We start from the raw sequence: 60,309 nt of genomic DNA, 5'->3' as shown, positions 1-60,309 counted from the left end.
GGCTAAAATATCTGTGATGGGAATGATGAAATTTTACACTTGAAACAAAATTTGTTTTTTATGATATAGAACCATGGTAATGGAAGAATAATTCAATTTAGAAGAGAAAAAAAATATATCAAATTTGTATCTGGTGTACAATATTTGTTTATTTTTATTGTCGAACGTATTCCAACACGCATTTCATCACCGATGATAAAGTATCTATGTACAGTGTTTGTAATTTGCAGATTTAGGATATTTAATCTTCTTAAAAATAAAGAATAACAAAGGACTGAACTATATACATTTGTAATTATTAGAATATTCAAAAATCAACTCATACTGAGTTTTGATAGATTGATTGTATGTTGTTTTAGGTCCCATTCAAGAATGTTTCACTCATACAGAGACGACATCATTTATCAGTGAAGGGCTTCGTATTTTGACTTTTACTCGCTACTCAGGGCCATTGAGCAGTGAGGGATCTTTATAAATGTAGTGCCAACGCCTGCCGTGACATGGGACCTCGTTTTTTAAGGTTTCATCCGAAGCACCCGCAACTTTCACTTCAGAGTGCCAAGCATGGCGAAGGAACAGTTGCTACTTATTTTTTGAAGACATAGGTCAGTCGCGGCCGAGATTCGAAATCACGACCTCCCGATCACGGTGCAAGCTCTCTATCTACTGAGATACCGTGAAGGTTTTATGTGTTTTGAAAACACTTTCAACTTGAATTAATTGTAACGGAAACCATTACAGACATTCCCCTAATGGCTTACCTACTCCAGCTTGATGTCGATTCCCTTTTGCATTTGTTAAAAGTTATTTAATAAAGTACAATTTTGGATCACAAGGCAAATAAAGCACTATGTTTAATTTTAGCCAATCTCTCACATTTTATCTCATAATAGTGTGAAAAAATATATACATGTCCCAGTGGGTTAATTTTCTATCTATTGCTTTGATTAAAAAGAGAGTAACTGTCATTAAACTTTATATAAGCCAGCTAGAATTACGCAAAACTAAATGCATATTCCTGATTTCAATTTTTAGTTAATCATAATGTAGATACGTGTTTAAAAAATCTATATTCAAAATCCAGTCCTCTTTTGTTCAAATTAAGAAAGTTTTAATGAAGTTGAAACGCACATGCATGAAATTGTGTTTAAATTGTTTGTAAAGGTCTATTATGGGTCTATATAAAAAAAAACCTACTTGAATATCATTTGTCTTCTTGTTTTTGTTTAAATTTAGATACAATTTATCCCCATGAATTGTTGCTGTTTGTTGAGAAAATATATAAAATCTTACCTTTCCAAAGATTTTTTTTTTTACTGCAAGCAACTATGTTGACAATTTGAGGATCAGACGTCTTTCGAGACAAATTTATTTTTTTCGGACTTAAATATAAGTAAAGATACACCACGTGATGTGCGCCACGTGATGTATTTGTGCATTGTAAGCAATTATTCCTAGCTCTCACGTACTGTTTCTCAGAAACTCTAAACCACTTAACCAAAAAGGCTTATAGACCACAATGCTCACCTACGTATCTATGGTCCTTTTGCTCACAAGTCTCTTATTCGTAAAAATTCATGTAAAGAAATTTAATCAGATATCAATGACCCCCATCCTACCCCCCCCCCACCGGGGGAGGGGGGCGTTATCTGAGCAAACATCATTTTAAATTACCTTATCATGTTCATGTTCCATACACTCAAATAAAAACTATGCATAGATTTTATACTCTTGAAAGACTTTTAATAAAAAACTTGAGGACAACGAATGTTGACTAACCTCAAATAATACAAATTCGTGAATAGGGAAAACAAGTATCGGGACATACCATTGGTGAGATCAGATGCCTAGGAAAAGTAAACATTCCCTGTTTCCTTTGTTTTCCTTTGTAAAACATTGATTGTGTTGTTGTCCCGCCCTGTCCCCGTAAGTTATGATTTGAACAAATCTAAACTACATGTACCTGCGTATGCTTTCATCTCAATATAATCAATCATGGCTTTGTTTTCCTTGGAAAAAAAATAATTTTACTCCTATATACATGTTTTTCTTAGTTCAACTTTGACCCTTATTTCTGCCCACTTTACACCAGGCAGTCTTGATTTGAACAAACCTCAATATACACTTTTGACGATAATACCACATACTAGTAAAATGACTGATCATGGCTATAGCATTCTTGAAAGAAGATTTTAAAGTATATTTCTTAGCTATTCCTTTTGTAAAGATTTAACCCGCTACCCTACCCGTCCTACCCTGGGGTCTTAATATGAACAAATTTTAATCTACAGAATGCCATGAAGTTCTTTTATAAATATTATTTTTTCTTGCCTGATGGATCATGAAAAATCAATTTTCGTAGAAAACGCCACCAAATTTTGAAAAATTCTTAAATCATTTCCCTTTGAAAAGGAAAATGGAACTGGCTCTGAGCAAACCTTAATTCCATTCTCCTAAACATGGTTTGTGGCAAGTGTGGCTGAAATTGAAGAGGTTGTCTGGAGTTGAAACTGTGAATGTAAATAGTGTACAAACAGCACACAACAGAAAAACAGTCGGACGAACGCAGGACACTTTTGATCCTAATAGTTTATATAAGCTCGGGGATCAAGTGAGCTAAAAAGACATGTAAACATGCAGTTCGCGTTTTTGCGGTGAGAGTTTACAAGTGATGCAGAACACATGGAATAATGTGGTTTTTCTTCTTACTCGGATCATAAATACGTAGGTGAAGTTTATAATTAAAAATCTTCAGTTTATGTCGTAAATTAAAAATGTATTGAAATTGAGAACCATCAAATACGTTTATTTTAATTTCTCATTGCTGTAAAATTTAAATGTAAAGGGATTTACAATAAAATGTCGAAAAATAACACAAATACAAGCAACACAAGTCAACATGATGTTGAAGATTTTAAAGAAATAGTTTTGTTCTGTTTTTTGTTTGTTGGTCGGAAATGCCATTACTTGCCCATGTTGCCGGTGGAGAGCTATAAATACATTGCTCTCAAAATCAATGAGCAGTAATCTTTTTTGTACTAACACCTACTCGACTCTGAACCTATACGTTGCATCCAAAAGACTTCACATCTCTAAACACATCAATATATTGTATAAGTAATATTGTTATTTTTCTGCTATATGTTGTTTTTGAAACGCAGGTAACAAAATCCGATGATAATGCTCCTCAGGAAAATCCGATGATAATGCATCTGAGGAAAAAAAACTAATGTAATTGAATCCTTTTTAGTACCTGACGCCGTGACATCAGGCACCAACACATTGTATATTAATTATATTTATTCTAAGAACATTTCTGATAAAGCTATATTCAAACACCTAAACTGTATAATGTTTGCCCTTGAAGAATTCAGTAAGATTTTATCATAATGTTAAAAATGTGTTTGTGTGCGAAATTCATGTTAAAATTAATATAAGTAGAAAACGAATCAAAGACCCAGAGAATTCCATGCATAAATTCTTTAATCTCCACTAGTATTTACGAAAACAATAGCATGATTGAAAAACAAAAAAAAAAAAAATGTAAAAGTCGAAAGTAGCGCATGAAGAAACGATGCCAAAAACATTATTTTTATTACCGCTAAATCTACCTTTTAATTATAATTGTAGATTTTATTCTTTACACTCTATAACTGGTAGATTTATTCTCTCAAACAACAAAATTTCATTAAAGCAAGTACAAACATAATATCAAATGAACAAAAGCAGGAAGCCCAATTTCATTTTGCGGATGTCTGACGTAAATCAATTACGTAATATTTAAGAGGGCTATTATATGTTATATCCCTACTAAAGTGTGCATGGTCTGTACCTGAAATTTTTCTCTCAGGCAAATTATTCAATCTTTTTTAAAATTCTGACGTGTATTCTACTCCATTCCACATTTATTATAATCAGACTAAAACTGTATTCGGAGTAGCATTTTGAAAGTATTTCATAGAAATTTCTATTTCTAGTAACCAAGGTAACAACTTTCATTGAAATCAAATACCGGTATACGGAATTATGTATCTTAGTGTAGTCTACCTTTGTGCCAATTTATATTAAAAAAACCCAGACTAAAACTGTATGATGAGTAGCATTTTTTGAATATATTTCACAGAATTTTCTAATTTTAGTAACCACGGCAATACCGTTCATTGAAATCAAGAACCGATAATCGTACAGAACCCTTTTGACTGCTTTTTTTTTTGCGGAAATAGAAAATAAAAACTTTAATTTCCAGTGCAAATACATGTTCATGATATATTACGTCTAAAATTTGATTCAGTTTTATTTTCTACACACTAGAATATGATAACCCACAAAACAAAGGCGCGAGCTCAAGCTGACATACAACTAGCATTCTCAAGCCTTTCTTATGTTATATGATGCAACTAAAATTGTTCTACATTTGTGGACCGAAGTTACCAATCAAATTGAACTAAGAGGTAAATTTCTAAATAAAATATAAAAAAATTTCCAAATCACTATGCATGCTGAATATTGTCTGTTCCATTGTGAATTATGACTCATTTTTAGTCAGGCTTATTGCTCAAAGAGCAATTGCCGGCTTATGTGATCCTGTTCAAGGCAGGATGTTGACCCCATAGTCGCCATTTTAAAGTTACGTGCAAAAATATAGTTCTTACTCTCAACCGCTTTTGAGATAATACAAACGCTAAATAAAGCAACAAAAATAAAACGAAGTTTTATCTATATAAAATAAACATTAGTAGTTAATGACTTTGAAAACCTCATAAGTCAAAGAACATAGTTCATTAGCGTAAGGATTTTTGATAATCAGTATTACCGTAGTTCTCTACACATACGAGGTAAAGCAGGAGAGGGAAACAGACTGGCCTGTTTGTTTACATTTAGCTGCGGTACCAGATTAATAATGATTATGATAAAATCGGACCGTGGCATAAGGAATAAAAAAAACTCACTGTCAGTGTCTTATCATTTATATTGATAGTTTAAAAAAAAAATTTCATCAGAATATAAACGTGATTCATGTAAGAAATCCATTCTACTCTGTAAATGAGCCCGGCTCTCTGTACTTCTGAGTACTTTGATTTAATCGGATTTTAGTGATACTTTCTCAATAAACAGCATATAATTATTTCAAAAATCAATTCACATACTACGTGTAAATACTGTTAAGATCCATTCTGATGTCATTTTGGCGGTAACTTTATCGCTAGAACTTGATAAAGTACAAAAGGGTCCGATGCAGGTTGATTTTACCTTATAAACAAAATATCAAATTTGAAAAATGTGTCTGCATCAAAAAAAGGAAGCCCAATTTTATCTCCGGATGTCTTACGCAAATCAATTACATAATGTTCAAGAGGGTCTTAACATTTTTTTTTTCAAACTAAAGTATACTAGCCGGAATTTTTCCTCTCAGGAAAATTATTTTAATAAATTAAAATTTGAACTTTACAGTTCACAATCAGAAAGTATGATTTTCCTTACACGACTCGTCATAAAAATGTAGATTGCAAAGATAAAAATGTTTTATTGAAAAAAAAAACTTGTGAATTTAAAGTTATAATAGACATTTACTGAATTCTGTCAATGTTTTGTCGGATCGTGAAATGGTTTTATACAGATTGCATTTTTTTTTCAAACATACTGCAAATATTAGTGATACATGTACATTGAATAAATATGTTAGAAATGATATTTCTATTCCTTTTTCATTTGCACAATGTGTGAAAATCAGCAACGTCAATCAACCAAACTTGTAAGAGATTTATTAGGACCCAACACTCCAAATAACACTTATAATAGATATGTTTATTGCATAGAGTAAATGAATTTTATTTGAATTATGCCAGTAGTTGTAGAGTGTTTCGGCTATTAAAGGTACTTGGACACAGATTTGAAGTCAATATTTTTTCTTTGATATTACGACATATATATTTTAAAAGCATTTCACACAAAAATTAATTAAAAATCTTATTTCATTTGATTGATTGATTGATTGATTGATTGATTGTGTATTGCTTAACGTCCCTCTCGAGAATTTTTCACTCATATGGAGACGCCACCATTTGCCAGGGGAGAGCTGCTAATTTTGTCCTATACTCGGCACTCAGGGCCATTGAGCAGGGAGGGATCTTTTTCGTGCCAGCACCTACTGCGACACGGGACCTCGGTTTATACGGTCTCATCCGAAGGACCGGTCTCCACGTATTTCATTTGAAAGTTATCAAAACTTTAAATTTTTTGACACATCCTTGCACTTTCACAAAGTTTAACCTTATTCTTAATCCTTAGCAAAAGTGACAATCTTGTGGTGTATTAATGAGAAAAATTAAAACTTCTATCCAGAAAAATAGTTTAATTCCGAGTACAAATGTTAGAAAGCAAAACTCCCACACAAGTATCGTCATTCCTAACTAAGGGTTGCTTACAGAGGTTAGCAAATCGAACACACTCGTGTTATGTAGACAGTTTTTGTAAACAGGGCACGAGTTCTGTTATTGTTTATATTTAGAATTCACTGGGTGCGTTCAATCCTCACAGTCTGCTTACTACAACTGCACGGACTGACAATATATTGTGTGTTTGTTTTGCTTTCAAACATGTCTACTTTGAATTTTCTGGATTATAGTTTTAATATTTTTCATTCATACACAACGAGATTGTCACTTTTCCTAAGGATTAAGAATAAAAATAATTTGTGAAAGTGCAAGGATGTGTCAATCAAACCCGCCAAAATATTTGAAATTATAATATCTTGTATATGAAATAAGATTTTGAATTAATTTTTGTGTGAAATGCTATTAAAATATGTAAGTGGTAATGTTATAGAGAAAATAATAACTTCAAATCTGTGTCAAAGTATTTTTAAGAAACCTCACCAGGGATCACAGATATAAACCATCTTTTCATTATCTCGTTACCTATGTTCTTGTGTTTGCTGTAATTAAGCTATATGATTTATTGAGAATTGAATAATGTTGTGCATTTTGGATTTCTTAGAATGATATTCCAATATTTTAGAATCCGTTTTTTTAGTCCTTTAATGCAAATGTTAAATTTAGTTACCAGCACTGTATGGTAACATAGCGGTTGTTCTTTAGTGTTTTTGAGGATGAGTTTTGATCGGTTTGTGTTTATCGTTTTTTGATAATAGGATCAATTTGTGAACTAGAGTAACCTCGCTTAGATAAGTACAACTTGAAGTCATTAAATGTTGCACATAATATTGTAGGGTCAGTAGTATTTCTTGCATGCCTAATGCATTCTCCTTTGATGAATCCTAAGCTAAGCGCTCTGTCTGTATGGGTACTGAAAGTAATTTGTTGATTTAATAACCGACTTGATATCCAGTTTGTTAAAAATTTGAAATTTGAGTCCTTTGTAAACTGTAGTATCAAGGAACTTCACAGTAGATAGATTTCAAATGTGAATCTTAGATGCTTTTGATAGTGATTGCCAATATTGAAGAATTCTTCAATCTCTTGTTGCATTCCATTTAATATCATAAAACTAGCATCACGGCATCTGCCGTGGAAGATAATTTTGCTTGAATGGTGGAATTGTGCCATTATATGCTCTGTGATATGATACATTCTATTGTCACATTTCTCTGGGCTTTGGATTGCACCCATGCTTGCTCCAATATAATTTGTTCGTAATATTTCCCGTCAAATTCAAAGTAATATTTTACGTATTTAAGTTAAGGTTATATCCGTTGGGTCCCAATAAATTTCTTACAAGTTTGGTTGATTGATGTTGATAATTTTTACGCTTTGACTAAGGACAATGCCCTGCCGGCATCATCCCTTGCATCGCCCTAACTTTGACGATCGACTTGTGTGGTTTATTTGGTCATCAAACAATCCGGCCACACTCTTAGCTTCTATTGTCTTCTAAGACATTTTATTACCAGCACTTCCTTTTCCAAATCAGCACATATTTGTAAAGGATTGAACTGCAACTTCAAAGATCGTCTATTACGCTTCTCTTATTATCATGCAAATACTTCGGCTTGCTCAAGTATACACATATTAAAGTATCTTTCATTTCATTACTATGTACCAACGTTTAACCAAGCAAGAAAACTTCCAAGGAATATCGGACTGTAAATACAAGGACATATTGAAGGACCAGGTCAACTTAAACCAGGAAGAATTCATTCAGAATTTGGACAGTCATGTGAAATTTCAAATTTCAAAGAAATAAACTCAATACATTTTTTCAAACTTCGATCGTATGTGGGAGAAAGCTTGCAACTTTGTCAACATAATGAGAAATGATGTGTTTTTATGTCTAAAACATTACTCCATACAATATGTGAACCATCTCAAACAGTCTCTTATTTCTGTGAGGTGCCCGTAGGAAATCCTAAAACTGGGCATTGTTTCTTTCTAACTGCTGAACAAAATTGGCATATGTATCAACTTTTCGAAAGTAATACGTGTAATTGTACTGACACGCAAAAGAAACGCAAAATAGAATTTTGTATCTTAAAAAAAGGATATCTTCAATTTGGTAAACATCGGTAATTTCACGGTTGACAATTTTCATACCATAACCGGAAGTCAAGTTTGAATCGGCTTAAAAGAAATCAAAAATTGCAATTTTAACAAAACATTTAACAATATTATGGAGTGTTAAAGGTTTTTACTGTTCATTATAAGTAATGCAGCAATATTTCAAAAATAAACTCTCCTATCGTTTCCTGTAATGATGAAATAACTTATTGAAAATGGCTTAAGTACGCATTTAAATTGCTTTAGCTGTAAAATTTCAAGGTAAAGGTGATAGAGAGTTGCTGATGCAAAATTTACTTCTTTACGCCTCAACGGGGTCTTACGTATCATTTGCATTAAGGAAAGTCCTTGTACCGGAAGTTCAAGGGCGGCTTCACTGCTCTAAGTTAGAGAAAATTCGACCTAATCTCTGAAAAGCGGACATTTAAAAATGGCAAAGAATAATTCCTTCGCTCAGATCTCGATATTGATTAACCTATTGTATCGTAGAAATTATGGTAGATCGCGGGTTTACTGTCTGCCTGAAAACATAGGCTAAAAATTTGTCAGCTAGCTCCTCTGGTTTTGAATTTTTCTTTCTGAAATTTTTATGAGATTCGTCTGCGTAGTTAAATTGTAATCGTAATTCAAATGCGCTAATGTTGATGAGAACATGTGACGCTTTTTCAATGAAATGTATAGTGAAATGCCCCTTTTCTTCTTGTATACGCATTTCAAAACCATGGTCATAACATAAAAAACGAAGCAGACGACTTTTATATTACTCGATACAATGAATATGAAGTAAATTTAAAATCGTTCTGTTAAAAAAAATTAATATGTGTTCTCGCTTAATATCTTGCAAAAAAACTTTAAAGATTTAAATTTTCGATCAAGAGTATGATATTTTCTTCACGACGTAATATAACGTTGGTGCGACGTCATTTTTTTTCCCGTATGCCTGCATGACTAAAAAAAATTGGATTAATCAACAGTTCACTCAAAATAAAGCATGCAATCCGTGAATTCAATTTGTTCGGTTTAATCATTGCCATTGTTTACCAACAGCGTGGCACAATTTCAATGTCATGTCTCAAGGGCAGAAGTACGGAAAAATTATAACAAATGTAAATAGATGAAAGGAGGAAAATCTTACCGGAAAAAAGAGCATTTTCAAACATATATATTTGTGTATCATTTTCATTTATTGATAAAATGTACCAGATTTTGAAGCGGAAATAGTGCAACTGAATTAAAATAGCTTTACGGCCTACATTGTATACATTTATACTTCATAGAATGAATTCATTTTGTCTATCACTGAATTAATAGACTTCAGTTTTCCCTCAAAATTGTCGTAAAGGCCATTTCTTGTAATTATTTTGCCGTTATTTAGAATACTATAGAAAGCATACAGTTTACTATAGAAAACAGGTAGCAGTATTATATTTATAGTACATTTACAACTAATATGCTCGTGTCCCCTAAATGAAAACGCCTGGTAATTTTCTTAATTTGCTTGTCAAGATATTTTTGGTTGTTGATAGGACACTAACTGAAAAAATATGGTTGTGCCCTCTAACTGATTTTACTTCCTACGGGCCAGCAACTTTTGCCATGACCCCCCCCCCCACACACACACACACTCACAAAACTTCAATTGCAGTCGTAAGCCGAATCGCTATTCATTGTCAATAATAAAAGGGTTTGAGTTAATGGATGACAATTTATAGGACGCAGATATTTTATTTGTGATATTTTATTTGTCGATGTTACCTTAATCAATAACATCTCTCCTGTTGATTAATACCCCCCCCCCTTCTTCAAAGAACATCAGTAAGAGAAATTTCATGTGTAAATGAAAGTTCATATTAATCATAGTTACTTTATACTGTCCATTTCTTTTTCGTTTTAAAAATCTTATACCTGTACTAATGTCATACAATATTGTTGCACATAAGAATATTACCAATCGTAATATGATCGTAAAAGGCGTACATCATCACGAAGAAAATGGATACCTTGTATATTGAGTTAGAGATGATTATTGCAGTGGCGTAGCATCGTTTTTGAAAGTGGGGGGGGGGGGCAGCCAGAGAAAAAAAATTACTTACCTGAAAAAAAGTTGACAAGCAAAAAAAAAAAAAAAAAAAAAAAGAAGGGAAAAGTACGGAAGCCCGTTGGTGCCACGTACGAAAAATATTTTATCTGGCGGCCGCCACATAATTTATATGGCGGCCGCCACTTATATATCTGGCGGTCGCCACTTATTATTTGGCGGCCGACACTTATATATCTGGCGGCCGCCACTTAATATCTGGCGGCCGCCACATAAATTATTTTGTGAAATGTGAGTGTTATTGTGTCTTTATTGGGTTAAGATATGATGGTATTGACACAGCCGCTGCTTATTGATGAAAAAGTTAACGATAAAAAAGAATTCTTAAATATTGGAACACCATTCTTGGAAGTCCAGAATGCAAAACTTTATTTAATTCTCAAATCAAATATTAATCTGCTCTATATAAAAACATATCTACTAGTTTGGAGTGTCGGGTCGTAATAATCTCTTACAAATTTGGTTGATTTTCACACTGTATACACCTCTGAAATCACACGTTAAAACATGCGCGCGCATCAGGTAGCCAAATGTTATCTGGCGGACGCCAGATAAAGTATGTGGCGGCCGCCAATTATTATGTAGCGGCCGCCAAATATTATTAAGCGGTCGCCAGATAAATATGCAGCGGCCACCAGATAAATTATGTGGCGGCCGCCAAATATTATGTAGCGGCCGCCAGATAAATATGCAGCGGCCGCCAGTTAAATATTTGGCGGCCACCAGATATTATGTAGCGGCTGCCAGATAAATATATGGCGGCCGCCATATAATTTTTTTGGCGGCCGCCATATATTAAGTGGCGGCCGCAAGATATATAAGTGGCGGCCACCAAATAATAAGTGGCGGCCGCCAGATAAAATATTTTTCGTACATGGCACCAACGGGCTTCCGTAGAAAAGTATGAAGTTTGCCAAGGTCGAAAATCCTATTTCGTGGGGGGGGGGGGGGGGTGGAGTGGGGGGGGGGGGGTAGGCTTACTTTTTTTCAGTGTCAGTAGGTTTACTTTTTTTCAGTGTCAATTACTTTCAGTACCAATTCTAATACTTCATTTTCGGTACATCACTAAAACTAAAAATATATATATGAGTCTTGTCTCTTCTTATTTTAGACATATGAAAAAGGTTAAATGCCTTGTGACAGAATGACAGAAAGACTGAAAGACATATGAGATTAAATGTATAACGCGGATGATGGGGTCAAAAATGCGATCGATTTTCATATGAAATATAGGAGAAAATGTTCGTTCGATGTACGTATATATATAAACATATGTTTCTGTATTTTCGATCAATACTTTTAACACTAGTAAAGATACTGGTTATTTAAAGATATCGATAGGTACATGTATTACGCAAGCTTTTATATCAAAGGTTACTTGAGATATTTTAAATGCCTGTCAGGGAAGGGTTGTGAAATACCCGCATATTTATTGAGTCGTAATCATGCATGGTTTCGGTTTTGTAATGTAGGATGTAAAGACATTTTGTAAGTATTGAAATTGATATCGCCATTTGCTGTTTAAAGTAAATCTAAGTATATTTGTTGAGTCATACATGTAATCTTGGTTTCGGTTTCGTAATCTAGGAAGTGAAAACATTTTGTGAGTATTGAAATGAAATTTCGAATTTCTAATTATATCACAAGTTACTGTAAAGTAAAACTCAAGTCCTGTATTATTAGTAAAAGTTATCAATACTTAGTACATGTAATTAGCTGAGGATCTGTATATAGCTTATCAATTTGTATAAAAATGAATGACAAAAGAATGAGAGAGAGAGAGAGAGAGATCTGCAACGACACATCAATAGGGCTACTGCATAAAATTACTCACTATTGTGGAGGGAACCTAACTGCACGTGCAATTTCTTGGCACTCATTTAATTTTAATTAAGTTTCCTTCATTATCTTAATTATAAGGAACAACCTAGAGGAGTGGGGAATGCGTGTAGGGAGACTTTATACATGTACTGTAGGTACCATCTTCGCTAGCCAAGGGTTTCTGATACGCTTCTCTCCTCATAAACCCTTGGCATACGGTGAAGTCAAAAGACGGGATTATTTTCCGTCACGTGATCTCGAATCTATCGATACGCACAGATTGCGTCATCGCCAGAAATAAAGACACGTGTTAAAAAAAATTAAATCAAAGTTTTTTCAAGAAGAATTAAGAAGCAGTAATTGAGTTATGTTTATGCATTATCTATAGAACAAATCTGAAGCTTCAATATAGATTCTTAATCATATATTTAGAAGATATTGGATGACACCATGGCTATTCATAGAATTGAATGTTATCTTACGGATCGTTGTTTACTTGCGTTTTTCATTTGTAAAATTAAAGAGTGAAGATGTATCCCGAACGCAGATATCGTCATTTACAAAAAACAGTTGCTGATTGGTCGACCTGGGTGTACTGAAATCCAATCAGAACTCTTGATAAAAATCCCAATTTCTATGAACACCGTAGGCCAAGGGTTTATGAGGAGAGAAGCGTATCAGAAACCCTTGGCTAGCGAAGATGTGTAGGTACAGACAATTTCGTTAAGCCTCAATTTCATCCACATCTCAACCTTATAGAGACAAGATAGACTGCAGAGTCAGGCAACCTTTCAAGTCGCAGAATCTAGCGGATCAAGAGGATGACCTAGTCAATACATTGAATAAAATTCAGCTTCCATTCTCTATACTTATTTTTATCCCATGTTTACCCCTTTATCCCGTGGATATAGCTCATGGGATATCGTTTTCATATCCCAAACTTAAGTGCAGTTATGACGTCACTATGGTTTACGCGTTAGCGTGATAAAGTAAAATATAGCGGAGTCTCATATAAAAAAAAAGTGTAAAACATCGGTTGTGAAGTATTAAACATGGGATAAAAAGAATCTCCCATGATTTGTAGTTGGATATGAGGCTCAGGAATAAAAATAAAACAACTCGTTGGATAAAAATCATATCCAACTACAAACCATAGGAAATCCTATATATATTGTCAAAATAATTTAATATAAAAACAGTAAAAAGCAAAAACTTACCTGGCAACTTAGGAGTTTTGAGAAGTATATATGAAATATGCAAGTAATGAAAACAATACATACAGGGACTTTCTTTTTGAATAACATAATAACTTAATGTAAACAGTATTTTCATAATTCATTATTAAAGTTAACATTCCTTCCCATTAATATTTTTTTTTTTTTAATTCAGTCAGTCTTTTACGTAATCTGAATGATGAAAACATTACTAGTATAAACATGTACTTCATGTTTTTATAGATACGTTCTAAACGACATTAAGAAAACTTATTGGGTTTCCCAGCATATTAGATTTCAATATCGCAAAGGCATACCGTAGTTGAAATTAAAAATGTAAGTTATCATTTGTTCTGCATACTTAGTTTGTACTTTCTCAAATGTGCTGCTGATTTAAATATAATTCGCTTTTTATCAGTAAAAAAATTGTGAAAATAGACTCAGGTCGAAATATGTTTGACTATCACCAAGTTCATTGTGTACTCATAAAGCCAAACTCTCGATTTAAGAAGGAACAGGGCCTTTTGCTGAAAAAATCCTGTCAATAATATTTTTTTCATATTTATATTTCACTTTTTTGATATGTTCTAACATTTTAAAATGGTCCCTCATGAGATTCATTGACTTATTAAAACATATCACATCGCAATTATCGCCCTGCATAGTGTTTGTATGAAGTTTTGATATGTCATTTTTACAAGTCAATTACAGAATGCAAATGCGAATTTTTACGCACAAATAATAAATGTGTTAGATAGCAACATATACTTAAATATTTCATAATATTCATAGTGTTTATATTAACTGAAAGCATTTGTGTAAATTTTGCATTGTATTCGAGCGGGATAATTTTCACATTTTTTAAGCAGCTTGAACGAAAAAAACCTACTTATGATAAGAGAATCTGTGAATAGATATTGCTTAATTAACGATTCAATGTCAGTCTTTCATCATTATTATTAACTGCATAAATATCGCAGGGTGAATCTTACCTTAATATCGTACAGGGCATCGTAGAATTAGACATTAGCATGATTAAACTGCTTCGCATTTATAATTTTCGAGTGCGGGAAATCAATTGCGACCTCACAGAAAAAAAAACACGCAAAATTATTCAAATAGAGGGAATCTATGCAAACAAACACGAAAAAATAATTTCAAAAATCTGGCTGGCGTGACGTGGATGTTATGGAAATAAACTTAGCATGAAAGGTGTAACTAATGTGTACTTGATCTCGCTGCACTGAGAATTCAAATATTACGTATATGACGTCATTGACGTCATGCAACAGGGTTAAGAGAAACCGGTGTCGGATTTTGCAATTTCACAGTATCTAAATGTTGTCAAGATCTTTAAAAAAATTTAATATTATTTTTGATTAAATGTTAAACAAAACAATCTTAGAATACATCAGAATAGAAGAATTATTGATTTTAACAACGTTTTAAATATACATCAGGATCGACTATGAAGTAATCTGTCTTTTGAGTCTTGTGACTTGTACAATCGTTCAATTCATATGGGGAATATAGTAAATACTGAGGTACCCCCTAAACAATGAGAAACTGTAGCTAAAGACCACCCTTAACAAGAGAAACAACTTCCGAAAAATTCTATTTGGATATGACTGCACTTCATTACATTTAGATAATTTTGGTTAACGGTGGTTTTATATTGAAAATGCTGAAAATATGTACATGTATTTTAATAATTTTTTTTCTAAAATTATTTCAAGATTCAACAATCTGTCTTAATTTTATTTATTGAACTAACATGACTTCGTGGCCTTGTGGTATGATTGCTGGATGGAAGACATAATGATCGTGAGTTCGAGTCTCACATACAGTGCGTGTTTCTTATCTACAATTTGTTTTTTTTTTCTCTGAGCATTTTCCCTATGTTTTCTTTTATTGTTTTTTTATAATACATGCATAAATAATGTAAGAGAAATATAATACAACATTAAACCTTGAAAGTATCCCGGGAAAAAACAGTCTTAAACTATTTTAATGACCCCAACTCATAGCTGCTAGCTTGTTGTATTTTTAGAATTTTCTAATTGTTTAGAATAATGATATTTAACAAGTAAAATTTTTGTCATGCTAACCAAAGTAAGCATGCTGAGTGCATAATTATGATAAACAATGGTACCTCTTTCAAAATTGTGAATTTCATGGCCTCTGGATTAAAACATGAATCCAATTCAATTGTTGGAAAGTTGTTGTATGATACTCAGGTGTCCTATAAGACCCATGGTCTTCTTGTCAATTACAAAATATTTGGTGCGCTCACAATTCTTCCATTGGTACAAATATCGATTTGCCATTGGCTTGTCTTTCGCACCAATGTTAAACAATGGTACAATTGGTTGCCTTTAAACTGTGAACAGCATATTGGTAAACCAATGACAAAACAACCAAAGGCTGTACCAATGGTTGTCAAAAGTGAATAATGGTAACACTTAGTTACTAATGGTCACCAATGGTAATCAATAATTACCAACGGCAAATGTTAAGTTTTTCACCATTTTTCAGAAATAACAAATTCAAAATGAAGTTGGTTTATTGCACTCCTTCAACAAAATAAAATTACTTCTATGGACATAACTTTATATGAAAACTTGTCTTCAGGCAATATTCTTTTGCCAAAACAAGTGATCATTTGTTTAAAATTTGGAATACTATGTAGAGATAACAATATTTTCCCTTAAATTGTAGTAGAATTCATCTGATGTGTTATATTACTAGTGAGGAAACTTCACTCATGCTACCAGGAACGGTCCAGGTAGCCATCTTTGGGGTGACTCTAATAAACGAAAAAATCTGGGTACCAATCTGCCATACATGTGGTTGGCCTGCAGAATTGGTAACCAATAAAAGTTACCAATGGTAAACATTGGTACCAATGTTTTGTCATTGGTTAATTACACCACCAATATCAACCAATGGGAGAATTGTGAACGCACCCATTATCGATATTTCCATTGCGCACCTTAACTGTACTGCATAAACAACGTGCTATTTATTTAAATACTTATATTTATGTTAAATTGTCCTTTTTATAACACATTTCCATCATCATTACACATAACTAACACAAGTAAATATTCAGGATTTGCAATTGGGCGACATTTTTCAAACATCACACATGTTTGCCAGTCATGTTTATTTTAAATTAAAATAATTTCATGTTCAAAATATTTCAACAAAATTTAACAAATCCACAGCAAGACAACCGTTCCTCAAAGAGTTCACAATATTTTTTGGTAATAAAAATTCTTTTATTGAATGTTTTTCCACGTGTTGACTGGGTAGTCCTCTAGTTCCGCTAGATTCTGGTTCCATTGATATTTCATGTTAAACTTCAGGATGATTTTGTTGTGTTTGTTAGAAATCTAGCGATTTCTAATGATAAAAACGAATTCAGGTATGCTTTGTGGGTTTTTTGGGTGATAATTATAAAGGTTCTGAGTAAAATAAAGTCATACAGAGAAAAGAAACAGAACTTTTGTTATTACGACCAGGATTGGGCCATTTTAATTCACTTTGACCAGTCGGCAGGGGATTTTCACTCTTCCATGGCACCTGATCCCACCTTTGATGTTTCGGGGGTTCGTGTTTGCATATTGTTTAATGAACTTTGAGATTGAATACTGTTCGTTATCACCATATCCTTCCTGGTACTATAGTGCGACAAACAGTAATATATATATATATATATCTCAAAGATTTATTTGCGGTTGAGATTAACATTGCAAGATTATGAGTTTATGCCCTTGATGAAAAAAAAAACATTGAAATTAAGTTCATTTAATCAAAGGATACACATTTCTTTGCTGATCCACAATTAATATAAACCCATATACTTTATAACAATATAAATATACTAAGGGTGAAAAAAGATATTTTTAAAAAATGCATTTCAAATTCTCCATGATGAGCTTTAATTTAGTAATTTCAATTTTAAAATTAAAGCAATGGGATCAAAAAACTTATTTCCTTTATACATCTTTGTAAATGTATAACCATAATCATGATTCTACGTAACCTTTTTTGGGATTTATATGTTAGAAAGGAGATCAGTTTTAGCCACCATCACATAGTGCAAACCCGGTATTTAAAAATCAAAATTAACTATCTGAATCTCAAACACATAAGATGTATATTCATAAGGATAAAAAAAACCCAAGACGTCTGAAATTGAACGTTTAACAACATTTTTGTACTAAAAGATAATAATTTCCTGTACTGCAAAGAAAAATAAAAAGGATGGGGAAAACTTATCTATTCAGTGTATTTTGTATCTCACTTAAAAGGTTAAAGAAAAAAAAATGTCTTGTCAGATTGATTCACCTGGGTAGTAACCAAGATAGTTCACTGAGTCAACATGGCAAAATTTTCTTATCATACTTTGGTAACCTAAGTCTCCATTATACACTAAAAAAGCACAAGATTCAATTGTCCATTTTATACATTCCTTACCGTTAGCCAAGCGCTTGCAGACTTATCTTCCCAGTGACGTCACTGGTAATGTTAAATATAGATGGAGGCTGGAGAATTCCGGAATGTATATGTCATAGTTTTATACGGACGCTATCCACTGAATATTTGATATTTATTTGAGAGAATCATGTACATATTTTGAGTTTTTTTGTCACATTATAGGTAAATATGCAGTTGTTCACAACCTACCGTAATCGACAGTAAATGAAACTCTACTAACAATTTCAATCCCCACTCCTACAATCTTCCTTGATATTTATATATTTTCTGTTATATCCCCAAATTCCATTATTCATGTTAAACATTTATATTGTTACTTAAAATTAAAAAAAACATACAAACCTGATTCCAACCAATCAAATAAAGCCTACTTCGTACTCTGCTCCATCCTTTAACCATTAAATGATGTAAATACCGCTGATTTGGTACTCTTCTTCCTGGAGAACTTTTTAAGTAAACTTTGCTTTACTTTTTAGAGTAAAGTTCTTGAGTGACCAAAAAGTCAAATTTAGGGTGGATGAAAATATATCACTTTTATATACTTTAACAGGTCCCTGATTTTAATAACAAGTGCAAACACTAAAATCTATTTGCGCCAACGCATTTCCACTCGTTTGCGCTAAAATACATATGCGCCAAATACTATGGTTTTTCAGTATCCTTTTCCCTGAAAGAATATGGTGACAATCACAACCTAAGTTCTCCGTTCTAGGAACGCCGTTAATCCTATATGGATATAGTTGTGGAGTTTTTCTTTTAATCATATTTAATATGCTAAAGGCCTTCATAAAATCATATTTCAGGGATTTAATAATGAAAATTATTGTTAATATATTCAATGATTTTTCTAGCTGTTACTTTGCAGTCTTTCAAACAAATTGTCTAACAGAGGACATATTTCTTCCGAAGCTTGCTTTCGCTGAGCTACAAAACAAACGTCATTTTAATCGTCTCTCTCCCTCCACAGAAACAGTCATCTAATTTATGATTGAACGTCTTGAGGGGGTACTATTTTCATAAACCTTGTACAAATTATCATGATATATTTCAGAGGAATTTCAATGTTATTCCTTAAACTTAACATTCGTTGCTCGAGTAAGATCAATTAATCTATTTGTCGTCACGAGCGACCAACATATATACGTCATTTACACATTGTGACGTTGTAATGAAGGAGAAAATCATTACTTTTCATACGTAATTTATAAAACATTTGCATGTCTATAAGTGTGCCAAATTTCATTTTGATCTAAATTGTGCTTTTGTAAATATAAAGATAGTTCACGAACGTTTTGATCACCCCTCGTATGCTTATGTTACTCGTGCGTGAAACGTAGAGAACACAAACGTGTATTACAAACGTACTTTTCACATACGTTATCTGAAACGTTTGACGTAACGCGCATGTAATACGTATGTTATCCCATGTGCATAAAACATATGTTTTGAACACACGTATGTGAGAGGTACGTTTAACGAACGTGTAACATAATTATGATTTGTGCAACCATATGTAACAAATACTTGACACAATAAGCCATGTAAGATAGTATTCAAAAAGATTTCATGTAAAAGTTTAAATTTCATTTTATTGAGAATACTTTGCAAATATCGTTTTGAAGAGTAAATATGTTCATTGAATCAGAGGTCATAGCGTGAACGAATCACAGAGCGAGATTTAATTTTTATTGGTTAAATATTTCCGTCGAAGTACCAGCTACAAAGGTAAAAGCGATAAAAAGATTTAAAGAAAAACATGTAGGTGTCATAACAGTATTACACTTGGATTCACGTCAAATCATGGCTGACGAAAAATAATCCCGGAATCTTCCCTTCCGATTCTGGCATTTTGATACAAGACTGGAGCTGAATTTTTTTATGAGATGAAAAACAACATATAAACTTCCTGTATTGACCAGATTTATCAAAATTAAAGGCATGCTGATTTTTCTATATACTGTCAAGAATGGGGAGTGATTAGGCGCTGGACTAGATTTTCAAACACCTGCTCGAGTTCGACCGAAACAAACTTACGTGCCTTTCTGGTGGCTATGTATTTTTTGGTACTAAAATCTTTATAAAGAATGGTTTTACAAGACCTGAAAAGGAAACTTCGGAGAAGTTTGTTTTATTACACCTACTCAAACTTGCGCATTTTTGGTAAGAATATATATCAGAAATTAATACTGTTGTGCAACCTGCAACTGTACCATATGGATATATTGCATTCAGCAGAAAGATTAGACCTTTGTTGGGTGTGAAGAATGTTTTGAATACAATAATTAACTAAATCTACACTTACCTCTCCTTTCCGACATTCCTTTTAAGTTACGTTAAATAAATAAAGCAATTTACCTCGGTTTTTGACATCCAATATATGAAGATCTCATAAAATAGTAAGATGTAATTTGTTTTTATTAACGATCATTGTTCTTTCAGTAGAGATAGAATTTGCTTGAAGTGGACTGCTATTCATCAATGTAAATATTCAAATGATGGAGCGAGGGAAACTTTCAAGATCAAACAACTTCTAGGTCACTGCACGTCACAACATACATGTATCAAAATTCGCGACATGTTCATGTAATTCATGTATGTGAGGTTTTATTGGTAATATTCCGTTAAAATGAATATAAGTAATAAACATGTAAAAAAATTCATTGATTTTAGTTAGCACATGATCAAGTCTCCTGAAAAACCATTAGGGCTTCAAAAGATTTGATCACGTCACAACTACGTTCATTTCACAGAGGACTTAAGCAGTGGTGTTCTATTTCTAAATTAAATCAAATGAATGTAAGGACTAGTCGGGAATCGGAAGTTAGCGAACGGAGTTCTTACGCAATTTGAAAAATCAATCAAAATTAACACAGTTTGAAAATCAAAATATTTAGTTTAAGAATGCCTAAATATCGACTACATAAAGACAGTTTCAAAATAAAAGTGACGGTGACATTCAATATTCAGGCTCATTTCAGCTATGATTAATGCGACAAAATTGAGCTTAAGATTGTATTCTCATCCAATTTCCAATACAAAATGATAATATTTTTGAAGTTTTTTTGGTTTGCATTTAGAAGTATTTCAAATTGTTTAATCTCGAGCGAAAGGCCTGTCATTTTTTTTTAAAGAAATGTTATTTCATTTACTCCTTTAGTTTACTTCAACTTAAAGTTATTGAGAGAAATTTAAATGCATATTTTATGGTAGGGAAGGATATGTAGATAATGAACAGTATAAAATCTCAAAGTCCATAAAACAATACAAAATAGGAGCAGAGCAAACACAGACCTCGGAAACATCATAGGTGCGATCAGGTGCCAGGAAGAGTGAGCATCCCCCGCCAACCGGTCACACCCGCCGTGTACTCCTCTTCATGATCAAGAAATAACGGAAAAAAAGTCCGTCGTCAATTCAGTAGTAAAAATAATGGACTAACAATTGGTATTAAAAAACGTCAGTCAGCATTTCCCTAACAAAAAAGTACGATAGTAAAATATAGTTTATCATAGTTAACTATAGTACCAAAGTTAAAACTTTGGAACTTTGATTTACCATGGTGAAAACTTTGGAACTTTGATTTACTATAGTGAAAACTGTGGAACTTTGATTTACTATTGTAATAACTTTGGAACCTTGATTTACTGTAGTAATAACTTTGGAATTTTGATTTACTATGTTGAAAACTTTGGAACCTAGATTTACTATGGTGAAAACTTTGGAATTTTGATTTACTATAGTAAAAACTTTGGAACTTTGATTGTTGAAATCTTTGGAACTTTGAATTACTATAGTAATAGTTAACAATAGTTTACTATAAAAATTTTTGTCAGGGTTGACTCATTGATAATTTGTATTTGCTGACAAGGTCAGTGTATCAACCATAAAACTTATGAAATGATGACTTTAAACGAGACTGCTGATATTCTTGTTTCATCAACTTGCTTGTCAATAATTCACCTCCTTATATAAATTGTTCATACGAAGAGCATGCTCTTGCGTATCGAACCAACTGAGATATATATACTCCGTATGCAAGTGGTGAAGGTATATTGCTTCATAATTAATTAAGGAATTTGACGATAGAAAAGTTAAAGCCATCACGTTTATCATTTAGATTGATTGTTAGTTGAACATTAGTGTCTTTTTCAAGTAAAATATCCAAGTATGAAACAGAAATGTCAGACCCTGTGTTATCTTTTATCAGGCTCACCTGGATGAAAAGAGATAATTTATTTTAGTGACCTCTTCCATGTATCTGTATTGTCCTCCTTCTTGTGGAAGACCAATTCCTCAGTTTTTCAAAAGAATTCTAAATATCACTCAAAAATGTCTCTCTTTATATTGATAAACTATCTGTTTTGTAATCAGTTTGATAAATATTACAATAAGACTGTAAGCAGATAGCAGTTTGAAATAAGTTCATGTTGCTGACAGTTGGCAATAAGCAGTTAGCTGTGATATATGGAATTTCATAACAGATAAATGTTTTAGATGATTGTTGGGGCATTTTTTTAATATAATGATAAATGTTCATTTAAAATACTTAATAATAAATTATTCATTTGAGGATTCACAGAATCTATCGCTATATTAAACTATCCATGAATGCAATTTTTATACCCCCCTCTTGAAAAGTGGAAGGGTAAATAGTTATCATTAGGTCCGTCCGTCTGTACGTCCGTTTTTACGCTTTGAGGTACCCATCTCTTATTCGCAGCTCCTTTAATACTACTGAATGAAATTTAATGAAACTTTCACAGAATCATTATTACATGTTGCCATTGTGACCTTCTATTTTGCTTTTTCATTCGAGACGTCTTTTAGGTTTCCCATAGCAAAACATTGACACTGCAATTATATTATTACTTATGACGTGATATACATTCCGCTTTCTGAATAATATTTGATACGACGAATTATTCCTCATTACACATTACCAAAAACAATATATAAAAACAAAACATGAACATGAACATTATGGGAGGCGGAGGTATCACTTAGTGACCTCATTGCTCACAGTACCTCTAGTTATTTGCAGGTAAAATACAAAAACTATCAAACTAATGGTAAATGTTTAAGGAATCACTGTCTTTGTTAGTGTAGTACCCAGGGCATCAATGATATTGGGAATCATGGGATAATTTGCCTGTTATGCATAAAGTATCCCATCCTTCCCACTCTCAATGATGTGCCAGGCATACTATAATACTAAATAGACAGTAATTCCTTATATTATCATTTCGTTGTGAAATAAATTTGTAGATCTAGATATTAAAAACAACATAGATTTAAATAACACGAAGACTCCTTTGCCAATTTCAATAGTCCTAGGCCACTGAATTGAGACACAAAGGCAGATGCACTAGATTTACAAGCATATTTTGCCTCCTTAGCGTCAGATACGGAGACAGAATTGCATGCATATTAAGTCACCCTTGCTCCTGACTTTTGATCTGCCTTATTTACATTCCGGAAGAATTAGCAAAAATCAACTCCTCAAAGAGTTATCACAGAGAAAAAAAATATTAAAAATGGAAATATAAAGCGGTCAATTTTTAGATTTACTTACATATTTAATGGAACTACAAATCAGACTACATATGCGTATATTAGTTATTATGTCTTATTTTTATACAGTTTAATTGATTAATCATCAAAATGCGACTTTGAATCATAGAGCAATTTTAGAAAATTGTTGAAAGCAATGGAAATTAAAGCAAAACATGTTTCTTGAGTCATAGATAAGTTTACATTAATATTTGTTCGGAGTTCATATTAAATGTTCACTTATAGAAATGGAGAAGAAGAACAGCTTAATTAAATAGAAATTATAAATAATAAAGTAATAATAATAAAAGCAATAAAAAATAAAATTAAAATTTTGATTCAAATTATACAAAGGGTAACAAATTCTTTGAGCGTGTACTTCCACAATCAATGCATGGATAGCATACACAGTGTCACACAGGCATTATACAATTTTTGCATAGCAAATTTAATGTGTATAATTATATAATTTAATAAATAATCTTTTATTCAGAACGATTAGGCTGGAAAATGTCAAGATACTTTTTTTTTCAAATTCTCACTCGGCGTAAAAAAGAAGGTACAGTTTCAATACAAATAAAGCGCTATATTTTTATAAAATATGAAAGTGATATAAGAAATTAAAATTAATTCTTTCTGAATCATAGGAATTCTCTGCCGTAATAATACACAAATGTTTTTTTTTTTTTTTTTTATCATATGATCTCCTAAATGCCAATTGTGACATCATTAACTTGAGCATTTTCCCGTATTTTCTTAAAAAGTTGCAGAAAACCTCAATTTTCATTGGAATTTTCTATCAGAAATCATACTCTGCCACCGACGCCCGGAAAGATTCTGAGATTTGTAATTTTTCATAGCAGTTTACATAATATATCCAAAAATTAAAGCGGGTGACGGTGGCAGACACCATTTTCTACAGGAAAATTAGCAGGAAAACGAGTCATTTTGAAGCTTTTCTGCATTAAACTTAATAATGTACCAAATTAATGACGTCATATTTTCAAAAAATGCTCTTCTTCATGCCATATTCTTTAATGATTTATCATATTTATCTATCAACTATTGTTAAAGTTAATTTCATAACTTTTTAAAAGCATTAAATTTTTAGGGCACAATAAAGCTTAAATCGTACCGTCTTCTTTAAGTATGTTTACGACAGAAACGTCGTTCTTACAATGATATGGGGATTGTAGCTTCTTATAGAATGTTTCGCAAAAAGTAATCTCACAGCGTTTTTTAATATGTGAACATTATAATCTCTATAACATCCATAACCGGCATGAGTATGAGCACGTGTCTGGAGGATTAAACACAGGTCTTTAGTAGGTAATATAGGGAGTTCATACCAAAAAAAAAAACTGTATATAGTAGCTCGTTAGTTAATATTGAAGGATTGAAGCTAATTTCAACTTATGTTATACGATATAACATAACTTGGGGCAGTTTACGCTTTATAAACCGCGAAGCGGTTTATAAAAAAGCGTAAACTGACCCAAGGTTTGGTATATCGTATAACATAAGTTGAAATTGGCTTCATTCCTTATAATTTAATTTCAGTGTAGAAAAAAAGAGAATTTTTCCTCCAGAATAAGGCTTCAAATTGAGCATTATTTTAAAAGTAACGTCAAGCGGAGTAATTGTGACGTAGGCAAGTTATGTTATCCAAAATATTATATGTTCCTCTGAATGATTCAGCCAATGAAATAGCTTGATACAAGTGAAATTAAATTATTTTGATATAATTATACTGTACGCATCTTACACTGGGTTAAATGAAATGCCATTGTTATTGATCATGTTATTTGATATTTCGTGCCTTTAAGTTAGCTTTCGGTATATTTGTCGGTGTATTGTTAAAGTTTTAGCTAACGACATATTTTTGTGTGGCGCAATATCAAATGAATTGATACAAGGATTACCAATATAAACAAAAGAAGAAAAAAAACTCCAAGAGGAATTCTTCTTTTGTCTACAGTCTTACTGGTTTGGGCTTTGGGTAAAAATTGGTCAGACAATGTTGTACGGTTCTGCAGTTTTAAAAGTGCTGTGGTTTTCTCTGGATAGTTGATGCTAACAGATTTGAAAGACGACAGTTTTTCTGTAAATACAAAACAGAAATAAAATTTATTGAAATAGATATATCCGGAAACAATATTTATAATATTCAATCTTGTTTCTATCGTTGAGATGTAAAAATGAAAGAGATAAAGAAATAATAAACCACAATAAAACGTGCTTGTCTGAGAGACAGATATTTCTGAGTGTATGTTAGTTTGGTATTGGTATTAATCTCTCTCTCTCTCTCTCCGCCCCCTCTCTCTCTCAAAGACTTTTAACATACCGGTAAATAAAATAAATATCCTACAGAAGTATTGTGATAAATACCTGTAGGGGATTTATTTGCAATATCAATTGCACATCCATTAACATGATTCCAATTATCTAATGAACAATCTGATTTCATTTGACATGTGTTTCCATAAAATGGAAAAATGCACGGAGTATTACACGATTTTCCAATACATCCTACAGGACATTCTGCAATAGATAAACATATCTAAATATATATCATTTAAATTATTTCAAACACTTCGTAACATTTTGTTGCACACAATGATAGTATTGAGTTAAAAAAAGAGAATAAGCATTTAAAACATATGACTTAATAATTTTAGCAATATATACGTTGATAAAATGAATGTTTTATAATAAATATATATTTTCATGCTTTTAAAGAATTTTTTTAACGAAATCAAATTATAACGACTTACTGACACACGTTTGTTTTGCATCATCCCACTTAGTACCCGCACAACATTTTCTGTTTCCAAATCTTGAAAAGAAATTATAAAATTATCCAGCATAAAGTTTCTTTAGAATACACTTAATATCATGTCACAAGTTTAGGAAAGTGGATAGGACTTAGCATTTTTTCTCCTAAGAACGGGAAAATGAAATAAACCTGGAAAATATTAGTAATATTTCAATTAAAAAAAATGCAGAAAAATAACACTCAGTAAAGGTTTACAGATGAAAAAAAAATTAACTTTTAAATTACACTACAATCAGCACTAAGGTTACATATTCTGAAATTTGTAAACCTGCACTGAGTGAGTTTTGTCTATATTTGTAATTATATTGAATTATTATACCTCTGTGTATTTTTTCTATATAAAAATAAGGCGTATAAACATGCTATTTTTTCTAAACAGTCTCTACCGTGAAATAGTTTTTGTGCTATTTGCCCATGGTGAATAGTCCTCAAACTATTCAACGGCAGCATTCGATTTCCCTCGCTTTTCATCTCTGAAAACTTCTGATTTTATATGGATTGTGACGTATATATTATGACGTTAACGTAACAAAAGTAAAGTCAGCATCGGTATAATAAAACACCTATTTACTGACTATTCGGACAATAGCAAGTTCATCGTCCCCCTCGACAGCAAACTATTTCCCTCGGCTGCGCCTCGGGAAATTGTTTACTGTCTTGGGGGACGATAAACTTGCTATTGTCCTCATAGCCAGTAAATAGGTGTATAATATTACTAGTATTTTCCAAGTCTTCTTCATTTTCCTTTTCCTATGAGAAAAAATTTATTTGATTTAAAAATATATATATTTATGCTACTGACAACGTCAATCTTAATGTGGCGATAATATTTTAACCGTGGGGGACTATGGCGCTGATTTTTTAACTATGGCGCTAAGGAATTAAACTGCTGCAGGGCCGCCACGTTAAACGGCCCATGGAAAACCCTTGTTCTACTCCATGTAGTACATATCAATGTATCTGAAACGGAAATGGGTGTAGTTTAGTTTCGTATAAACGTTAGACCTACGTTATCTTTCAATTTCTTTAGCACTAAAAAATATTAATTTTACGATCATACAAGTAGTATGAATCTGCCACTATACCGAGACTGCACTGGGAGTAGGCTCACTGTGGGCCACCAGAGAAACCAAAAACTTTCAAAATCTGATTTAAACGAATGGTCCGTCGAAACATGACCGAAAAATTACTGACTCGGTGTTAAAACAATATTCAATCAATCAATCATTCAATCTTTGAGTAACATAGCTATTTTATGTAAATAAAACTGTTAGCTTATTAATAGAATTATAATAGAATAACAAATACCCAATGCAGTTGGCTGATGTACTGAGGGGATGAATAAATATAATCGCAAACACTATCAATGACTTGATCGAGATGATTTCCATTTTGCCTCGGCTTTTGTTTTCCTTTTTTTTTGGTTTGCCGCGATATTTAGTACAAATGATAAAGGAAGTACTAAATATAAACTAGTCTAAGTATTATTTCCGCACACTCATCATGTTTGATCGTGGGAAAAATGCCATGCACTCTTGCATTTCACTTACAAAATTCGAATTTATACTAAAATCAAAAAAAAATGTTGCTCATTTTGAGATTCAAATTAACGTATACTTTTCTAGGGATGTCAACGAATATATTCGAGTACTCGACTACCGTTCAATCACACCGACTATCGACTAAAATTTCTTCATTGGTTATTCGTTAAAAATGTGTTTCATTAACATGATTTAAGTAAATTTGAATTCAAGGCAATAAACTTATATTTGCCCATTTTATTTATTTACAGATTAATATATTCGTAATATGTAAAATTAAGGGTATGGTATTACTGTTCAAAAGAAAGTATATGTACGTCGATGTGTATGTTTGGCAAATATATCTTCAAAATCTACAGTTTTGGTATAGCTTAAAAAAGATATACAGTGTTGTCAAGGTTATGTGAAACAAAACTTGTATTCTGCAGTGTAAAATCCAACATGATGTGTCATATGCCGAATCAGTCAAACATATATACAGTCTTCAAGTGAAATTTCCTTAAATAAACTCTCCGCAAAAATGACCAAAAAAGCAGATTGGGAAAGAAAATCGAACATGTTTATTAATGATTGTCTATCTATTACTGTTTTAAATGGATAGGACAGTTGTTTACTTTTGACGTTTTGAGAGCAAAAAAAAACGTGTTTTCTTTCTCTGATATTAATTTCATACAAACATTAATTGTTTGCACAAAATTTCATAATAAAAAATTTATCCCAAGCTCTCGCTCTTTCTTTGTTTTTATAAGAGACACGCTTTAATTGTTTACCTAAGATCATTGACGGACACGTAGAAATTGGCTTCAATAATGGGGTACATGTATTACTGTTATGAAAAGAAAGTGCAAATATGAGCGTTTGATATCCTGTATTTAGATAAAATGTGCAACTAAAATATTAATTTTGAAATAAAATGAATTGAATGCATATTGATGTACAATTTCTATTGTACTACGTACATGTTTTCAATTCAGAAATTTTTGTATAATGCCATTTATAGAGATAGAGTAGGTTAAATAATATATACTAGTCTGTAAAAGACAAACTCTGAAAATGATATGAAAAAAATATTTAAAATTTAAAAAATATTCGACTTTTGTTCGACTAAGGCATCCGACCATTCGACTAAGCTGTCTGAGTAAAATTGACATCCTTACTTTTTTGTTTGTATTTTTGCTGTTCATTGGTTGATTTTCAAAAAGGAACGCAAATTATTTTGTATTATCTGGTTTGGTATGGGGACACAACCACTTGACGACCAGCTTAATCATCTTATCCGTGCAATCCCTTCATTTCCAGTCCTCGGAATCCATGGAAAACTCCAGATTTGATAAATATACCTTTAACCTCAAACAGTTACTCAATCTTACCTCATTTAATTAAACAAACATCATAGCCTCTAGATCTATGTATCAGTTAATACCTCTACTAGCTTCCCATCATTTCCGTTACTACGGTTGTATTATTGCGCATTAAATTTGAACGCATGAAAAGCAAATCAATTTTACATCCAAAGTTGTTTACATGTAATTATTTTGAAATTAAACTATAAAGAATGACTCTAATTCTTGGCCAAATTATCAAATATCATCTGGTTTGGATCAGTTTACGCTTTATAATCCGCAAAGAATTTGGCCAAGAATTAGCGTAATTTCTTAAACCAATGACGAATCTATCAGTTTTGCAAATTACAAAATAGATATTATATATTGAATACTCATGTGTTGTTAGTCTTTATTTTACATTTCATTGATTTTAGCATATTTTTCTTTTATTTCAGAGTAATGACGGATTTGAAATGCAAATCATGTTGAGAGCACTGTATTGGTTAACGGTAAATACATGTATACAATATTTATTGTTTTTATTATAATAATAATAATTATTATTATTATTATTATAATATTTATTATTAATAATAATATTTTACTCAAGTGCAAACAGTTTGTCATTTCTGTGGGGTGGGTGGGTGAGGTGATGGGATGAGGGTTGGGGAGAATGTGGGGATAGGTAGGAGTCAATATATATAGTGCCATTAAGAATTACATTATATAAAATTATCATTTCAGATGCTGATTCTTTTTCCTTACTCGAAGGAACGAAACTGTAGTATTTCTTTATATACTATAGAGTATACAGATTCTTGCCCCAAAAACATGGAGGAATGGAAAGCTAGAGAAAAGATGAAAAAGTGTGAAAATATTACTCAGCACTGCACAGAAAAAGAATATTTCAGATACCACTGTGTGAGGAATGCCTTCATGAATAGAACATTAGAAGTTTGTGCTCCCATCTGGTATAGTTCTGGTAAAAATAATAAAATGATACTATTTTATTTAATTTTTATTGACTGAGAGCATTATAAATTTGTTTTGTTATATTTCTGATAAAATGTTTTCTATTTAAAATGAAGAAGGCAAAATAACTATTTATATAGTCTAAAAATTTCCAAGCACAGAAAGCTATACCCCGGGTATAATTTTTGCTATCCACCCTGGAAAATTTTCATGCAAATTTTAGCTCCAATTTTCATTTCCTGTCATTGATTGGTTGGCGATTCTTCAAACATTTGAGAGTTTCAATCGTAGAAAGTTCCCAAAATATCGTCTGTAAGCAGGTACAAGTTGTTTGACGATGCAGATGAAGCATCACTTTTAGAATATAGAGAAAGTTAAGATACTAAAATGTTGTAAAAACCACTCTGAAGCTTTTACAAGACTACCTTATTGAAAAATACGAATGAGCCTCAAGGATATGGAAATATTGACGATTGTGGAGATTTCCGAAAAACTGAGGAAATTCTATGCTGAACTGAGAAAACCCGACGGGAGTTACATGTACTATGCAGAGAAATCATTAATAACAACATATCTACCCAGCAGGCACGCAACATTGTTTCAACGTTGAAAGGAGGTGGAATTTAGGTTGCAACGTTGATCAACTATATTTCAACGTTGTTTCAACGTTGAGGTTTCAACGTTGAATCCTCAACCTTTTTTCAACGTTGAAACAACGTTGAAGCTGCAACATATTTTCAACGTTGAATGTTCGACGATATTTCAACGTTGAAACAACGTTGAGGAGGCAACATATTTTCAACGTTGAATCATCAACCTTTTTTCAACGTTGAAACAACGTTGAAGCTGCAACATATTTTCAACGTTGAATGTTCGTAGATATTTCAACGCTGAAACAACGTTGAGGCTGCAAAATATTTTTAACGTTGAATGCTCGTCGATATTCAACGCTGAAACAACGTTGAAGATTCATCATGTTTTCAACGTTAAGTATTTTCTGATATTGTAGAGTTAAAACAAGGTTTTAAAAAATGAAAGTTGACTGTCTCGTGACTTCAACGTTGAAACAACGTGGAAGATGCAACATATTTTCAACTGAAATATAAAGGTGTCTTTAACTTCTAATCCATGCGATTTTTAGAAATATACACACAGCTGTATGCATTGTTAGAAAATATCATACATGTATATAATAATTATACTTAATAAATAAAATACATGCATTATAAATTGATTTACTGAAAAGAGTTGTACCAATAGCTAGTACCATTATAAAATTTTAAATATGAATTTATATGAATTTGAAGATGGTATCTACATTTAACACTTCATTATACACTGTAATTACAGTATATATTTTTCAAAAACGGTTATTTTTTTTAATTGTGAATGATATTTTTTAAAACATATTTATAAAATATGTTAAATACAAGCTTTTTAATATACAATAACATCTTTATCCAACATCTCACTGTAATTCCATGTTACTATAGAATTAATAAAAATAATTATTCCAAATAATTAATGTTCTTAAAATTACACTCATATGGGTCCATGCCGTATACTCTTGCGCAGATTATACGGATACAGAGCGAATCTAAGAAGTCTTATTTGATTAGATTGTGCTTTTGTTGTGTGTATTAATTTAACAAATCTTTCTTTTCACAAAATATATTTTTTAAAAATTCAAATAAACACTCTGACAATTAACCCCGATCAAGTTGCATTACTTAAGATCCACTCCCCCAAAACCTTCGAGATATCAGATAAGGAGTGCTTCTCGCTTAGTTGGTCAGTTTCAGTGTCGGGATAACCTAGTTATGCAACATTCTTGCTGGGCAGAGTATAGCTGCAGCTTATCTAGGTCAAAATTTGAATTCAACTGATGGACAAGAAGTGCGCGTCTCCTTGCTGTTCATATTTAATGTGTTTCCAAGCTATTTACACAAGGATTAAGGATGGAATATCAACTTCTGCTCAGTAAGTATTATTTCCTTTTCATGAATTTAAGAAACTATTTTTTTTTAGTATCTGTTCATCATTTAATTCTTGTTTTAAAAACATGTATAAGTATATTTGAAATCTGCGTGAAATACACATCCTTGGTTCTTGTATCATGTGTTTTGTTGATATTCATTTGGTTATGAAATATAAGCTAGTATTCTAATATATTATACAATTTAACTAATTGTAGTTCGTCGCAAGGTTCAATCAACCAATGGTGCAGGGAATTGATGGTATAGTCAGCCATGATTGCATCAGATTCTTCGCCCGTGAAAATTATACAAAGGAATGCAACATTTTGTAAGTACACTATGTATATGTATGTCTATAACATTTTCCTTTAGTGATAATTATACTTATACGGAGTTAAACATGAAGTCAAGTAAAATTCTTTTAATCATGTTACATGTAATTAAATCCAAGTACCGGAATATATTCTATATTTATTTTTATTGTTTGAAATAACGTGTTACGTACATTTTTATCGAACAAATGGCTTTAACATCTTTATTTCTTTTATCAATAGGCTTTTGCTTTAGAGGGTGGATTCTCCTGTTCGTTTCTTCCATTCCTGGGACTTAACGATATACGTGATTAAAATCAATGGATCCGACACTTTGTGGAACTCTGTAGTGTTAGGCAGACGCGTACTTTGAAGGACCTGGATGTGATTACTTTGACCCACTTTTCACTAGGAATATGAAGTTTGTCGAGCAGTGATTTTTGATATTCGGTGAATAAATCCGAATTTGTGTTTGTCTTAAAAATACATTTAAAATAAATTCTCTGACAATCATAATACTGGATTACAATTTATATAAATATAATGCAACTTGAATAAAAATTTTTAATAAAAATTTGAAATGTATTTGTTTATAAAGCAAAATATAATATGAATTCAACATGATTTCAACCAAGTATCAACGTTTGTACAACCAGAAAATTTCAACCAAATCTCAACCTAATTTCAACCAATGTTCACTTTTGTTCAATGTTGATATTTGACGATGAAACAACGTTGAAGCTTCAACGTTGCCCCAACTTTCATTTGCAACCAAAAATCAACCATAAATCAACCAAATATTCAACCCATTTTCAACGTTTATTCAACGTTGAGACATGACGTTGAAACAACGTCATGTCTCAACGTTGCCTCAAATTTGATATGCAACCAAAATTCAACGTTGATTCAACGTTGAAGTGCAACGTTGAATCAACGTTGAAATGCCTGCTGGATAAGTTATGTAACAAAGATGTTAAGGCCATGTAAGTGACGATAAAGAGAGGGAGAACCCGAGGTAAAACTTAAACAAACAATATCTACACAAGATCTAAAACAAATTTTATGAAAGTGATGCCTTTTCTATGAATTCAGCTATGGGGCTGTAAAAAAGAATATTCTACGAGATAGTGTACTATTTTTGCAACTGTATGTGGTCAGGTCAGAACTTGAGAAGCTTTCAAAAGCAGATTGTTAGATTCAGAGGAGAAAAGATACGTGTGTAAAGTGAGAGGAGAGGAGAGAAATCAGAGGAGATGATCTCACGAATGACCAAACAAATCAACCACGGATGTATGAAATGCCAGGTTTCGTTGTCAATTTTTCTCATTCTAATAATCAAAGAAAAAATAATTTTAATATTTATACATGCAAATGTAATTTTACTTAAAAATTTAATAGGAAATCTCCTTGCCCTGTAAATAGTTTCATGAAGTTTATTGCGAAGTTAAATCATATGGTAACTAAAATCAATTGCAGCGCCCTAAACCGTCCGTATCATAAACGCAGTCAGTTTGGTACGACGATGTTCCCCTTAGAAAAATACTCTTGCAGCGATGATGTCTTCTATAAGAAAGAGCGCTGAACTATCTACAGTATATACTAATCACTGTATTCGTACGACGTGCATAACGAGACTTGACAGGCAGGGAATTGATGCAAGACATATAGTTGGAATATCTGGTCAAAAACATGTCTAGTACAGTATTATATCTTACTCCACGAGGTTGAGTGACCATAACAATTTGAAATTTTAAATCAACTTTATGAAAGTTCCAAAAATTCTAATGCAGTAGGTTACAGTGACTCTGGTGTACAGGAGACTCGGATTGATTTCTTAATGTTTACACATTTTTCGCGGCATTAAAAAAAACTTTGAATTACACAATGTTAAATGTGTACATCACTCCATCAGCTTTTTCTGCAAAAACACTGAATGTGAGGTCAGCATTAACATTTACAGAAATAAACAGTAAATTCTAAAATAAACTACAGAAAAGAAGCGTTGATCGATCTTACTATGTAATGAATAATGTTGAGTTGATTATACTTGGTAAATTTTATGATGTTAACGTCATTTTATTTAATTGTTTACAATTTGTCGTATTTCATTTTGATTAAATGCTACTTGATATTGACATTTCGGTTTCTTTTTCAAGTAAAATATTACTACAAAACAAAGTACATCAGTATAATAAAACGCTTATCCACTGGCCAGCCCTCGGGGAAAAGTTGTTGACGCGGGTATGATAAAAAAGCTATCCCACTCATACCCAGTTGATAAGTGTATATTATTTTTCATTTACGGTTTCTGCTAATCTTCACAAGAACGACTGGAAGCTTGAAAATATTTGTCATTTAAAATCATTCTCTGTTCAAGTCATCTCCTGGTGTTAGGATGGGGACAGTCAAAGTTTAACATAGAAATAGTTTCCATCTTCATATTATATATTGGTTTCCTGTGTTTTGATTGGACGAGAACACGTGTAAGAAAAGGTTTACACATCGACAATTTTTCAATCAGAACTACTTTTTCGACCAACCTTCTAGGTTATAGTATAAACAATGAAACAGCTATTTCTGGTCTGTTTTGGCTAAATAATGAATACAAGAAACTTCATATTTAATTAATTAAAACAAAACTGGCGACAAACTGGACTGATCAGCTGACAGACGCTATGAAAATGTTTATGTCACTGTCTGATCAGGATTGTGAATTTTAAAAATCGCTGTCTTGACGTTCATATATACGAAGAAAATCAGCTCAGTTTGCATCGTTTTGACAGGGAAAAGAAACATACATCTCATACTCTTGCCATATTAACATCAAACTCATATTTACTCTCTATATTGTTCCTCAATCTTTGAACAAACAAGTGCAAATCGAAGGCGTCGTCGGTCTGCAACTTTCGCTATGAGAGTTGTTGTTCATTTCAACATGGCCATGGTCAAGGACGAACTATTCTGAAGTAAATTCGTAATTACGATATTTGTTGATTTAAACAACAAGTCTTCATAAGTTTCTATATCGATTATTTTGACAACTTAAGCTGAACCTTATTGCAATTCATCTCGATTACGTTCCTTTGCGGTAAAATGTATTTCTACGCCGTCCAGAAATAATGGATCGTATGGAGGCCTCAAAGAGAAATAGTTTCAATATTTTTAAAAAATCGATATTGGAATTATACGAATTAAAGGCCTTTTTCTTTTCTTTTTTTTTTTTAAATATTAATCGATGTGTGAACTCTTGACATTTTACTCACAAAATGCGTGGAGTTAACATAAAAGTGCATCGCACTTTTATTTAGTTAATGAGTAAAATGTCAAGAGTTTACACACCGATTAATTTTTCAAAAAGAACGTTTAATCCTATAATATACATGTATAGAAAGACATCTTTAAAATTTTCCCAAGAACCAGTGAGCTATAATTGGTGACGTTTACATGGAAACGTTATTATGTACATTAATAAAGGTTCTCCATCATTTAGATTTTACTGTGTTACGGACTTTTCGTGAAGCAGTAATATTGGTATCTGCGATATTTCCTAGATAAAATTCGCAACTGAAACTTATTATATTACAAAAGGTGTGTCTAACATAATAATAAGAATAACTAGAGCAAAGCTCGTTGCAAAGCAACGAGTAGGTCTTCCGTCCCGTTTGACCGGAAGTACCTTTCATTTACAACAAAAATGAGAAATTACGCCCAGGAATGATTTGAATCCTCTAAATCTATGTTAATTAATGCAAAAATAAGCAATTTTTGCTACTTCCGGTTTAACCGGAATTGACGATGACGAACGGAAAATTAATTTTTGTGCTCCAAGAGACAAATGTTACCAAAAAACTTGAAAAGAACAGCAAAAATACCCGTTTTGACTACTTCTGGTTTGGCCGGAAGTGACGACGCCGGACGTATTTTGACGGCTCAGGTACATTAAGCTTGTCATTTTGAACAATTTTGTTTCTTTGAAGTATTACAAATTCTCAATACTTTTTGAGATATCAAGTAAAAAGTTTTGGCACCTCTAGATCCCTAATTTTAGGGGTCAGCCCTTTTTTCCAGATATCATTTTGAAGATCTTAGAATTCATCACAATTTTTGTTCTATATGTTTTCACAAAATATTTACAAGTAAAAAGATATAATAGAAAAAGTGTAAAAAAAATTTTGAAACGCTCAATATGGCTTTTTTCAGACCATACCAATCGTTAACGTGCAGTACTTCTGGTGAAAGTAAACAACAAAATGCAAATCTACATTTGTTGATCTATCTTCCAGACAAGGTTTCATCTTCCTGTGATGAGCGATTTTTAAGAAGAGCGACGGACAAAATCACAAAATTGCGCAAAATTTCGAACCGGAAGTGACGTCATCAAAATGAAAAAAAAAGCATCAAGTTTTTAATATGTTCTATCAGACCTCAAAGATTCATAAAAATCTAACAAGCCGTTTTCGAGAAATCGCGTGCACAAAATCGGGGAAAAAAAATAAGAAGAAAAACAGTGGAAAAGAAACAAACGAATAACAAGAAGGTCTTCCGCTGAAGACGGAAGACCTTAATAAATGGATATTTCAGTAATAATATATTTATAATGTACCATTTATATATATATAATAAACTTTAATTTTTGAAAAAAAAGATTAAGAATTCAACTGTATCAATATCTTCAAGTTCTACGTATATTTTAAACTTACATATCTGTACATGTAACAACAGTACACATATATGCTTAACATATAATAGGGCTCTCTGAAGAAGAGCAATTTCTGTTCGAAAGAATTGAACAACTTACCATCTTCCAGATTTTGATTTTCTCTGTTGATGATTAACTGATATTGGCAGCACAATGTAGAAAGTAAAGAAGTGTGTTAATGCCACTTGGACACGTTATATTTTTTTATTTCTACACTTTAATCTGTACAATTTAAACTATAAAGTGTAAATTTCACTTTTTTAATCTGTTAAATTTTACACATGAATCTGTAAATTTAAACTTTAATCTCTAAAATATCGTTTTAATCTGTAAAATGTACTTTTTAAAGTGTAAAATTTACTCTTCAAATCTGTACAATTTACACTTTCGTATTAAAATTTTACACTTAAATCATTAGTTTTAACACTTTTATCTGTAAATGTTACACTTTAACTCTTTAATTTACAAAGTCAACTTAGTAGCTTCATAAATCCAAAGTAACACATTTTAAAGCCAACAAACCATGAATCATTCATAAATAGATTTAATTTTAGAACTATGCTTCTTGCTTTAAGTCCAGCGAGGGTCGGGGATATAATAATTGATTATGCAAGCCTTAGGTGAAGTAAGACTTACTGTCTTTCTTAAGAGATTACATGTATTAATTGCTCTTCCTTGAAAATTAAAAGATGGCAAATTTATTTGATTAATGCTTCAGTTAAAGAGAATTAATGTTTTAATTTTTCTGATTATCACAGATCTTACTGTATTGCAAAATATAAACTGTGTCACACGCATAAAATTTTATTAGTTACTGTGTCGGAAAGATTTTTACTTTGTCGGGGCCGACACAGTAAAACAACTCATGTAGAAGCCTGAAGAATGTTTATTCAAGATTTTTCAAATCATGTATAATGGGGATCATTTAAAGTATCAAGCAAAAAATGTTAGAAAAAAAAAACTATTCGAGAATATCAAGCCATGATTAATGATATTTATATGGAATTAGCCTCAGATAGTATAAATTCAAGTTAAATTGAAAAATCAAAACCCTAAAGTTAGGATTGTGCCACAAAGTTTTACTTAAGAAAAAAATAAGACATTAGAAAAAAAAGGGTATGAAGGAACCACAATAGGAATACTTTTTTTCAAAGTTGTTTCCAAATTTTATAAAATCTTGAAATATATAAATGTAGTATTTTCTCTCAAGAACAGTAAGGATAAATGTTTAATTGAAATGATGGCATCATCAATAGCATTCAGGATAAAATTTACCTCATCCTCAGTGAAACTTTAAATACTGAACTGATCTGTGATTTTCCCTAGCCGATTTGCTCAGGTGAGCGATGTTGACATTGAGCCTATTGTTGTATCTATGAAAATATATCAATTCTTTCAGTATGTATATTGAATATAAAAGTTTTAGTTGCATGCTGAGTCTGACACATCTGTTTCGTACTTTCAGCAATATACCCTCATGAGTGCTTACGGTGTTTATATATCTCAGTTGACGCGATACACAATAGCACGCTCTACGTATGAACGATTTCTAAATCGAGTTTAATTATTGACAAACAAGTTGATGAAACAGGAATATCAGCAGACTCGTTTAAAGTCATCATTTTTTTAAGTTCTGTGGTCGATACAATGACCTAGTAATCAAATATAACTTTTCATTGAGTTAAATGCTGATTCACGTTTTTCATGCTAATTTTTATTCCATTATTTATACACTGAATTGACGACGGATAATTCCGTCATATCCCGATCAGGACAAGGAGCACATGGCGAGTGTGACCGGTCAGCAGGCCTCAATGCTTACTCCTCCATGGTACATGATCCCAACTCTAATGTTTTATAGGTCTGCGTTTCCTCTGCTCCTATTTTGTACGGTTTTATGGACTTTGATATTGAATACTGTTAGTTATCTCCACAACCCTCTCTTCGTGTTACTTTATTATGGCCCCGTAATCTGAGATCCAGGGGGTACTGATCATAGAAATTGCCCTGGGTTGCCGTCTGTTTGTCTGCTTTTCTTTCTGTCTATATGTCTGTCTGTCCATCTCTATTTTTTACCTGAAAAAATAACCTTGTTTGAGTGGTTAGGGCTTTTGGTGTGTATTTATTTTGACAAGTCTTTATAAGAGTACAACCACATTTGACTTCTTGACCTTGGAGTTTGACACACTTTAGCAAAAATACAATTTTTTATGTATAACCTTGACTCTAACTTTTTAACAGTTGATGCTAGGGCTTTCATACTTCTCACTCATGTTTATTGTTTGAAGACCTTTACATTGTCTCAATCCACGGTCTGGAGTCTGCATATATATCTCTTTCCTATCCGTGGCTGCTTGATAAAAAAAGTGTCGTAATCTTGAATTTTTTAAGCCTCTCTACAGTGACGTAATATTCGGTCAGTGGCAATTTTTGTTTCCATCGCAATCGAAATCAACTACTGACGTCAACAGTATACAAAAAAAAATATATCCTATACTGCAACTGGATATTGAAAGGTCGCAAAAACGTTCAACATCGGACTATGCTTTAATCGCATTAGTCATTATTTTAATGAGCTACGAAGAATATCTCCTCGTTCAACCACGGCCAGATGGGAGAAGAGCGTACATTTTGGCCGTGGTTTGGGACGATGAGACCTTTAAGACGCTGTAAATATTTTTGACCTTTTGACCTTTACCTTAGAGTTTGACCAGCTTAAAAAACAACCTTTACATGTACCTTGGCTATAACCTTTGAACAGATACCAACAGTTTTGATCGTTTGACCTTGATTTTGCAGTTAAACTTGTATAAATTTGAGAAACTAATCTTTGGCTATAAGCTGCCATATAGAAGCATCAGTATTTCATAAACTTATCTTTCATATTGTTAACGACAGAAGGCAAAAGAAATAGTTTTGGTTTGATCGTATTTTGATAGTATTTACGAAAATTTGACACAACAAAATTGATTTTTTTTTTCAGGATTTTGCATAGAATTCAACAAAGGCGGAGAACGAATTCAAGATAACTATGAGATTACCTGCACACACTTTGCAACTCCATGTCCAACGACGTATGTTTCGACGGATATATATAAATGTAAGTTTTTATTATGCATTTCAAACGACCAGTTGAGTTTCTGGTAGACAAAGATTCGGGGGTATATAGTTTTTTTTGGTCCTATCTGTTGTTTGTCTCTTTCTCTGTCTATCTGTCTATCTTTCTATCTGTCTGTCTGTTTGTCCGCAAAAACTAAACCTTTGCTTTTATCTTTAGAGTGCTTGGGGTCTAAAGCTTTCCAATTTTACGTCTGTACATATATTTCTCCTGACAAGACATTTCCACAGGTGCCACATAGTTTGACCTTATTACCTTGAAATTTGCGTTTGATCCACTCGTACAAAAATACACTAAAGTGTACCCTAGCTACATTTTTTTTAAATATTTTGTGCTGGGGTTATTTTATTTTCCATAGTTTTAACTTTTAACCCTAGAGCTTGACCAACTTTTATACATTGACATGTATATTCCATTTGACAAATGAATACCTTCCTTTGGGTACATGTATCACCAATTAGACCTTTTTTTTATATATTTATATAACAATTTTAAGTCAAGAATTTTAATATTAAATCCAAAAAACATATGTGCATACATAAAAGAAGTCCATAGGTAAAATGTGGTTCCGTTCATTACAAATCCGGATTTGTACATCACCTGAGTCATTCTGCTACGAAAAGTAATCTGATTTTACAAATTTTGTTTGCGTCTTACTTTGTCCATTACAAATTATAATTTTAACCCCATAATTTGTAACTACTTAACAAATTTCAAACAATTTTGATCTATAGTACTTGCTTATGAATACATATTAAAGGCAGGGGCGGCAGGAAAAGTGAATTCCATAATCCTTGCCTTCCTGGGTACACTGCATTACTATAAGGCATTGTGGAACATAACATCAGCAGTAATAAGATTGAAGTAACAGCCACACCAAGGCCAGTCTAGTAGGTTAGGAGGAAGTGATCAAAATTACACTTAACTCATTACAAAAAAATTACTTTACATACATAATCCTTGGGAGAAGACCTTTCATACCATATTAAAAAAATGACCTTTAGACCTTGAAGTTTGACGTACTATTTAAAAACAAACCTTAACCATAACTTTGGTAGGAGTAGGGCTAGTGTTTTCATACTTCAGTTATATAATACCTTTGAGAAGACTTTTCGATTGGTACCAAGAACGTTGAACTTTTTAAAAACTTTATCCTTGACCATAACTTTTTAACGCTTAGGGCTATAGGACGTTCACACTTCACATATGTATTCTTTGTACCAAGACTTTTCTTTTTGAACAGCAACAACTTTGACCCTTTGTCCTTGACCTTGGAATTTGACCTACTTTTTAAAATCTTTAACCTTGGCCATAACTTTTAAACAATGGGGGATAGGACTTTCGTATTTCTTAATTGTATTTCTTGTAAAAAAGAATACATTGGATATCAACATTTTAGATTTGCATTTAAAAGACGTTAGTTTCTGCTACGTTGGCATAAGGGGGCATCAGTGTTTCACAAACACATCATGGTTTTTTTTCTGATTTTATACCAAGCAGATGACAAACAGGTCAGGTATATCCTTTTTTATCGAAACTGCTTTGAATTAGTTTTAGATTTCTTAAAACAGAGTGGATAATTAACGTTAGAAAATTATGTCCTACATGTAAAATGGGACAGATACCATCAGGCTTATTTGCTATGGTAGTCTTAATCTAGCCGTGATTTTTTTTCTTTTTATATATTTTGTTCTTCACTTGCAGGGTTGTTATGTATTATACTCAGGTGACTGTCAAGGACCTGGGGTGTCCGGTAGAACAAAATATTTAAATTTATAATGTTCTTGTACTTGCTCTTTCCATCAAAAATGGGAGTGTGGTACGTTACAGATAAATTATAAACAAAGTTAAAGTCTAACAAAAGGAGGAGACGTACTTGAATAAATGTCAAGACGGACATTCATACAAAATAGCATTCACAAAACGCACTTAAATGATGATTATGTGAACTTGCAAGAAAGTATGTCAACTTGCGATGTTACAGTTTTTATTTGCTAGAAAATAGTTGTTAAAGCAAGTTATAAATCTTTGTAGAAAATTCTGATATTGTTAAGTCAGATAGAACGAAAAAACACCTCTAATCACGTTGACTTGTTTATTTAGTCTGGCTTGGATTTCTCGAAAAAAACTAAAGTTAAATCTCAGACTTAAATCTGAGTTTTAACTCAAATTTCTGAAAAAAATCTCAGATTTGAGAAAACTCAAAATATTGCATTTCTCGAACAAACATAAGTTATTTTTCTTACTCAAATTCACAGTAAACTTAAGCTACCTTCTTACATGTAGTTGACTTAAATGCTTTGAAAAAATCTCAAATATGCCTGTAAAAAACAGAAGACAGCGTCGTCGTCGCCGACATCGTCAACGTGTAGCTCATAGCCGTTTGGTTGACAGGGAAAATCCCTTAGAAGTCATGACAGATGCAATATTGAAATGTATTCAGATTAATAACAAATTTACCACATAGATTGTCTTCGTTGTCAGGGGCAAGTACTGAACAAGTACCTGCTACACCAGTGGCAGTGCTGCCATAGTCTAATGTAGGTGGTACAATGCAAAGAATTACTGAAAATGAATAGTACATTGCTTTTAAAAATTTTGACATGCGTGTTTGAAATATTATGACAATTCATCTATTGTAACATTAGTTGCACATTCTTTTAAATAGTTATTTCTAATTTAAAACTGAACTCAGTATTAATTAATAAATCTGTGAAGAATACAACATAGATATTTTAAACAAATTAAAAATCAAACTTTATGACCGTTCTTGTTCTAAATACCTTCCTCTGTATCATGACCAGAAGACAGATCAAAAAGAGTTGGTCTATCCCCCATGCTGTTAAGCATTTCGGCCTCCACTGGGGTTGGGGAGGCACGTTTAGGACCCCCTCCAGTTGCTGGACGGCGCATAGCATCTGACTTCTGTTTTGCTGTAATAATGCATTAAAAATGAAAAAAAATGTTTAACGATTAACATCCCATCTTCTAGATATGATTTACAAATTTAACATTTCCATTGTATATTATAAATATAGTCATATTTGAAATAAACACTTTTAGCTAATCAAAATTTTACTTAAAATTCTCAAAATCCAAACTATCATATTAAAAAAAATATTTCAATGTTTATTTATATTTCAGATGACAGTTTAGTTACACATTCAATTAAAATATTTATAAGTATATTACAGCTGTATTTTTTTTGATCTGTGAATCTTCATTGCATGATAATGTCTATTGATTTAATTTATAGTAAATTATTGTGACAATTCATGACTACTTTTATCTTTATATTTTAAAGAAATATCATTAAATATTATTTCATACAATAGTTTTAATGTTTAGAGTAGATTTTAGATTTCTTATCGATAAGGAATATGTAATTCCTACCTCTTTGCTTGATGTTCGCATACTGTTTTCGTGTTTTCGTACCTCTTCAGTACTTCTGTTTATTGTCTCGGAGATACTGTAAAAAAATGTAACTTTTAAATTTAGCAGTATATAAATATTAAGACAATTCATTTATAAAGGTGTGCCAAATTATGTATTTTATCAGTAAATCAAATGAAATTGTATATGATATTGTATATGTGTACAATACTATAGCTACCATATTTCTTGTTGAAAAAAATAAATAACTTATTACATGGTCTCATGTTAGACATGTATGCTTCCATGTAATTTATAATGTTGATTGACCTCGATAATTACCGGTAGTTCATACTTGCTCAACAATTATCAACGGTCAACGTCCACTAGTCCGAAGGTTCACTAGTCCGAAGGCCCACTAGTCCGAATTTTCACTAGTCCGAAGGTTCATTAGTCCGAAGGCCCACTAGTCCGAAGATTCACTAGTTTTAACCCTAATACCGATATATTGTCCGTACATTAAAGTGTTCACGCTGTAAGTCTCTTTGCAGGCCCGTAGTATTCGGGGTAGGGGGGGGGGGGGCTGCACACACCCCCCACATTTTCTCTAAAGATTACCTTAACTATAGGAAAAGGAAGCCCCCCCCCCCTATTTCACGACAGTGTAGTGTTATAAGGAAAATACCCCCCCCCCCCCCGAAATAGGATTTTCGAATTTAGACAACTTTTAATTTTCGGGCCTGTTAACTTTTTAGGCAGGTAAGTAAAGAATTTTTTGAGTTTGCCCCCCCTTGACTTTCTAAAACGATGCTACGTGCCTGCTTTGCAATTTTTTCTATTTTGTACCTTAACAGGTTACTACTCAGGTTCCTTTGAGGTTCTTGAAATTCAGGCTACAAAATACTTCGACATAAGTTTATTAATAAAATTTGAAACTTCTATCCTATTTTCTGCATATTCCCATGTTCCAATTTCTTTTTTCTATACCATTGATCGACTATGGTGGCCTTGTGGTAAGACACTTGCTCCACTCAGCTGTAGGTGCTTATGTGGACAAGACCCCCCCCCCTTCCCGGAAAAACACCCCAGGCCCCAAGATACTTTTGTTCATCTTTTTTCATTAATATCTAAATCCATATGCAAATCAAAAAATATATATAACGTAGAATTTAGATTTTCAATAAGAAAAAAAAATCATACCCACGGTTTTATAACTCTATAAAGGAATCAGAAAACTCTATAAAGGAATCAGAAAACAATTCAAACAGGCAAAGGAAATTGGAATAACCTTTGATACGTATGGAAACTAATTATAGCAAATAAGAGGAATAACTCTAATTCTTTAAAAAAAAAATCCGAGGAAACTATAGTAAGTTATTTTACTTATGCATAATATACATAAGGCTCTATATTTTCAAATGTTTTATGATTAGGCACCAATAAAATACATTGCAACTGGTACTTACGCATTCACCGCCTCTGCCACTTCATCCCATGCCTCCTCTTTGATTTTTACGTTTTTGACACCCCCGGCCCCTTCACCTTCCCAAAGAGGCGGTCCTCACGTTGACGAACCGCCTCAACCAAGACGATTTTTTTTCTTTTTCTATCCAATTGTGCGATATTGGGGTAAGCTGCACCCTGTGATATTTATGCAATAAATAATTACGATGAAGGACTGACATTCAATAATAAATTTAGAAATATTTGTTGACAGATTTTTTTTCTAAATGAGGTTTTTGTCGTTGAAGTTGCCTTGAAAAATGCAGAAAATATCCCACCCAAATACTATGAAAAATTAAAACAATTGCTTTCAGATAATTATAACACTATGAAATTTTAAAATATTTGAGTATATAGTATTATCTATCATATTTATCGTTTGTGCGTAAAAATTCACATTTTGGACTCTGTTATGGGTCCGTAAACATGAAGTATCTAAACTCCATACAAACTCGAAACAGGGCAGTATTTGTTGATCGATATCTTTTAAATAAGTCAAGAAATCCCACGACAGGACCATTTTGAAATGTTAAGTACATATCAAATTAGCAATATAAAAAAATACGAAAAAAATCATTGACAGGATTTTTTTTTCAGCGAAAGGTCCCGTTCCTCCTTAAATGTCACATGTACTTTAACGTCACATATAGGAAGATTATCACTAACAGATATTAACATGACTGTAATGATAAAAATTCAAGGTTCATTTTCTACCATCATAGAGGCACAATAATTATATGAACGTGCAGTATAGTTATATGACAATTTTCGAGTTAATTATTATAACATTCAAAATTACATTGCTATATAAAGACATGAAACCTATTTATGACAAGCTTCCCTTTTACAATGACCGATTTTTCATATCAATTCTAGTCGCCCACGTGGCGTATTGGTTAGAGCGTTTGCTGTATACAGCCAATTGTGCCTAACCTTAATTTAACATGAAAATAACATTAATTTAACGTTAAATATTTAACGTTAAATTAACGTTAATCGAGCTTATACATGAATTTGACGTTAAAAAAATTAACGTTAAATTAACGTTATTTTCATGTTAAATTAACGTTAAGCGTTAAATTAACGTTAATTAGTTCACACTAATTTAACGTTAAAATGCATAAAAATTGTGTGCATATTTTTGGAATTATCCATCCTATTCTTCCAGAAAAATACATGTTCCTGCATCATAGCAGAAGCTTAACTGATACTACATGTAATCAAAATTAATTCTCTAAAGGTACACCAGAAGCTCATCAATTTTGCACTTTTCCTTGTAGCACTGCAGAAAGCTAGGCTTGCATGTTGACTTCATCCCTGGTGTCACTGTCTTTTCAATTTAAATATATCCAAAAGGAGAAAGGGACCCATCAGCTCTTTCAACAAAATCTCTTAAATTCTGAACATTGCCTCTGATTTCAAATTTTCTGAAGAAAATAGAAAAACACCAATTCATCCATTAATACTTTTAATCAGGCACATTCAATACAATGCTACAAATCTTCTTTCTTTTTCCAATCTGAAAAAGAAGAGAGGCAAACACATATATTATAATAATTATATGAAAATAAAATACTTCAGCAATATATTAACAACCTAAATTCATCTAAAATATAATGACTGAAACAAGAGGTCCATTGGCCACATCCCTCACCTGAGCACATGGGCTAGCTTAAAACACAGATCAGTTAATTAAGTATTGAGAAGCTTACTTTATACTTATTGGGGGAGGGGGATTTGAATTTTCTATTTGTACTTGAAAATGTCACTATTACAATACAACATACATATATTATTTTGCCATACTTGAAAAGAAGACTTTAAAAGATTTTTCCAACACATTACCTGATCTCCCATTGTGACCCCTCGCTAACCCCCCATCCCCAGGGCATTATTTGAATAAATTTTAAATTTTTACTACTTGCAGATCATGTCAATTTGACAAAACAATTTTTTTCTGTTCTGGAGAAGATTCTTTTTCCTATGTATTCTTATGCAAGTCTGTGATAACTCATTGTGGCCACACCCTAACCACGGGGGTCATGATTTGAACAAATTGATTCTACATTTAATACCTATGGATGCTTCCACATCATGTCATGAGATTAATCATTCCTGTCCTAATGGTTCTGAAGAAGATTTTGAAAAGTTTTTTTCCTATGCATTCCTTTGTAAATTTTGGTCGGACATTGTTGCTCCATCATACCCCCGGGGTCATGATTTGATCAAACTTGAATCTACACTACCTGAGGATGATTCCACATAAGTTTTGAGAAGATTCTAAAAAGGTTTTTCCTATGCATTCCTATGTAAAACTTGGGAACAAATTTGAATCTACATACACTACAGCGGTCAAGAGGTCATAGATGTGCGTATCGATAAATGTACAATGGAATTTCACAGTGACGTCATAAAGGGTCGACACACATTCAGTGTCTTGTATACATGCCATTGATTTTGAAAAATAATGCATTTCACATGTTAAAAGCCACAAACAGCGTGATAAGGCAAATATAAAGTACGAATAAGATGCAAATGAAAATACAAGTAAGAAGGTATCATTTTAAAATATCCAACGGGCTAAAAATACGGGTTGGTACGAGATTAAATTCATTATAATTCCCTTCAGGCTTTATGGGTTTAATCTTGCAAGTCATGACCAACCGATAGTTATGTACGGATAGAAAGGTTTAAAAATACCTTAATTCTTAAGTAAGACTGAAAGTCCATTGTGCCCCCCCCACCCTGGGTTGAAGAGGCTTGAAAGTACACTATCTCAGAATGCTTCCATTTAAGTTCCATCTTTCCTGGCCCAGTGGTTCTTGAGAAGAAGTGGAAAATGTGAAAAGTTCACAGATGGACAGACATACGCCGAACAAAATGTGATCTGAAAAGTTCACTTGAGCTTTCGGCTCAGGTGAACTAAAAAGCTACTAATATTTAAAACTTTATACTTCTATATTTATTACTATACAGAGAGACTGGCAAACAGACATTGTGTTTCCAGTATACTTTTAAAAAAATTTAGGGGTGACATATTAAATGGGTTTAAATATTTGATACGTGTTCGGAATAAAGGCAATTTACCTGGTATTTTGAAGATTGCTTACAGTGATGAAATATATTCACTTTCTTGTGATTATCATGTTCATGTCAGCAAGACTTTATACTGAGTAAACCTACAATTATAAAAAAAAAATAAAAAAAATAATTTATTTGAAATGTAATATCTTCAACATTTATGATATTCATGGATAGAAACCAAATTTTATGTGCAGCGACTGATTCAAAGCAAACTTTTAGTACAGTGAAAGCAACTTGGCTTTAAATTTGTCTCATTAACTCTAGATCAATTAATAAAATTTTTCTAAATAAAAATCATGAATACACTATGTATATACTATTTTATAAATAACCTTTATTCCTGCATGGTTATCCTGAAAAACATCAATTCAAGGAGGCAACAAGGAATGGTATATATATAGATGCTGTAGTCTGCTCTTTTCTCCATGTCTTGCATACAAGTATCTTTTCTGTATTATGCAGTAAAAGAAAAAATCTTGATTTAATAATGCTTATAGAATGTTTATGAACAAAATATTGACAAGTGTCAAGTAGTGACAAGTACTTAACTGGTATTTTTTTAAAAAAAAATCAGTTGGGGTGTGTGAATGTAAATTTCACTGTCATTACATTTACTGTGGGAATTATTTACATTTTGTTTCACTTTCAATACCTGTTTTGAGTTCCACTGGCATTATAATTTAGGCTGCTGGGTTCTTCCGAGTCTCAACGACAAAGTCCTATTTGATCCATTTCAGAAGTGCGAGTCAGATGTGATACCGAGTTCCAGCTGTTCAAATACAATAAAAACAAATATCAGATCGGTTTTTTTCTCGATAATGATGAAACCAATTAAGATGAACTGTTAGAATCAGGGAAAATATCGCGCAAATTACGTGTTTAACTTCAACTTCGAGAAGATTATTGTTAACTTGTACACAATTTCTACTTTCACTTTCGAATTTTCTCCATATCGTACGCAGTACAGCTGTACCAGTAGGCTTCAGCAGCTGTTCAGTGTTCAAACAAATTTAACCAACTGAACAATAAATAGACCTAATAAAAATAATAATGCTGATATACAAATACCCAACATAGCAGAGATCTGGCACGTCGTTCACAGCCTACGACACAATATACCGCAGTGAAAAAGCTTATAGGAGATACAGATAGCCTGCAAGGACTGTTGAGTAATTATGCGTTATGTTGCCGTACATAAAGTTCAAACATTTAGGGGCCTCTGAAATTATGAAACTCTTTAAAAAACGTAATATTACAAAGACTACAAAATACTTACTTTTAACAGAGACTTGATAAATCCCTTTTCCTCTGTCTGTTACAGCTGATGACGTCAAACATGACGTACAGTTTCGGCCGATAAAAACAAAACCGATCCTGAGAAAAGCTACGGACCATTTTTAGCCGGAAAAAATCCAAATCCAAGTTGACATTTTGAAAGATAGACATAAAGCTTATAATTTAAGTCTAGATAAATTATTTTCTAAAGAATGTATGAAAAAAAAATTGACGAGGTGAAGAGGTTGTGAACAGTAAGAGCACCCCCTTTCCCAAACCCACACGTGTAACACACCCTTACACAAACACAGAGTGACTTGTGTCGAAAATAAATTGTGTCGGAAATACTTTTTGAACCAAATGGTATAATACTAACACAACTGTATATATTTGGGTTAAAAATTTCTTTCCGACACAAGTGCCAATACCCCCCCCCCCCACCTCCAACCTCGCCGGTTTTGAGTATCCACGTATGGACATCTTAATAATTAATTAAATGTCACTAAAATGATTGGCAAGTATTGAAGTATTGTTTAAAGTTAGGTCTAAAATTTGAATAATAACATTAATCTTGTCTATTCTAATTAACATGAAATTAACATTAAAGAATTAACGTTAATCTCATGTTAATATTTTGGTTCTAGTTTTTTAAGACCACTTTAAATTTTAATGTTAATTTAATGTTAAAAATTAACATGAAATTAATGTTAAGTTAAATTAACGTTAACTTAATGTTAAGTTAAAGTTAAAAATTAACGTTAAATTAATGTTAATATTTTTAACATTAATTTAACACGAAAGTAACATTAAACTTACATCAAGCTAACGTTAATTTAATGTTAATTGAGATTAACACTAAATTAACGTTAGGCACAATTGGCTGTATAGAGTCGCAAAGTAAGGAGTTGATCCTTACGTCGCGGGTTCGAATCCTAATGAAAGACGTGGAGACCGCAGTCTTTCAGATGAGACCGTATAAACCAAGGTCCTGAGTTGTAGTATGGGCTGGAACGCAAAAGATCCCTCCCTGATCAATGGCCCTGAGTGCCGTTTTAAGAACAAGATTTGCAGCTCTACACCGACAAGTGGTGGCGTCTTAATATGAGTGAAAAAATCGTAGAGAGGGACGTTAAACAATATACAATCAATCAATCACATCAATTTTGAATATCAAAATAATAATCTACTTGCATGTTGACAAAAACAAGTCGCCTATCATAATAATTATCACGCCCGATGATTGCGATACCAATAAATTGCAAGTTTAGATAATTTACTCGCATGTCGAGATAAGTACTAGTATATTGAGCATTGTATATGTATGTATACTATCAGAAACTAGTGTTATTATCTTAATCTACCGATATTAGAATTTAATTTTTTTTAAATGATGGATAACTAGGTTGATTACATAATTATCTTGCATTTTGACATCCTTTTCTTGTTTGCATTGTTTTTTAATGTAGGGCAGCAGTATATAGATCACAATGTAGATCAACCTTGAAAAAAGGACCAAAATGATATATTGATTTAGTTTTCTTTTTTGTTTAATAGAAAACAAAATTGAATATATGTTATTCTGATTAATACAATTTTACCTGCAGATCCAGAATGTTACAGTATAATCAATAAAACTGGAAATGGCTCCAGGTCTTGTGACGAAAAGAAGTGTACAACTCTAAATTTTATTTTTAAGAGTCATTCTCTGTTAGCATCAAAATAGGCTAGAAATTGATTCTCACGGATTTTGTTGAAAATTGGCTAAATAACAACGTTATAAGCCCGATTTAAAAAAGTATTATTGAAAGTGACCAAATGGTCTTGTTTCCATGGCAACCAGGTTACCTGTTTTTTCACAAGGGTTGAAAATACCTTAAATGATATTTCTTCTTATTAATGTACATTTTAAAATTAATAAAGGCGATTTTATTTTTTTTTCCATTGAAAAAATTTGTTATTTGTTTTTTCTATACAAAAAAAATGAAAAAAAAATTTTTGACCTGCCGTTGAATACCAAATAATATAAAACCAAAGCAGGTCACAAAATGTTTCTTGACGTTCGATTTACGATCATGTTACTTTTTTACTTTTTTTCCACGAAAAGTGCTTAATACATGAAATCGATTACCTTCAAAGGAGCAAAATATAAAAGTCAAAACTTGGAAATATGAAATGATGTAATATTTCTTAATTTCATAATTGTGGATTCTTCAAATTCGTACTACTTTTTACAGCGGATAAGCTTGACTATAGGCACTATTTAATGTTTTGATTGTTAAAAGGAAAGTTTGGATGTTCCTAGTCCGAAAACATCTCAGAACGCTGTATTTTACTCAAAGATGTTAGACTGTATGGTAGATAAATCCCAAGATTTTGAATCATACATTAATATAATTGTTTATATTTTGCCCGTACTCTAACACTGACTTAACAAGACCTAACCCTTATCCAAATCCTAAACCTGATCCTAATCCTTACCCTGACGTGCCTACACAAAAATATTTTACATTTTGTGTAATTGTCTTAATGTTAACCATTAGAAATCTTTTCGTAACAAACTCGAGTGGGACCACACTGTTGGGCCTACATGCATTTTCAATACTCTATGAACACCAAAATGCAAAGGTTGAAACTCAATTATATAAAGAACCTTGTGAAATTGACTTAGAAATACTACAAATAAGAGCTTTAAAATAATGTGTCATTTTCTCCCCTAACAATGCCCTTTTGCGTTATTTAACTTTGCAACGTCACTCATGAATCTTTAAACATATTTTAAACACAACGAATTTGAAATATTTTTTTTTTATATTCACACAAAAGATAAGCGAATAAAACATTAAAAAGGGTGAAATTAGAGTATGTAAATATCACCATTGAATTCATACTTTGGGATGCGTTCGGTCCTATTACACACCTGGTCGTGCCGACGAATTATTTTACAGTTTGTTGGTACAGCCAGGTGTGTTAAAGGACCGAGGACATCCAAAGATATCAATTTAATTCTTAGTTAAACAGTCCTCGAATCAACATTTAAGCAAGTAATCCTGTTTTAAGGTCAGACGAGACGTTCCTTAAAATCTGTTTTGTATATCTTCGTAATGCATGAAAAATATCAAAAATTTTAATAACATTCTGATTTCTAAACTAGTTTCTAAACGTTTTTAAAAAATCAAAACCCTTAAACATTTGAAATTGGAAAATAATTTTTCTTCCCCAAAGGATTATATAAGAAAAACTACCCCTATTTTGCAGAAATGCCTGGTAAGGTACCTCAATTTTTTGTGAGTAAACATGTTTAGGTAGCAAAACTTCAATGAAAAAAAAAATAATTTTTTTTTTCTATTATTAAGGAACATCGTCTGTCCTTAATGTATATTTCCTCTTTACTTCCAGCTTGATCACAGTATCTACGGTTGTTTTTATACTTGCATCATCTGTTGTGATTGCCTTTTGTATACGAAAAAGAAGAAAACAAGTAAGTTCCCCTTGGTTTTCAGTAAAAGCAGGAAAACATCGCTTTTAAAAAAAAATCATATAATATACAAACTAATTTTTAATTTTCTCATGTGATAGCTACCTCACCAATATTGTAGCTATTTGAAAATATAATTTTAAAAAAATCATCAATACATTCATGTTGCAAATTCAAACTATTCATGAAAGAGAGTGCAGTATTATAAACTTATCAATAACGTTTTTTTTTAAAGAATTTTTCTGTATAGACATTATTGTTCATATAGTATAAAGATTAAAAGTAGTTGTCCAAGAAAAACATGTACTACGAGGCAAATTTTTACGCGTTCACCAGGTACATAAAATATGTGGTCTTTTAAAACTCACTGCTTCTCCACATTTTACTATGGCGACCCTCCGTGGTTAAATTAATGTGCGCCATGGTTTAAAGAGCTGCGCCATGGCTACAATCGGCAGCCGCCATGATTAATTTCTCTAGCATTTCAATCATGACACCTATTTTTTAATGACTTCAGTAGTTAATTGTGATAATGCTACAACTGTCATTCATGTTGAGAGAAACCCGGGCCGTACCGTTCATCAGTTTTCGGTTGTGAAGCATGACAATAGAGATTTGAGAGTTAATTATCTAGTACACATGTATATAATTTAGGTGACCTTAACACACGTGTTTTAAATTCTCTCAATTAATGATTTTTTTTTAAATAAAATTGTAAAATAAACTATATGTACATAAGACAGAAATGTTCTTTAAGAAAGAATTTTTCGGGAGAATATTCAGAAAATATTTTTTAAAAATGACTTTTTAGACATTAATATCTATTTAACGAGAACAAAAAAATAATTGTTATTATCTTATGAAGAATATTAGACAATCAAATGAAAGTCCTTAATATCAGTAAATCAAGACATTGCTTAACATTGATCCTTGTGCAAAATACTGCAATTCCATTTCGAACAAGAATAAACCATTGCAAACAAAGACAATATTAAATCCCGTCCAACACTGTTACACGGGTACAAGAAATGCAATGATATAACTTTTTAGGTGCAATATTTTTATATTTATTGCTCATTTCTGATCTGGACTAAACTATGCAAAGTACTTTATGATATAAATTTCTTGTTTATCGTGCAATTAGCTAAATTAGTTATTTTTATTTTTCTTATATTGAAAAATCGTTTTGGATTTGAGAACAAATCAGTTAAACCTCCAAAACTCGCCCAATTACAGTTTATAAAGGTAAGTTCATATTCTATGATCATAATGTACACAAACTATGAGAAGTTTTAACCTTTGAACAATGTTTACCGCTGTTTTATCATTACCAAGCCTTGTGTGCAAGTGTTAAAAATCCGAAAGACTCGCAAAAAAGTTATTACTTAAAAGACATCTTTGATCGATCAAAATCATTTCTTGTTCAAATATTTTACGAGAAAAGAAATTAGATGGCTTACAAAATGAAAAAAAAGTTCTTGGGTCATTTTAAAATATTGAAACTGCGTGGGTGTTGTGTTTGAAAGACTCATCATACGTTTTCTTTCAACTTGATATTTTCTCATGTAAATTTCTTTTCCAGAATGGAGGTTGAATAAAGTGCAAACTTAAAAAAACATAATTAAAAATAGATGCAATTTATATTTATAAAATTAAATTTTCTTTAAAGCTTCTGTATACAGGGAAATTTTTGCTCCCGGTTTATTTTTGCGCCTTTCCCCCTCTTCCTGATTGGGCGAACCTAAAAAGGGTCCATTTCAAATTACACTTCATGATTTCTTAAACAGAACTATGACTCGGCGAATTTAAAACGAGGCAAAATTGTCCATTCATTCAAAAGGGCTAAAATAACCCTGTATACAGTAAATCTTTAAATTTACAAAGACTCAGGTCATGCTACAAATAATTATGCAATCATCTAATCGGTTGTTGAAGTTTTAAAAACATTCTGGAAATATTTCAAAAACAGTACCAAACTTCAGTTTGTATCATGGCTGCGGTGTTTTTCCTTTGAAGTCAAGTGTACAATAACTGGAGATACACCGATGGGCGGAGCCAGCTAAAACTGTGCCGTGTAAATAAATTATTGAACACCAAAGCGACTTCATCATTTTAAATTACATGTATATATATTGAATCTGAATTACACAATGAACTGGCATGGGATTTGTTACATGTACAAAAACAAAATTCCTGCAAGTGAAATAAAAGTCTTTCATACAAATTACAGTGCGTACCCCAAACTACGAAATGCTTTTACGGAACTCTGCTACAGTGCAATAATTCCATCCATCGCAACGAAAATCAAGTTCTCGACATTAATTCTACACAGAAATATATTAAAATATCACATCTAATGTAATATAGCGCTTTAGTTGGACATTTACCGTCTTTGCTGTGTTCTTTGCTCAACAAGAATAAAGTGTACTGTACTGTACTGCATCTACGGGCCTGACAAGGGGATGCGACAGCTCTCGAATATGTCAAATGATCAACGGTTATCTTTTTTTTTTCGAATACACCTGATTTTTCTTCTTCAACTTCGAATTTTCCTTCTTTAAAGGTATCGATTTAGATTTTCTTGTGAATTTCATTAATGATCCGTGTTGATATATTAAGCTGGTATGCTGCAATCCGACGTCATTTCTCACGAACAGACAAACGAAAAATGTGTAAATTAAAAAAAATGTCAGGAAGGAGAGTTTATCCATGCAGTCACCTGACAAAAACCACATATTCTATTGGTGCACTTAAAAATCATGCATGGAAATTTGTGACATGACATTTGATTGGCCATGATACAAGAAAGTTATTGAATATTTATTATGGTGTATCCTGACTTATTTGGACGAAGGGCGGAGACTCGTGCTTCGCACTCGTCACCGCCCCTCGTCCAAATAACTCAGGATACACCATAATAAATATACAATAACTATTACTTGAATGTCTTCTTTCTCTATATATTGCCTCACGCCAAGAAACGTTTTGTTGAAACCGGCTTTGCCGTCTCTCGACAATGATTTTTTTTTCGGGTTGCGATTCATACGTTACTCTTACTAGAAAATTTTCTAATCAGAAGTATATTTTTTTTACAGGTAAACGCAGTAGTTCATTACAAAAATAATATACGATAGTTTCTTTCTATATTCACAGAGTAAAGACAGCAGCTTAAGACAAAGTAATGGGATGATATTTTATATAGGACATTTATGCGACGACGGGAAATCCCTGACATCTGCAAAGTCATCTATGTGGGATCTATACACCGATTCAAATGCATAAAAATTAATTAGAACTTTCTAATTATATCCCATTCAGAGTCTGCAAAGTTAGTTTTTAGGAATAAGAAAAAAGTGTTTAAAAATCTATCTATGGTCAAACTTTCCAAGAGAACAAAAATACATAAATAAAACTTTTCTTTTAAATTTGCTAAAACAAGTATACAAAGTAATCATGTTACATGTAAAATATCTACATGTTATTAAAACGGATTGAACAAGAAAAGCATATGATTGCAGTACTAGTGAATATCATTCAAAACAAAACTGATCCAAAATTTGTCAATAAATTCTTTAACACAGAACTTTCAAAGCTTTTACATGTACGAGGGGTGATCAAAAAGTTCGCGAACTAATTGAATAACTTCCATAAAGGAAACAATATTTGGTTTCAGTGTTAAATATATTTTTACATTAGTACCCTCCAACTTCAATGAACATTAACCAGCGTTCTGCGCATGCGTGAGGGTTAGAGTTAGGGATATTGGCGGTCAAGCTGAAAGATTTTTCTGAGTTTTATATTTCTGTCCATATCGATTAATTTTTGATAACAACCACAGTTCATTGGTCAGAAATGGACATTTATCGGTAACAGAATGGATGCATTAGAATATTCTTAACAAAAATAAACTTTGCATGTGACCATTTAAACACAAATCTCGGAAGAGACATTTATTAAAGATGGATATCGAATGTATGCCTCCTTTTTATCATATCTAATATATTTAAAATCTAAAGTAAACGATCTTGGGTTTTTAATAATTATATTATTGTTCACATATTGAACAATTTTTTAAAAATGTAATTTGGAGGTCTTTGATGGCATATTGCTTAATTAAAAACACAATTAACTTTCATTGGGCAATATGACAGGTATTATTTTTTAACTATCTGCCTTCCCTAACTAAAACGACCTATCCAGTCATAGCTGCAGAACTGTAGCTTGAGAAATTTCGGACAGATAACGCAGATAGCTAAAGATCCAAGCGTTGTAAAAACCTTTGATTTACGCCGACAATTTTTTTGCTACCTTAGATATTTATTTTGTGTAGTTTAAGCTTTCTCTGGCTTGTACAATGGTATCCTATAATATCTTATTTGATACTTTAACCGTCCAAAAAAGTCCTGTATAGTTTTGAAATATCTGTTTAAAGAGTTCAATTTCGACGTCCGTAACCACAAATAGCCATTTGTTAGCCTTGAGAGGTATTAAATGATTAGAAATTGAAGATGAAAGTATGATATTAATTATTAAATTTCTAATCTTGGGAAAGTGTAATATACATGTACAAAAAAATACCCGTAGTGAGCGACAAAAAATCGTCGGCGTAAATCGAAGGTTTTCACAACGCTTGGACCTTTAGCTCTCTGCTTTATCTGCCCGAACTTTCTCAGCAGAGAGCTACAGTTCTGCAGCTAATCCAGTAATTGATTGAAATTATAGGAAGTAAATGGTCTTAATAAATTGTGTACAAAATTTTATATGCTACGGCAAAGGACTTTCTAAGATATATAATAAATTGTACAGTCGTTTGATGAACGAGTAAGACTGAGACAACCATAGCGCGTCACAAGTGACCTACATAGTGGCGTCATTTTCATATTGTGACGTCACAAACAAGGAACAAAACTTTATTCAGCATATTCTCTTTATAGAACTTGTGTATGGCTATGTGTGTACCAAATTGTATTCTAATCTGAAACGTGGTCTTGAAGGTATAGAGATAGTTCGCAAACTTTTTGATCACCCCCTCGTACTTCTTAGCAATGTTGCTTTTTAAAAATCACTAGACGTTTAGATACTATTAAGCACGAAAACAAAACAAGTCTCGACAATTTGATAAAACATTTTCACCAGACACATGTCATTATATTACAAAGAAGAGACACATGTATTGATAAGTACTAGAAGCACTGCTATTGATAAGCTGTGAGTTACACATTTAATTTGATTCCATATACAAAAGATCTACCCGAAAATGCTGTCTCTTCTTTTAACAATAGCCCTTTTTCTGACGGTTCCCTGACTGGTAAAATATAAAAATCTTGAAAAACACATAGAAAAGATTAGATATGTTGCACTAACTTTGTGTACTCTCTTACACCACATTTATAGTATGTGTGGAAAGACAAAATAGTAAATCCAGTATAATGGACATGATGGAGAATAGAACGAATAACTATATACATGTATAAAACTATTTTAGTCAATTCTTAATATATATATTTTCCCTAGTTTTCATAGCTTTAGAGGGAGAGATTCAAAACTTTTATGCACTGTATACTGTATCATGTACATTGTACACAGCATTTTGTATATTCACTTTATTACATATTTAGCATTTTTCTTTACATCGATATACATCATGTGTGAAAAGAATTAAGCATACTTAAAGATATGTTCCTTGGGCCTAATCTTTTTAATCAGGAATGTGCTAAAATGTATGTTAAAAAACAAATGGTCATAGAAGGAAACTCTTTTGCTTTCATACAATGTGAACATCTAACCTTTCAATCTTATATACATGTACATGTACAAGTATACCGTATACATCTTGTGTCAAAGAACATACCGATTAAATAAAATGTCACACTTCTTCCCTTATCAATTTATAATTGTAATATAAAGTATGAAGACTCCTTTTGATTATTTTATAGATTTGTAAATAATAAAAGTTATGATATCATATATCAGTTTATTTAATACGTGTACGAGCAATAGAGTAAAGGTGTGTATTGTTTGTATGCGGATCACTGACTAAGAGTTCACGCATTTGTACATATATTTGGAGTGTTATGGCTTTATTTCACATAGTACATAGAGGTATGATATATATAGATTTTGAATGTTGCCCCTACAATTATATTGACTATAATTTGATCACATTGTTTAATGTAATTTCCAAAGTGTTTCTACTGTGTACATTACTATTGATTAAGAAAGATAGTTCTTTATTTTTTTTCTATGCGCACAATGAGTGAAAAATCACTCTTCATTCTGACCGTGCTAACTGGCAAGTGATCTACATGTATATTTTGTTATAAAATATTCCCAACTGTTTTTATTTATTTCAGAGCTGTGATAATATATGATACTGAGAAAGAATACATTTATAAACTTACAAGAGCATGGTGTTTGTCATTATTTTCGTACAATAGAACCCTATTTCACATTAAAAAAAGGAAACCAACACAGATAAAAATTGTAAAAACGAGATTCCATTCAGTTGTGATAGATTTCAAATGTTAATTGTTAACAAAGGAAATTAATTGAAAATCATCGTGTTAGTGAAAATAAATGTACAGGATCCTCATATTTACATTATGATTTGCCGTTATTCAGAAACACCGGGGAAAAATATCACGTCTCTAAAATTATATTTAATAGAAATGTTAAAATACATTGATTTGCAAATAACCTTGCTTTCCCATCTATAATCTTGATTAAAATGAAGGCAAATTTCACCTTCTAAGAACAAATCACGATAGCCTGATGGTAGGGATTCCGCTTTGTGATCTGGAGGGTGGGAATGGATTTTCAGTTGACACGTTGACACGTCCCGTCAACTTATAATATATACATAGGTATACGAAAGAAGTAAGAGCCAGGAATCTCTCAGACGAGAGCTTAAAATCAGAGTCCCCTTGTTACGGGAGACGTTTGCACGATAAATAACCTTCACTGGTCAATGTCCTAGCGTTCAAAATATAGATATGAATTTGATGCACTTCACAAGTATGTGGTGACGTCTCTATCGAAGTTAAAAAATCATGATGTTGCTAAACAGTTTTAAACAGTTTTCTGAAGTAGAATCATAGATCAAGCTAAAAATATTATATTGTAA

At 32.2% G+C, this 60,309-nt stretch overlaps 1 protein-coding gene, 2 long non-coding RNA genes and 1 pseudogene across 3 annotated transcripts; 2 read left to right on the top strand and 2 right to left on the bottom strand.

Moving 5' to 3' along the window:
- The first annotated feature begins 29,862 nt into the window (after window positions 1–29,862).
- Window positions 29,863–51,434, top strand: LOC134248678 (uncharacterized). Its single transcript, XM_062731074.1, has 4 exons — window positions 29,863–29,910; window positions 30,146–30,383; window positions 40,343–40,459; window positions 51,316–51,434. Exons 1-4 carry the CDS (start codon window positions 29,875–29,877, stop codon window positions 51,432–51,434), a joined length of 510 nt encoding a protein of 169 aa, XP_062587058.1. The 5' UTR covers window positions 29,863–29,874.
- On the top strand, window positions 32,300–33,152 carry LOC134248679 (uncharacterized). The gene is made up of 3 exons (XR_009988099.1): window positions 32,300–32,353; window positions 32,568–32,677; window positions 32,904–33,152. It is a non-coding gene; the product is annotated as an uncharacterized LOC134248679 (long non-coding RNA).
- Window positions 42,156–46,072, bottom strand: LOC134248671 (uncharacterized; annotated as a pseudogene).
- Window positions 46,812–49,781, bottom strand: LOC134248668 (uncharacterized). The gene is made up of 5 exons (XR_009988098.1): window positions 49,713–49,781; window positions 49,089–49,205; window positions 48,769–48,885; window positions 48,440–48,531; window positions 46,812–46,871 (listed from the first exon to the last, which is right to left on the bottom strand). It is a non-coding gene; the product is annotated as an uncharacterized LOC134248668 (long non-coding RNA).
- Window positions 51,435–60,309: the final 8,875 nt, after the last annotated feature.

The sequence above is a fragment of the Saccostrea cucullata genome, unplaced genomic scaffold (assembly GCF_032062105.1).
Source record: "Saccostrea cucullata isolate Sc308-1 unplaced genomic scaffold, CSIRO_AGI_Scuc_v1 ctg164, whole genome shotgun sequence".
Taxonomy (NCBI): domain Eukaryota; kingdom Metazoa; phylum Mollusca; class Bivalvia; order Ostreida; family Ostreidae; genus Saccostrea; species Saccostrea cuccullata.
Note: the sequence above shows the minus strand (reverse complement) of the source record. Positions and strands in the feature narration are given on the sequence as shown.

Bases quoted from the DNA above. Each gene is read 5' to 3' on its own strand.
- LOC134248678 (XM_062731074.1), top strand. From the start codon at position 29,875: ATGCAAATCATGTTGAGAGCACTGTATTGGTTAACG. The intron at 29,911-30,145 runs GTAAATACATGT...TTATCATTTCAG, and splicing joins GAGCACTGTATTGGTTAACG to ATGCTGATTCTTTTTCCTTA. The intron at 30,384-40,342 runs GTAAAAATAATA...TTTTTTTTTCAG, and splicing joins TCCCATCTGGTATAGTTCTG to GATTTTGCATAGAATTCAAC.